Source organism: Enoplosus armatus, chromosome 4 (assembly GCF_043641665.1).
Source record: "Enoplosus armatus isolate fEnoArm2 chromosome 4, fEnoArm2.hap1, whole genome shotgun sequence".
In the NCBI taxonomy this organism is placed as follows: Eukaryota; Metazoa; Chordata; class Actinopteri; order Centrarchiformes; family Enoplosidae; genus Enoplosus; species Enoplosus armatus.
In genome coordinates, this window is record NC_092183.1 from 7,017,898 (window position 1) to 7,089,986 (window position 72,089).

The 72,089-nt window shown below is 39.7% G+C and overlaps 2 protein-coding genes across 3 annotated transcripts in view; one reads left to right on the plus strand and one right to left on the minus strand.

Annotated features, from left to right (window-relative positions):
* Positions 1-9,666: 9,666 nt before the first annotated feature.
* aacs (acetoacetyl-CoA synthetase) lies at positions 9,667-42,197 on the minus strand. 2 transcript variants are annotated; one of them, XM_070904617.1, is made up of 18 exons: positions 42,059-42,197; positions 40,493-40,596; positions 39,447-39,567; positions 38,483-38,596; positions 33,223-33,320; positions 31,659-31,773; positions 31,060-31,141; positions 30,765-30,918; positions 28,541-28,621; positions 27,578-27,702; positions 19,264-19,328; positions 16,448-16,570; positions 12,530-12,643; positions 11,509-11,634; positions 11,164-11,233; positions 10,518-10,576; positions 9,905-10,107; positions 9,667-9,804 (listed from the first exon to the last, which is right to left on the minus strand). In XM_070904617.1, the coding sequence occupies exons 1-18, from the start codon at positions 42,195-42,197 to the stop codon at positions 9,667-9,669; spliced, it is 2,031 nt and encodes a 676-aa protein (XP_070760718.1). The 2 variants fall into 2 exon arrangements, with proteins under 2 accessions (XP_070760718.1, XP_070760719.1); XM_070904618.1 differs by lacking the exon at positions 16,448-16,570.
* Positions 42,198-48,014: 5,817 nt separating this feature from the next.
* The window catches only part of gak (cyclin G associated kinase), a 24,147-nt gene continuing 72 nt past the window's right edge, over positions 48,015-72,089 (plus strand). The window contains exons 1-30 of the mRNA XM_070903979.1: positions 48,015-48,344; positions 52,257-52,318; positions 53,307-53,366; positions 54,428-54,542; positions 55,059-55,201; positions 55,445-55,570; positions 56,604-56,693; positions 57,297-57,432; positions 57,959-58,071; positions 60,127-60,205; positions 61,908-62,025; positions 63,034-63,042; positions 64,653-64,702; positions 64,845-64,993; positions 65,284-65,406; positions 65,590-65,723; positions 65,815-66,009; positions 66,121-66,238; positions 66,381-66,460; positions 66,649-66,842; positions 67,057-67,218; positions 67,448-67,614; positions 67,767-68,028; positions 68,124-68,318; positions 69,317-69,457; positions 69,599-69,685; positions 69,843-70,100; positions 70,526-70,674; positions 71,219-71,395; positions 71,579-72,089. The exon at positions 71,579-72,089 is cut by the window's right edge and continues 72 nt beyond it. Of these exons, the coding sequence (XP_070760080.1) occupies positions 48,203-48,344; positions 52,257-52,318; positions 53,307-53,366; positions 54,428-54,542; positions 55,059-55,201; positions 55,445-55,570; positions 56,604-56,693; positions 57,297-57,432; positions 57,959-58,071; positions 60,127-60,205; positions 61,908-62,025; positions 63,034-63,042; positions 64,653-64,702; positions 64,845-64,993; positions 65,284-65,406; positions 65,590-65,723; positions 65,815-66,009; positions 66,121-66,238; positions 66,381-66,460; positions 66,649-66,842; positions 67,057-67,218; positions 67,448-67,614; positions 67,767-68,028; positions 68,124-68,318; positions 69,317-69,457; positions 69,599-69,685; positions 69,843-70,100; positions 70,526-70,674; positions 71,219-71,395; positions 71,579-71,680 (3,936 nt within the window). The 5' untranslated portion in view covers positions 48,015-48,202 and the 3' untranslated portion in view covers positions 71,681-72,089. The remainder of the gene's footprint in view (positions 48,345-52,256; positions 52,319-53,306; positions 53,367-54,427; positions 54,543-55,058; positions 55,202-55,444; positions 55,571-56,603; positions 56,694-57,296; positions 57,433-57,958; positions 58,072-60,126; positions 60,206-61,907; positions 62,026-63,033; positions 63,043-64,652; positions 64,703-64,844; positions 64,994-65,283; positions 65,407-65,589; positions 65,724-65,814; positions 66,010-66,120; positions 66,239-66,380; positions 66,461-66,648; positions 66,843-67,056; positions 67,219-67,447; positions 67,615-67,766; positions 68,029-68,123; positions 68,319-69,316; positions 69,458-69,598; positions 69,686-69,842; positions 70,101-70,525; positions 70,675-71,218; positions 71,396-71,578) is intronic.

The window sequence follows — 72,089 nt, forward strand, 5'->3', positions numbered from 1 at the left end:
CACTTATGAGAGCCAGGATTTTTTTTAGGGAGTTAAACTGATGCACTCAGAAAGTCAATGATGTCTTCGGGAGCTGAAGAGGAGACTCGCTTCAAATACACACACACACACACACACACACACACAGTACACTCATAGAACACAAATCAAGCTGTGACAGTGAGCGAGTGAGCGAGTGAGCGAGTGAGCATCGGTTGTCTCGACAAAGCGGGGAGCCACCTACAGCTGAACAATCCCACAAAAAAAGACGACAAGATTGACGGGTGGAATTGGAGAAAAATCAAAATGTTCATGCCGTTCAGCACGTCTGGCTTATATTTGTGACTTCAAATATGATTCATCTCTTTCTCTCTCATTTCTCTCCCTTGCCTTCACCTTCTCCCTCTGTTTGGTTCGCCTTCTTGTTTCTCAACTGCGCCATCTTGCTTCACCTGTCTCCAGCTGATTAGGCTTGCTTTCTTTCTCTCCCGCACTGCCTTTTCTCCCCTTCCTCCCATGTCTCCTGCTCCCATCGTCTTTCTCTGCAGCAGTTTGATAAAAGCAGACCAAGACATGGAGAAGGAGAATTTAGGTACATCAGACGGTGCTGTTTCCATGTGCTCGTTTGTTTTTAGCAGCAAAAGGCGCATCTTCTTCTGTCTAAAAGTACAGAATTGTGACAGCCAATCTCAACCAAAATACTCCTTCAAAAAACGAAAAGGATCCAATCATTTGGGATTTATTTGAGTATCAAGAGGAAATAAAGATCTTCATGAAGACCTGAGCAGATTATAGATTGAACTTTACACTGCGCACTGAACCTTTATTATTTCACTTATTGTTCACTTATTCAAATCAACAGTACATTTGGGTAAATCAATGGAACATTATTCCAACAAATTACTGAAGGTTGTTTCAATTTGGGAAGTAGGTCAGACTGACTGTTGTCTACTGTTTTTTTTTTCAATTCTCAGAGAGGTTTTCATATAGGCAAGTAACTTGAAATGTGACTTATTTTATATCGCAGCATTGAGTATTGGTTATTTGCACAAAACACAGGAGAAAATGTGGGTGTGGGTGGTTCTAAAAGTGAGGACAACTGCAAATACAACCAGAATCATAGCACTGTTCACTTGCACTGCATCATAAAATAACTAAGAGTGATACGGGCTTCCTCCACTCATCGCATCTTAAAAGAGCCGAATAGAAACTCTTAAAAACTGTGGTGAAACATCAGGAAGTCTAATTCCTCAGACAGTGATCGCTTGAGAGCCCTTATGGGGATACATTGATGTGCGGTACTTAAATCGAATACTTTTCTCTACCAGGCACTTGTCAGGTGACAGTGAAGAAAAGTTATTGTTCAGATGGCCTAAAAATAGCTGCTGAAATTTCTATGATTGTCAAAAGGACTCAAGTTGAGATGTATTTTCATCATTTTTCAGTTTCAGGAGGATGAAGAAGACAAATAAATTGTGTAAAAAAAACAACTTGTAACAGCTCAGTAAAATTGAGGACGCAAATGGGTGACTCAGAGGCTCAGAGACAGGTAGGGTAAAAGCAAAATGTACTCGGATGAGGATCAAAAGTGGGGTTCTGGGAGGGGCAAGCAGTCAAAACAAAGGGGCAAAGGGGCAAAGGGGCGAGCCCAGCAGGCAAAAAGTCCAAATAGGCTTTTAAAAGGGTCATAACAAGGCAGGCAGGCAGGCAGGAGGGAACAAGTGTGCGACAATGCTGAGTCAAAAGACGATCTGGCAGGTAACTGACGGAAAGCGGGCAGGCTGTATGCTGAGGGCTTGATGAGGGAACTGATAGCAGCTGCACAGGTGGGTGTGGAGGTCAGGTGGTGATGAGAGGCAGAAAACACTGAGCACAACTGCAGGGCATAAAGGGAATCTGTTTTTTAAACAGAGAGAACAAAATCAACTTAGGAGGTTTTCACATGTTCATATTATAGCTCACAGATTAGTATTCTCTCTCTGCTGTTTCAACTGTGACCTAACATCCATTGCTCAGCATCAGAGAAAAAGCCATTACCTTTAAGGTTATCAGTTCTTAGTATTCTTGTATGCTATTACTTGTTTATCAGTACAATGATAGTACTCTTTTTTTGTGTGGAATTGTAAATGTTTGTGAAACTTATCTTGTTGTGGTGCTGATCTGATCTCTTGGTTCTTCAAACAGGGAGAAACATTTTCACACTACGTTATCCTTCAAACTAATGCATTAGTGATGCAAGATGGTCTACTGATTCAATTGAATCATAGAGACATGAACTTTCAAAATACAGCAGTGGAAGCTTCAAATGACACATACCAACCTAATGTATATCAGCTGAAGCCTTTGCCACCGACCGTTTCCATCCCCTCTGCTGTCATGTACAGCGGTTAAAGTTATCGATTCATTGTACGTCTCAGGGATGTTCCATACCTCGCACTGATCCATCATGACGGCCAGACACAGCAGGTATCACTGCATCAATATTTGGCCTTTTCTGTCTGCCATGCTCTTCATCTGCATCTTCCTCCCCTCTTGTCTTTTTAAGCCTTTTCTGTGCTCTACATACAGATGTTATGAACACATGTGGCGGTGACAATTCTCTTCCAACCGCTTTACACTACACTCTCGGTTATATATATAAATACACCTACGTCTGGGAGCTCTCTAGTACAAAATAAATCTTGTCTAGTTGGCTTTTGAACGGTTTGGGGTCAGAGAATTTATCAAAACTTTACACAGGCTGAGCTTAGAAACAAACAAACTAATGAACCCCAAGTTGCAAATGTACTGTAAATGTGCAATTAATCAACTTTGACAACCAGGGATTTAGTTTTTTATTCATACTGCAAAAAGTCTGTTGATAATCCAGTCTTCAATAGTGCACTGATACATTACAATCTAGCTCTGCATTACAATCAAGAAAAATGAAAGTTTATTTTAGAAAATGCTTAAAATGTTTCAGGTTGGATTGCAAACATGTTAAAATATTCTAACTGCACTGGCAGATTTTGTTTTTCAATTAAGTTAAAATAAGAATTTATTTTTATTAATTAAAAACAAAACTATGTTGATAAAAATGTGGCTGGAAAGGTCAAGAAATCATAAGCTCATAAGGGAAAAAGTACTAAACTAATAAATTGTTTAGCAAAATACAAAGAAACAAATGACAATAATAAAGTTCACCAAATCATAGTAATCATGTAAAAAGACAGACATACATCTAGTAAAGAAAAAGAAAGAATTTGACATAATCAAGAACTAATTGGACATCATAAATTACATATTAATTATATACAATATATGCACTTTCTTGAATTGATTTATCTTATTTGAACAGTCAACATGATCTGTAAACGGGGCACTGATGCACAGACACGTTGTAGGCTGGAGAAACGAGTCTGTAACTGATGGCTCACATGTTTAAAAACCTGCACCAGTTCTGTCCAATGCAGTAGTATGAAGTGGCATCGTTTCTCCAGATAAACACTAAATACTTTTAACAAATGAATCTGCATAAAATAGCCCAGATAACATCTGTCAAATTTATAGCATGAACTCATTTATACAGCACAAGTGAAATGTTTTATAAAGTCATTGCTATTCCAGAGGACACCAACACATTGTTTCCCTCTGCAGCGATAGAGGAAAGTACGGAAGCAATTTGCACATCTGCTCAACTCAATTTGGGCAACCTACACAGGCACGAGTCTCAGTAGAGATTCTTTTACATTTAGCTGCTTGTCGTGTCAAACTCTATTGAATGACCACATAAAACAAATTGAAATTCATTTGCTTAAGGGGGGATATGAAAGAATTACTATTAGAGATAGAGGAGAAGATGGAGTTATCTCAAACAAATTGTTGACAGTGAATATGAAATAAAAGCCACTGTGTGTTCCTGTAAGGATCAAATTGAACAGGAAACACAAAGCAGATTGGTTATTAAAGCCACTTTGTTTTGATCACTGAATATCTACTTAACAGTGATATATGCGTCGCTCTCTCTCTTTGTCTCTGGTTATAATTACACCAACTGGTTTTTGTTTTGTATTAATTACTTATGATACCATACATAATCATCTTTTTAGTCTAACTAAACTAACTAAAATGTATACAGTTTATTGGCTGAGCTAATGCACAAATCAATCCAGAAAAACATTGAAACTTTCTTTCAAAATGATAGCAAAAAACGTGAGGTAAAAATTTAGCAGGTATAATGTTTACCATGTTTAACGTCTTAGTTGATACATTTCCTGAAGACAAAGAACATCATTAGTTTTTAGGGTATTTGGTCATAAACAAAAGTATTTGACAAATTAAAATTTCAGCAACCCATCCAAGAGTTGGGATAAAACAAAAACGTCAACCTCATGGGGGCACAAGAGTAAAGGTCAGGGGATCACCAAAGTAAGTAAACATCATCCTTTGAGGATCATGGATGTCTGTGCAACATTTTATGGCAATCCATCAAATAGTTCTTGAGATATTTCAGTCTGGACCAAAGCGGTGGATCGACCAACAGACCGACATCCCCATCCATAGAGCCATGTCACTAGCGTACGGAAAAATAAAGCAAGAGTTGGAAACAAATACAGCTAGCTACATTTCCTTCTTATTCATGATTCGGCACCAATAATGGATAGAAGAAAACCCCGTCCATCCAGTGCTGTGAGCTACCACAAATCCAACATGTTGAGACATCAAGAAAGATTCCTTCCCTCCCTGTTTGTCAGTAACTGTTGATCCCCACTTGCACAGCCCATTCCTACAAGATTACAGCAAAAGTATGTAAATAAACAGCTCTCCCTTTCTCCTCAACCCCCTGAGGTGATCCTGTTCACTTTGATCGGACTAAAAAGGAGGTTTCTTTCCATTCCCGTGATTTAAATATGACAGCAAGTGGGTGACATGCTTCATTTTTACTTCAAGATAAAACATGTCTCTGCTACATTCCTGTTAGCAAGACGTCCGCACCGAAGAAGAGCAGCACATGGAAGCTCTTTATTGATGTTGGAATCAGCTTTTCAGGAGAAAGTCTCTTTGGGAACCAATTTAGATTTAACAAAGGAGGAGATGGGCTTAAGTGAACGCACTGTCACTTGAGGATAATTGGGGACATGGAAGATAGGATGAAATATGAAGGAACAATAACACATTCCACACATCTGGGAAGTAGGAAGGTTTCCATCTTCTGAGGTAGGAGGATAAATGAGGAAAAGAATCCATCAGAGCTTGAAGTGAGGCATGGTAACCTCCATACGCCCTACACAAGGATTCAACTGATGCAAGATGGATCTTCATCCTATAACCACTGAGGAATCAGAATCAGAATCAGAATGAGAAATAAAGTATTTCAGAATGAGAAATAAAGTATTTATTTTAGTATTAGATCTGTCCAAAGGCCGTCTAACAGGACCCCTAAAGGTCATAAATTAACATGTTATATCTTGTTTGTATCTTGGGGGTTATGAGTGGAACTATTTCTTGGCAGCGACCAGTAACTTCTTGGAGCATCAGCTGGTTTCCTGGTAAGAAATAGTCCGACACGCAACCCCGTATTCACCGTTACCGGCTTTTAAATGTCAAGGATTTCCTGCTTTTCTTTGATTTATATCATTGTATACTTAACATCTTTTGAGTTTGAAGGTTTATTATTGACCTTGGAAACAGCAATTTGACAAAAGATTCATCGCACAAGGTCACTTACTCATTGTCAACGGGTGACCAAAGTCATCAGTCCAGAGTCAGTGGACGGCCATTTACATCCAACGCCAGGCAGTTATGATCTGCCCCCATATCATGTTATCACATGACCAAAATTCCATAATAAGGTCATGTGATAACAACTTAACTATCGCCATGACAACTGGGCTCCCTCCGCTGATGAAAGCCATGAGAGCTGGCTTTGACACAGCAATTTTTTTTTTTGTCAAACTAACATTTTTTGTTTTGCGCTGTTTGTCAGACATAGCAGGCTATTTGAAGATGTCATTTTGGGCTCTGGGGAATTGTGGTGGGCATGTTTCACTGTTTTCTAACATTTCTAACATCAATTGAGAGATGACTTGATAATGAAAACAATAATTTATTGCAGCCCTGAAAATAATATCTCTTTGGCATGTTTGCCTTGTTTGACAGGATAACACATCCCAGCTGCCTTCTGCTTGCCCCACTTCAGTTACACCCACTTACTCAAATAGGGATTTTCTGTCTCAGATAACTGAGAAAAATAACAGCAAGCATTAAAATGAGGCTTCAAACATCCCATCAGAATATAGATGACAAAACAGACTTTCTAGTTTGTGCGTAATCTATCCAAAGCAACATATTTGTACTTGCACTGTGATTTAAATTGCATAATGAAGTCGCTAATAGCACTTTCTAGTCTGACTAGTTACCCAGTACATTGACCTGTGGGGAGACAGCATCAATCATTTTCCAATCTAGCCACTTTATATGTTTAATTTTCCTCAGTACAGAGGAAAAACCTTTACGTAAGCACCACAGGTCAGTGTATAACAAAATAACTACTATAATAAACAGTCTATCATTAGCCTGTGCAGTCTCAATTTACATTTAAATTGATTGCACAGAGAGTGAATTAACCATCAACCCCTGTAAGTACAGAGTGTACAATCAAGCTGTTAACAAAGTCATTTCGTGGTTTGTGATGTGCTCTCTTATGAGACTATGGGGATGAATCAGACAACAACAGACAGCCTCTCTGGGGGACTGCATGGCACTTACCATTCATGTTCATCAGATAGTTATTATTTGTGAATTTCGATTTGGTAAACACGTCAGATTTTCATTTGTCAACACACACACACACACACACACACACACACACACACACACACACACACACACACACACACACACACACACACACACACACACACACACACACACACACACACACACTTCACCCTCCTCTTCCTCCCTCTCTACTACAAACGGACAGGATGCCAAAAAAACATTTTCTCATGTTTGACTGACTGAAGGCAGAAATAAATAAAATGCTAGAACACTAGATTGGTGAGACTTTTTAAACTGAGAAACTGGACTCTAACCAATTCTCACTTTTTCTATTTTTATATTTTCCTCTCTGTTACGTTTTAAAGTTTGGCTGATTGGCAGGTCTGAGTGTTCACACTAATAAAAGGTTACAGGGAGTTTTAAAACTGCCAAGTTTATTTCCAAAGTACATGTCTGTCAAAATGACTGGCTTCTACACACTCACCAAGACACACACACAGACAATTACTCAAACACACACTCTTTTCTGTTATTCCACCAGTCTGACAGTTGTTTATTCTTCACCCTAAAGCGGAAGTCCACATGCTGAGGTGGTCAAGACATCACAAGCTGCTCACTGTAGCACCAATGCTGATTTAGTGATGGTACAGATTAAGTTGAGACAAAAATGAATGGACTTTTGGCAACTTCCTTTGAGTTACTGGTGGTAGTATTTCAGTAAAGCTGTTAAAAAACATATATGTTGACTTAAACTCCTGTGTCCAGCAAGCATGGGATAAAGGGTCCCCCTGTTTATCTTAGGAAAACAATATGGATGCACATGCTGTAAATCTGCAACAGGTATATAAGGCTGAAGTTTTGGAACACAACATTGTTTGCTCTTAGACTGGCTTTACTTTGCTGAGAAGCAAAAATCTCCCTTTGTACACGACTTAAGCGGCTCTGACTGAACAAAGCCAAGGTGTGCAAATGAGAAGAGTTCATGGCTCTGTCAACTGCCAACATGAACTAGACGATGACCACCATCATCATGCTGTTGTGTAAAAGAGCAAAGAGTCTACTGTAGAAATAATTCAAAGACACTTGTCACATCTGATTCAATAAACTTTCTCGCAACACCAAAATAAGTAAAAATTACATTACAATTAGATTCACTAAAGGCAGACATGGAAGAACCAAATACAACCAACTTATTATTTACATGTGACAAACCCAGAATTATGCTCTTGGCCTATTATATGAAACGTTTGGTGCAGAAAAAAAGCTGCTTAACCTGCATGCATACCACAGAATGGAACAGTAGATCTGCCATGTTTCGCCAGATATGAACAATGTTACATATACAGTACTAAAGTGCAAAGTGTACGGTTTTCTAATTAATATCCCTGTCTCTATGAGAAAGAACCTATGCATCTTTGAGAAATTAAGTACCCTGTGGAGTTTTCTTCTAAAAAAGTTCTGTTTACACACATTCAAAAATCCTTGTGTGTATCCTTGACGCCTAAAAAAAAGCTCCTAAAACATTTGAAAAGCTGTTTCATTTTTTCATTCGAAACTTGCACTGTTTACTTCCATGTTTGCTCGCTTGCAGCCTTCTTCTCCCCTGCATTTCACAGGTACATTGCTACTATTGTTGGCACATCACTGCCACCTGTCAATCAGTGGAATAGTGTGACACCATTGGCAGGAATATGTATCCCGTGACCCTCGTGTACGTGCACAAGATACAAATGAAATGGGCACCCACTCTTCGAAACATTGCTCTACAGTGCTACTAGTGGACAAAAACTCCACAGGGTACCTTTAAAGAGGAAATGTATTCAATCTAAGCAGTGAATATGACATTAAAGATGAAGTGACCAAAACCACTGCAGTTCATCTTTAACAGCATTAATTTGCCTTTAGGCTTTGCCACACAGCATGAGGAAAGTGTAGGCTTTAGTGGTGAAATGAACATTTGCTCACTTTCAGATCACACTTGTTCGTACAATAGCTTGATAAATGAGGGCCAATGTGACTAAAAACTTTCCCTTGTAGAGATCTCAATCAATTTGTGCCTTGATGTCTTGGGCAGAATGAAATAGAATCGAGGGTTATAAAGTCAAATGAGGGTTAAGATTTGAACATGTTATACACAAGAAATCCCCAAAAAGTTCAGTACATTTTGTTTTATCTGGAATAGCTACTGTTCATTTATTCAAATTCCTGACATGTTACGAACCTCTGAATCTGAGACTCACTTTGATTAATAGGTTTGAGTCACTATCGTTAAATGCATAATTATAATGTTAACGTAATTTCACAGTCCAAAAATATATATCCATATATATACATTTAATAAACCAACACACCACATAACAAAGGTATGGTGATATGAACCAAAGCCGAGCTTTAATCCCAGGTGTGTTTGTGTGTGTTTATCTGCACACTTCCAGTCTGGGACCCACTCAGAACCAACACCAGGGTAAAGCAGGTGAAACAGAGAGATATGGTTCTTCACTGGCTGATAGCAATCAGACTGTGAAGCCAAAGCAATGCGAAATTTCACTTCTCCATTGTTGGTGCCATCAGAGCATGAGCTTATTCACAAGCGCTGCTGTGCACATTACATCCAAAGCTGAATCTAGTTCAACATTTACTTGCACAACATGGTCGACTAAGAGTTGCTTGATCACTTGACTGAAAGCTAGTCTAAGGAGCAGTTATATATACATATTATTTACCATTTTTGTATCGTATTGATTTTTTTCCTTTTTTAAGCCCTGCACAAAGTTCAGGGGGCCTTTGTAAACTACCCCTGCAATGCACTCCCCATGTCTCTGTCATGTACCTGTAAATTTGAATAAAGTTAATTTAAAAACTAAGCTGAATTCTTGTCAGGTGGTTCTCTTTTGCAGGTCCTCTCTCCAGCTCTGTGAAGCCTCATCTCTAATAGTCTTGCAGTTCAGGAATGTTCTTGTAGAGGTCCAGTGAATCTGGGTTGGAGAAAGCTCCTCTTTGCGCCACCTCCCGGCCAGCAATCACCTGTTTCACAGCCACCTCCACCTTCTTACCGCTGATGGTGTACTGCAGAGGGATGAAGAAAAGGGCTGTCATTCAAGCCAGAACTGAGACAGGATAACCTGACATTTTATTCATATCTGATTGATATTCATATTTCTCTTACAGGAATGTCTCTGGTCTCCAGCAGCAGAGCAGGGATGTGTCGGGCAGAAAGAGCTTTTCTTATGGCTCCTTTAATCTTCGCCACCAACTCAGGACAGAAGGGCTTACCAGGGGCCATCTTTAAGAACAAAATAACTCGCTCTTCTCCGTCAGCGTTGTACTGAGGAACGCAAAGACTGTCTGACACTTCCTCGAACGCCTCCACTGCAGAGAGAAGAGGACAAGGAGACAAAACAAAAATGAGGAGCGCAGATGAGAGACAAGGAGAGAAGAGGAGGTGAGAGGTGAAGAGAGTAAGGGAGCAAAGTTTAGAAGAGAAGAGGAAAAGATGGAGCGTTGGAAGAGTTTGAGGAAATGGACGAGAACAGAGAAAAAATGTCTAACTTTAAAATCAAGCACAGAAACACTGCGTTCCTGTTGTCAATAGTAAGAAGAAATGGTGCTTTTGCTACATTCTGTTGTCTGAACAAATAATGACAAGTGAGCAAAATAATTTTTTTCACCAACATAAACAGGACCGTGCCTTGATTTAAGCTCACAAAAATGCTTTTGCCATTTCCTTTCATCCTTTCTTACACCCACACCCTGTACCACCTGTACTGTTCAAAACTCACCAATGTTGTAGATCTCTGAGCTGCCAAATCGGACTCCGTTGGGGTTCAATGTACCGTCACTGCAGAACAAACACCAGTTCAAGATTCATAACTCTAGTGTCTGTCACTGAGAAGCTGTCTTGCCACACATCATACAACACACTGCAGTGGAGAGAAAAAAATCTGCCGGCATCTGACGGAAACTATTTCAGTTCCAGTTAGCTTATGATTATTTCTTTCTTTCTTTCTACATATACATTATGGAAACTATTCATTCGTCTGTTTATTTGTTTCCATGCTTTCAGTTTATCTCCATTTACCCTGGAAGAACTGAATTCTGATTTAGTGTTTTTTGACATAAAGCAATCTTATACTGTGCCATAAAGCAGCATAAGAGCCGATACAGCCTACCAAGCTTTCTGAACAATATAATGTAGTGCTGTGCCAAATCTCAGGGGGGAAAAGGCAATTTTAAATGACTCACATTCTCTCCAAACAGAAGAAATTCAAAGGATTAGCATCTCATATTCAATATCTGCAATCTGCATAAATTATATTTAAACCTGTCTACTTGCATAGTACCCTAAATAAATTAAAACTAGAGATAAAACATTTTTTATTTTAACATTCAGTGGCTCTCCCCTGTGTAAAACGGTTAATGGCTGACCTTCTGCCCAGCATGACAATGCCTCCTGTCTTTGGGTTGATTTTACAGTAGTCTCCGTGGGCCCACACCCCTAGAGAGAAGGAACACTATTAAATTTAATTATAGAAAAAAACAAATGTAAAACAATAAAATAACAATACATGCAATGAAGATTTAATTTTCATATTTATTACATTCAATTTAACAAATTGAATATAATAATAATAAAACATGCAGTAGTGGAGAAAATAGTTTAAATTAGGCAATATTTTTAAATATATTTTCTCTCTATATTTTTCCTGGGTTCTTTTTTTATATGTATATTGTATGTAAGTGTGTATTTATATACGATGTTTGTGTACTTACCAGGATATGCAGAAAAGTACGCTTTGTGGTATTTGCTCCCGTTCTCGTCATTCCAGAAGTGTGTTGGCTGGCAGGGGATTGGCTTCAAGCAGACAAGCTCCCCACTCTCTCCCCATACAGGCTTACCTGTCCACACACACACACACACACACACACACACACAGGTTTCACAGGAACAAAAAATAAAGTTAGAAGCTTTGGATATACTTTGCCACAACAAACACATCCACTTGGGCACGCACCCATAATCACAAACACACACACTTTGAAACACAGACAGACACACATATAAATCATTCTCAGATAAAACAAAATCACCTGGTTATGTATCCCACACTCAGAGAACCTGATAGACTTCAGTGTGTGGTTTCACACAGGCCTCACCTCCTTCCTCAGGACGGTGTTATAGGCTTAGAGACTGACTAAAATAATCCCCAACTCTTCCTACAAAACTGCCTTTAAATTATCCCTCAATCCACCCTCCTTTGAGGTGGTGGAGACGCGCCAGTACAGCCTGCAGCAGGGATCGGGAGCTGGGGAACAGGGGACTAAAATCAATGAGAAAAACATAGAGGGCTTTGAAGACTCCCAGCAAGATAAAGATCACTCTTTTTTTGTTTGGATTGTTAATGCAAATAGTGTTTCTCTTAAGTTTTGACCTGTGTTCACCCAGGGAAAGTTCAATAATTACTCTTACTACTTTTCAGCAATGGCTTCCTTCAAATTCATACCAATGCCTCCATGTACATCCACATATGGGAGCAACGAAGTATGACCACAGTCTTGTTCCATTAGCTACCAAGCAGCTCCAGAAGCAGATGGGATGTTTGCTCAAGGGCATCTCAGCAGTTTTTGCGATTAAGGATTCAAACTTACAACCTCCATGTGATCCCTAGACCCTGTGGCAATATCTATTGCTCAATAAATCCTTTGATAGAATTTTGGCTAAATATCGAGCAAACACAATAGTATTCCATTTCTAAGCAATTTAGCCACTCTTAACATGCCTACACACTATTACCTTCAATGCTCCAGGCTTCCACAGCTATGCCGAGGTTTCTTGTTTGGATCTCGCCGCGATAGACTGGAACTGTTGGGTTCTGACCCATGAAACATGACACTATGTCAGTGCCGCCTGGGCAGAGAGATGAGAGAAAAACAGACACAGATGGAGAGATTTAGTTGGCCTGAAATGAAACACTTCACTTAAAGTCACCCTGTGGACTTGCTTTGGTAAAAATTCTAAATAAAATAAGTCACTGTTTTGTTTACATTCAACCCTCTTGCCAACACTGTTTTCATCCTTAAAGCCCTACTATACATTTTTTTTTTATATATTTACAATGAATACAACGATGATGCATGGCATGAAAAGCACACAGTGAAGAACTTAAGATAATCTTTACCCAACGCTTTTAAGAGTTTTTCGGTCTCTTGCAGACAAATTACTAGTTTCATGGTGAAAAGAGCTGACATTTTAGCAGCTAATAGCCAGATATTTTTCTCAGGACTGGAGACCAAACTTGGGCTAAAAGACATGTGAATAATGACCACAAACATGACTCAAAATAAATGATAATCTTTCTCTGTGTCTGCTGAATGTGTAATTGTTTGCTAACATAACAATTCTATAAGGTAAATGGACTGAATGACTGAATTGTTTCAGCACTAATGAGGTAAAAACATGTTGGCGTTTCATGTCTGTTATTCTGCTCCTTAGTGGCACAAAAAAAAAAATCAATTAATGCAGCTTTAAGTTGAACAAAGTGGAAGTTATTAATCTAGTTCTAAAGAAATCTGTCTCAAATGTGAAACATACATTTTATAGTTTGTTTACTAACCGGTGGGATAAGGTAAAAAGTAAAGCATCACAGTGACCACCGACCTGAGACATTACTAAACTTAGTATCGGTATCAAGCTGGTATTTTGACAACTCAAACTGGCAGTGTTGGCACCCAGCTCCACCTCCATTGACCTATATAGAAGTTCTACACTGTTGCAGCACATTCATAAAACTGTCATCAACACACACACATACACACATATATAACTGCCGCACCATCCATTTGTCTCTTTCTACCTTCCAATCATCTACTATTTCTGACATGTTCTATTCATCTCCCTTCCCCTTGTTCTATCTCTACCTCCCTGTCTCGTTCCCTCTCCGTATCATAGACTCCATCCATCCATCTTGTTCGCATTCCTCTCAACTGTTCTCTGCCCCTCTACCCCTTCCTTCTCTCTTGCTTTTCTTTCTGTTCTTTACACTCGTTCTCTGTCTCTGTCTCTCTGCCAGGTTCTTTATTGAGCTTTAATTGGCTCCCAGGAGGAAGTGGAAACTTTGTCTTCTGATTAAACACACACACTTATAGTGGGAAGACACGCAATTATTTTATTATTGCACACACTTTAATGGGTGAGTACACACACACACACACACACACACACACACACACACACAGACACACAAGTATATTTTAAGCCAAAAGCCACTTCTTTTTTTCCATCATCAGCCATTTAGTGTGTGTTTGTGTGTATTGTGTGTGTATACACAAGAGGGTAACTTGTCACACGGATCTGATGTTTCTAACAGCACTGACTATTCTGAATAGTGAAGAAAAAGATGTTTTGAACTCCCCAGTTTGTGTGAATATATTTGTGTGCATGTGAGTGTGCAAGTCTGCTTTCATTTGTGTAGGTGTGAGTGCTTTGAACATCCTCTGGCACAGTTTGGGGTCAGACAAAGCCACCAACTGAGACGGTAAGGCAACTAGCTAACCTCTGCATGCCTTCATATATTCAAAAATGAATTATAAAAAGAATACACATAATGAAAGTCACAGGAAGGCTTCAAAAAGACAAATTCAATACACAGAGTAATGGACAATAAAAACAAAAGATGAGGGGTTTTCACCTTTTTCTTTCCTTACTGAGAAGAAAAGAGAAGAGACAAGAAGAGAAGGAACAAAAAGGGGACTGACATATGGGCAGTCAGGCGGAGGTATATTAGGATGGAGGGAATCCAGCAGTGAAAGTGTTAAAATCCCCCAATGAGGAGCAACAGGGGTCTGAAATCCCTGCTGACAAGATAGCACACACACACACACACACGCACACACGCACACGTCCTGAAATACACAAAATAAAATAAATATATAAATAAATACGCTGTACAATATATACACTGTATAATAATATTCACGTTAACTCACGCACAAGTTTGTACACACACACACAGACAGACAGACAGACAGACAGACAGGGTGAAATCGGCAAAGGGGCCAGTCACATATGTCACCGTGACCACCAGTCAGTCACATATGCTGTGATGAAACCCAATAACACACACACACGCACAGAGTGTTGACCTCGGGGGTCAAGGTTAGGTCGGTTGGCAGCCAACAGGGTTGGAGCCTGCTGTTGCCCTTGGCGACAAGGAGGAAACTGACTGAGGCAGGACCTGCTGTTCTAAAGAATACACACACAGACACATACATGAGCACACACACCCTCATATCCATGATCACACACTCAGATCTAGTCCCTTAATTTAAAAAAAAAATCTTGAAGGATAATTCCAATTTAATTACAACTTGGGACTCAATTTTGTAGATCCTTTCTATCAATTTTGACAACATTGTTCTCATCAAAGTAACTGCTGAGATCTGGGAACACTAAGACATTGCTACAACAAAGACTGGCTGGGAGAGACATGAAATGAGTGGTGAAATAAACAGACAGATTGTAAACAGGCCAACAGTTTACAGTTTTTCAACTGGCAACTCTCCAGCTACCAGTCCACACTCCGTTCCATCTGGTCCAAGCTGGACTTGAACCGGCTACGGTCAGGTTCCCAAGTCCCTACGGGCTGAGCTACTACCTCCCAGTATGGTGGTGAGAACAGTCAAATCAAAACCTGGAAGTCAGTCTGTGAACTGTGATCAATGTTTACAACAGACAGTTTGGGTGATCATTTTTACTGTTCACCTGGGGATATGTATGATCATCAAACTGTTCTTGTTTCTTGCCTCATTTGACTTCTTGTTTACGTTGTCATCGTGTCCCCAAATCCCAGAAAACTTGGTGAGTACAATGTGATTATGATGAACAGGAATGATGGCCAAAATATGAATAAATAAGACCCAGGTTATATTAAACCAGATTTTTCCTTTAACAAACCTGAAGTCTGAACAGAGACAAGTGGAGGCATGGATGTTTTCATACAACAAAAATAACTTAAAAGAAAAACATATAGATGTAAATCTATGAGACAATCAGCTCGTACTGTCCCTCTCTCTTTCTCTGTCTCAGGCCAGACTCGTGGGTGACTTTTCAGTCAACGCTTGTGTGTCCAATCCTTCAACCTGCATGTCACTCTGTGCGTGTGCGTGTGTGTGTGTGTATGTACATGTATGCCTCTCTGGCTATGTGCTATACCCATCAGGGTTGTCATTCACAGTGTGTGCGTGGTGCTTAGATGATGTTAGTCTCTGCATGTGTGTGATGCTCCAAGCTGCTACTCAATGTGTGTGTGTGCGTGTGTGTGTGTGTGTGTGTGCGTCCGTAATATGTCAGTCACCCAGGCTGTGCTAAATGTTAAACGTTTCAGGACTCACAGAGAGAGACAGATAGCATTCTATTGCCCTGTCAACATAACAATGGGCTGAAAGGGCCCGTGTTTGTGTGTGTGAGTGTGTGTGGTGGCATTGTGGGTGGTGAGTATGTATGTACAGTTCTATAAAATGTATTTTTCTGAATTTCCTTTGTATGTGTCAGTCCTTTTGTGTTTGTGTCGCAGATGCTTTGTTGTTTTATTTTGCATTTTTGTGTGTAGCTGCTAGTGTTAATGTAGTAGACACCAACAACATTTGGAAAAGCTGCTACTATTTGTACCTTCAGATGGAACTAAAGTATTGTGTCTCAACATCAGTCAGTCACCTGAGATGGAGCCCAGCAGCACGTTGCTCTTGATGCAGCGGTAGACGTAGTCATAGCTCTGAGGTTTGAGAGGAGACCCAGTAGACAGGATGGTGTGGAGAGACTGGAGGTTGTGTGTTTCCGCTGGGAAAGAAAAGAGGACAAAAGATTAATCAAAAATTGCTTACATATATACTGTAGTATATCTACCAAAATATCCCTTATCATCAGGTATTGAACATTTTCAAGTATCAATTGGCAGAGAATGTTTGGTCAGTTTTTTTACTGTTGTTTACTTAATTAGGAGCAGATATTTTGTGATCTAAATTTTAAACTGTATTTTATGTACAGTAGGCACACGTTCTTAAATGGCTGCTTGTGTTAATATAAGAGTAAAAGCTGATTCAGGGAGAAGTTTTATTCTAGTATGATGTTTTCTATAAGAATGAATGTGTTTAGTGTGTTTAGATGTCTTTTGATATGAATCAATATTTTAATCAATATTTAGATATTTGTATCCTGCATCAAGTATAAAGATATCTGTATTTTATGCAGATTACAAAATAGTTCTTGGATAACCACTGAACTTTTAGCACTGATATTGTGTAATGCTGTTATTTTCAAGAAAAACCCTGTCAGAACATGGGCATCCTGTTATGAGCGAAACGTGTCAGAATAAGGAGAGATTCATTGACAAACGTGTGGCAACCAAATACAGAGATGGGTGTAATATGAAACAATGTTTATTCAGAACGAAGATGTATAAAACAACATGATTTTTTGTGATCAGTTTCTCTGCAGACTAACTCAGGTCTTTATTTGGAGCAATGAAGACTTTATAAGCTTCACTTCTATTCCAATTGAGAACTCCGATTTCCACCACACAGTCAGCAATCATTTTGACTAAATTAAGAATCCACACACATAAACTCACACACACACATTTTCAACATGGGCATGCACCTGTGCACAGCTGTGGTTCCATGCATCCCTACATGCTGTTTTAATGCAGTTTGCCACCCTGATGTGACACAGCATACGAGCTTGCATGTACTACAACACACACACACACACACACACACACACACACACACCTTTAGCCTCCGTCCCTAAGGTCCATGCATGCACGCGCTCTGTCACGCACACATGCCCAATCCACAAGCCAATAACACCCTGTAAACTAATAAGCTTCCAGCAACCAACCCTCACCCCATAAACACACACACACACACACACACACACACACACAGTGGGAACTTACTACCCCCCACCATGCCTCCAGGTGTCCAGTCCAAATGTCAGCCCAGGAAAAAGGGCCCCTCCACTGGGGCAGCCAGTGAAGAAGCTCCCCCTACCCTTCCTAGCCCACTGGAGGCATGCTTGTATGCGCGCACACACACACACACACACACACACACACACACACACACACACACACACACACACACACACACACACACACACACACACACACACACACACACACACACACACACACACACACACACACACACACACACACACACACATCTCCCTCTGCCATGCCCTCTTTCTCTAATAAGCATCCAAACATATACACACACACAGTGCCAAATGGATCAAGTGGCTGGCTGACTGAAGGGGGGTGAGGCAGAGACAGACAGACAGACAGACAGGGATGGAGCAATTGGACAATTTGTTTTTCGTGCCTTCCTGTTTCGCCACAAAATTGGGAATGTGTTTAGCTAATTTACAAGTTGCAGACAGACACACACAAAGCGGGTGCCATGAATAAAGATTTGTGGTGATTATAATAGCGCACTGGGAACTGAGACACACAGCAACTGTTTATGCAATAAACATCGGTTATAAGTGCTAATTTAACATTAGGAGAGGAGAGGAGAGGAGAGGAGACAGGACATGGGAAAGAAAGAGAATGGGGAAGGTAAGAAAAGGTAAGGACAAGTAGGAAGCAGCTAAGCATTTGCATTAGTTAAAAGTGGTCATTTACATGAAGATGTGGGAAACAGGAGGACAATTTGAGAGCTTTGATGTAAACCAAATGCCAGCTTATGTAACTAATTTCACTGGTATTTCTTTGTCATTTCCCCAACAAAAGAACTGCACTTCCATTAGTGTGACCCAGGTATAAAAGCTGAAATTTCATCAAAATAAGCACTGCTTGATGGATTGAATTTACTCCAAACAGGATTGGAGCCTTACAATATGAAAAACTGTCTTTTGATTTCTTCTATTGCAATACAGAGAGCAAAAGCAAAGTAGCAATAATTTTAGCAAGCACTTCTATAGGGACTTTTTTTGTCACACAAATGACAAGAGGCAGAGGAAACTGCATATATGAAGGTTAGCAGGAAGGCTAATAAGCACTGGCACAACTCTGATCGGTGTGGAGAACTGGTTCTCTCTCTAGAGAGCTGTGACACTGAAAGCAATTAGTCGGTCCTATCCATGACTCACATGAATTATCATAACAGCACTTTTATCCATTCGATTCAGTGTCAAACACCCAAACACAGGGCAAACTGTTGATTCACGCAGTAAATGGCATAAAGGACATTTAGAGTCAAACAGCATCACTATTATAATCATTATCGTGTCCATCTGCTCTTATTGTTCCAGGTTCCATTCTCAGAGACTAGACGTGTGTCTGTGTCTGTGTCTGTGTGTGTGTGTGTGTGTGTGTGTGTGTGTGTGTGTGTGTGTGTGTGTGTGTGGGGTTAAATACATTTCTCTCGGAGTTCCTGCTTGTTATTTGTGTGCGTCCATGTGAGTCTCTGGATGTCTGTGTTCATGCTCTTGTAGGTGTGTACATATTTGTGCCTGTGACCACAACTCACCGGGTTTCAGGTTCCTCTCCTGCAGCACAGACAGCCATTTGGCCCCAGTACCAAAGATAGTGATGCTGGAAAAGAGAAAAAGATAGACAGAGACAAGAAAAAGACGGAAATTAAAATTTTAAGCATACCGATATGAAAGGATCAACAAGGCATTTTCTTCCAACATAAAACAAATATATATATATTTCAACCCCAATCCTTCCCATAAGTGGAAGATGTTGTTGATTATTTTCGGGAAAAAACAGAACTTGCGTCATGTTGCCAACAATGACAGCCATTGCAAAAGCCCTCCTACATGCATGTATTGTATTCTGCATTGTGACAGCAGAAACTTTAAACAACAGAACCAAATTAGCAAACACTATGAATCATCCTCTGGGGTGTTGTGAATATTGTTGCCAAATTTCATGGCAATCTGGCTGGTCATTTTCAAGAAATCTTGCTCAAGACCAAGTGTTGGACAGATAATTGGATGGACAGACAGGCTGACGAACTGTGTGACATCATGATCCTTTACCATCATTTACACTGTACATCAAAATTAAACAAGTAACAACCCTTTTCCAACATACCATGCTTTATTCCCCAAATGTTTTGACTGTCTTCATCAGGATGGTGATGAATATTATAGTATATTGGAGAAAGGTTTGAATAATAATCTAAATGGTCAGTGAGTACAAAAGTTAAATTCAGTAGGAGACACTTAATTCAAGAAATTTACAATTAATAGTTGACGGTTATACAGTTAGATTTGGCAGAAAAATCTTATTTTCAATAGCAACTAACGTGATAATTTAACATCTAATATCCAGTATAGTGTGTAAATATACAGTATAAATAGGGATGAAATAATATGAAATTGGCTGAAATGGAATGCATCCCTGACAAATACAAAAAAAAGTCGTGTGACATCTTATCAAACAAAAAGTTAAAACTTCACAATTCGGAATTATACATGTTGCTTTACATAACATATTATTCATTATGACCATTGATATTTTGTACAATCACTCCAAAAATAACTTTTATTCTTAAATTTGCAAGTGGGAGTAAAAGTGAAGAATTACGCCCCAGAGAACAAATCCCCTCTTAATGAACATACATGAACATCAGATCTTAGTTAAGTTGGGGAGGGAGCTGCAATAGCAACCGGCCTGTATTGGCAGAGTAATACTGAGAAGTGAGACGTGACAGTGTTATAAAAGCCACTACTATACACTTGTATAAATATGATTGGATGTTACTATGCAGCTGGTGAATGAGGCACTGATGGTGAAGAATGATTGAAGGAGCTGATGCAAGCGCGACTTTAGCGCTCACCCAACAAATAGTGCTCCATTTGTTGCCCTGAATCTCTGCATGACAAGGCATAATTTCAATGTCTGTGTGCTGAATGTAATAATATAAAAAAGGGCAACAGTTACTGAACAGCCTTTGCCCTTAATCCCATCTGCTCCAGTGGAGCTGCTCAGTAGCTTGGTTGTACTAGGAAGCTCCCAGGAGAGGAGTGTGTGTGACTGTGTAAATGTAAAGCAAGGTGATGCTGAAACAGAGCTTGTGTGTTCAGTCAACCCTTCGTGGATAGATAACAAAAATGAAGAAAAATTGGAAATTGAGTTTTAACTGAACAAATAACAAAAGAGTCAAAAACAATAATGGTCAGTCTAGCATAAGAGGACAAAATGTCTCCAAAATGTTCCACAAGGGAATAGTTCAGAGGAGAATGTATTGACAGGATGCACAACAACCCTGAAAGGAAATTATTTTGGACAGTGGCTTTCTTCTGTGTGAATGGAAGTCACCCTGACAGCTGACAACAGTTGGACAACATGTGGAAGGCAAGAAGTGACAAAACGTCACTTCTATTCCCCTGCAGTTTTAATTTTAAAACAAAGGGCCTTTTAAAGTCTGCCTCTGTGAATGGGTGCGTTTGTGTCTCAGTCTGTATCTTCCTGTCTTTTCCAGTTATTTTTGTGGACATCAAATCGATGAAATTGCCTCCTATCACTATGGTAACCATGTCTGTCAATCAAAAAGGATCTGTCTCTGGGACACAAAACAACTGTCTGATGCTTGATTGGTCAATAACCAGGGATTGGTTTGCTGTGAAAGATGTGATTTGCACTCGGAGGTTCGAATCGATTAGTGGTAATAGAGGTTGTTGATAGGGGGAGGGGAGGGGTGGGGGGTTAGATGGGGTGAAAGGGCAAAGGTCTCAAGAAGTAATATCTCAGAGGGAATAAAGTGAATGACACGTGCAGACATACACACACCTCTTGTCCATGCTGCCTCTGCATGCCTTTTTTCCCCCCATTCTGCCCGCAATGTCTTATTTTGAAACCAATGTGTCATTTTAAGTCACGATCTTATCTGATTCACTGTGAATCTAAATCTTGGTTTATTGAGAAGCTGTTTATGGACACTCTGGATTAACCAGACTCCTGCTTTTGGCTAATCTAGCAAGTAAGATATGTGCAAAACAAGGTAATTTATTACATTGACGCAAAAACCTTAAAAATACAATTGTGTCTTGAAACTGTCCCCCTCATTGATTTGCAACATTGCCCACAATTGCCTAATACACCAAGAGATATTAAAGGGACAGACACCACAGTATAAACCATATGGCAAAATAATCATATCATCATACAATCATCTATTATCTTTTATTGTGTCTGTACCTGTATTACCTGTAATACTGTATACCTGTACTTAAAATATTACAATATTTGACATATTATATTTTTGTTTTAGTAGAAAAGCAAAAATGCTGAAAAAATTATCACATACAAAAAAAAAGGACTAAGCATGCTTTAACAAAAATAACCAGTCCATCAGTTAAACATTCAGTCTATTACATCTTTTTCTCAATGCTGTATCTCGTACTTCACGTAATTCCGACAGTCTTATTAAATACCCTTCTATGCACATATCCACAACAACTCCGATATTAAGAGTCTTGATTTCTAATTCTGAATCTATTTTGAAATGAAGATCAAATTTCTTTCATCTTTACAGATAAAACATTAAAAATGTGTATTATGAAAATGAGGCGATCCATATACATACCTTGATTTAAGCAATAAGGGTGCGTATATATATATATACAGTATGTGTATATTTTGTATGGCTGGGTAGATTTGGTCTATAACTGTTCTCCACATTCACTTACAGCCACGCATGAACTCAAACACAAAGACCCCATTTGTCATCAGCACACACCCACACAGTCACTCTCCATTCTATCCATCATCTCTGACCCCCCATCCGCGTCTGGATTTGTTTATTGCTGGCTACCACGGAAAGGGTCACTCAATTCTGATTGGAGGCAGGTGGCCAGGTGTGGCTGCTAATTAGGTGTTTAGGATGGAGGGTGGAGGAGAAGCTGTGAGCCTCTGTTTGTGAGAGTGTGTGCCTGTGTACCTGTGTGTCAAGGGAGACATGTTACTGGAAGCTACTAAGTCAATAAGAGACACTCGAAGCCAATCAGATACAAGAGCACCTCCGAGCAGTTATTACGTTAATGTGTCTCTATGGGTGTGATGATTTAGCAATTGAAGTACCACTTGTCAGAGCATGTTTTCTAAACTACTCTCGCACTTGTCCTCCACCCCAGGAAGAATTCTCATATAAAAATGGACCATTGCTCTCTCCTCAGGTTTCAGGGGCTTCAAGGAACAGTTTGAAACCACTGCTTGATGGTGTAATTGTTAACCGATTTGCAAATATCAAAAATGTGAAGCACTATATCATTTTTGAAAATCAATAAATAACAAAATCATTTGGGTACCTTGGTGCTACTGCCATGTATACAATAGGAATTGTTCAGTATGATAGAAAGCCTCCATATCATGCCAACAGTATTTTTAGTGCTATTGTTTCTAAAATGTAATTCATTTGCTATGAACCCCCTCCCCCCCCCATGCAACAATGTAATTGGTATCTCTCATGTGTTATTGAAAAGACAGACATGTTAAAAACGATTTTTCCATCAGCATTTCTCTCTTTCTGTCATCTAGTATTGTGAAGCTCTTTCTATTTTGTGACACAAAGCGTTCTCCTTTTGTGCTACAATCTAACCCGGTGGAAGAGTAGAGGCCAATATTGCTCACAATTAATGTAGTAATGTTTTTTTTGTTTGTTTGTTTCTTACACTAAAATCAATACACTGCATTTAGCACTTTCACAAGTATGGGTGTTGTTTAGTTTGTGAATAAATAATCTTTGTAAAGCATTTGATGAAGACTTGAGTCTCCAGTTTACAACAATCAGACGCAGTTTGAAGACAAGAGGATATTTTAAATTGTTATGCCCACGTTTCTAAAACTGTAACTAAGCTGGCAAGATGCTATCTGCTAAACTGTATCTGTAGTCATCTTCTCCAAAGAGGATAACTGAGAAATGTGCTTGGCATTGGCAAAAGATTTCCATAGTTGGTACAAAGGAATAGGAGGGATCTTTTCCGACATATCAGCTCAACACATAATGGACCAAAAGATGGAAGAGGCAAGAAGATCCTCAGAGAAAACAGAGGAGCCTCCAAAGTCGTGTGGAATACATGGGACCTGTCACAAGTATAAATGTTGTAACCTTTTACTTGCTTTATCCAGGATTGCTGCTGCTTTTGTTTTCACTTCGGCCCCAGTGGGGAGTCTCAATAAATCTCTCTTTCCTATATGACACAGGCTGGGAAAGTTTACAGAGCATTTAGAGGTTAGGGTGCATGCAATAAAAGGGGCAAAAGTGAGACATCTTATGAAGCTCATAGCCTTTGTCTATCTCTGTATATCTAGACATTGTCATCCATGTTACTGATAAAACCATTAAGTATGACACCTTATTGTAACACATTTTGTGGCTGATCTTCCTAAAAAGGTTCATGCTCTGGTTTATTCACTTAAAGTAAAAAGGCAGTTCTTATTCAGATGTTTTTGATTCTTCTTGTTTGTGGAAATAAAACAAAGAACTGAAAAGCGATTCAGTTCAGCACTGACGTCCCTATGGACAGTTTCAGCACTGGGTCCCTTCAGGTGTTCAGGTCCAAAGCCCCATTCTGACCCAGTACGGTCACGGTGATCCGCCATTCTGTAACCATCTATAGTGGTTATTTCACCCACAAACTGCTACAATTTAGGTGTCCATGAAGAACTTCTACAGTGGCTCACAATATGTTGTGAAGTACAGAAAACTACTGGACATCTAAAAATAACCACAAGCCTTCCGAGACGCTCCCAAAGCTTAAGTCTCCCCTCACCTTTTCCTTTTTCCATTTCTCAAAGCAGCAAACCTGCAATAATCCATTTCAGCAAATAGAAAGTTTTTTCTGTCTTTTCCCATAATTGAAAATGCCATCTTTCAAAAAGATATCTATGAAGTCATTGAAAATGGTAAATGTCAATTGTTAAGCGTGATGTGGCTGTGGACTTAAATAACAAAGTGGTTATTACAAATCCATAACTAACCAAAAATTCAAGGCAACGGGGGAAACTCCAGTGTAAGTTTAAGACTCTCCAAGGCTCTGACAGATTTTAGCCCCAATTAAAATGTCCAGAAGATGAGGGTGTAAAATATTTCATGTCAGCCTCTCCCAGAGGGTTTTTCCACATAGTGCTGGGATCTTAAAAATGTGTCTGAGGTGGCAACATCAGCGCTTAATTGGTTCAAAAATCTTCTCAGTTTAAAAGGTTCTATCCATCTTTCTGTCATACTAGCAGCCCTCCATTGGATTCCTTTATCTGGGTAATTTTGCTAACAGTGTTCTAACCTTGTTCTCTCTACCTTTCCATTTATTATTAAAATTATTTTTGGGCAAACCAGCAGTGAAGTTGAAAGACAAGAACATTTATCTCATCAAAAAGCTATTATGAACCAAACAATACTGTAGATGTTAACCAAACATACAGCTTAAGAAATTGGTACAATCGCTACTCTACCACCTATTTTACCAGGGAGCCAATCATCTTTGGAAGATCCCAATATATTTGATAATTCACGTGACGACTAATATTGTGAAAGGAGCTCATGAGCTTTGGGATCTGCTAACAGATCCTGCTCTGAGAGTCTGCTGTAGAAGTACTTTTTCTTTGCACTTTCGCTCTATAGCTTCCACTTCTCCCCGTCTGTGTCAAATCTTTCTTCCCATTACTCCCTTCCTTGCTGAAACCAATATACCATCTCTGCTGATCTGAAGGTGTGTCTGTGGTATCACTGCCTTAAAGAGTCTTACTTTTGCTGACCACAGTGCATTCTTTTCATAATTTAACCACAGGCTGACCGAGTGTACTCCGTGACACAGACACACTCATATGCCTCATATGACACAATCACCAACTGTTGGCTCTAGTAGTAAGGTTGCTCAAGGGCACATCACGTGCCGTTTTTTGTATAATTATATTTGTGAAATTTCTATGAACCCTGTTAAAGTTAAGAGCAGAGCTAAATTTATGTTTTTTGGTAATCAAAAAAGCACGATTAAGTCACACAATTGAGTATCTGAAACTAAATTTGTGGTTGCAATACTGATACTTTAAACAAAGGAAAGAACACATTATATTTCACTTGCCTGTATTCTTAGCCTCCACCTCGTCTGTTTTTTAAAATATCTTGACACCTTGCTGTATATTATCACTTAGATAACTGTTATTAACATTAGTGTGTGTGTGTGCGTGTTGTTGTTTGTTTGTTTATTAGGTAGATTCATAAAGCCAAGGGACAAGTGACATTTTTTGCTCAAGCTGAAACACTTTCAACTCACACGGACGCTTTCCGTGTCTGTTTGTGCTGTTCCAGACGAACTGTGTCTAATAGAGCACGCTTGTGTGTTTCCACTGACTTTACATGAAATCGTACACAGTATCTAATTCTGGTATCAAGGGAGTGTTACTTCAAAATACATTTCTAATGCAAACAATTGGGAAATGGGAAAATGTTTTTCAAAGATGGAATCAGAGGACTTCATATGTGATGTCCACATATTGCCATCTTATATTGTGAACAGCCTGGTAAACTTTAGGTTTCAGCTGTCCTGCATGGCAGCTCATGGGGTTGTCTTTTGTATGTTTGAACTTTGAGAGCGATTTCGTTTTAAGTTTTGTGAAACTTCATCTAGAATTAAGTTTTCTCCAAATGTCAACACATAGCTTCTGCCTGGTGGCTTCACATGACAAGTTTTGGCAAGTCCAAAAAGGCCTGTTCCTTTTTTCTATTGTGTTTTTTCAACGCATAAAATCTATGCATAAAAAAATCAAGCAAAATTATTATTTCCATTATCCACCCTATACTCCACCCCCCCCCTTTCCGTTATGTTTATCACCTCTTCCCTTCTCTCCTCCCATTTAAATAAGGAGTAATAAATTAGTACGTAAACAAGAAATGTTTATTGTATCATCAGTTGCTGAGGGTCTCCATTCTCAATGCACATTATATCCAGCAGAAATCTTTATTCATGGGTCTGCTGTTGTGTGCTTGTGTGTGCAAGTTGTCAATTAGGTAAACACATTATCAATTCTGTAGTTAAAGACTAACTCTCCAAGGAAAACCCTTACCCTTTGCTTGGCCCTCTTTCCCACTCTCTGTCTGTACATCCAACTCCGATTGTCTGGTTTTTGTCTGTACTCTCTATGTCCGTCTCTCTGCTCTTCATTCACCAAAATATTATATTAAAAGGAAAATAGCATAGTCTTATGTTAGTGGCGCCATTTGTGTTGAAAATGCAAAATGGGTTGGGCTGCACTTTACTCAATTGAGGCTACAAAAGGTATTGGTATAAATCAGTAAAATTGAAGCATTTCTGAACATCAGGGCAAAAAGGTGCGTCTCTAAAGAAGCCCTTACATAAAAACATGATAATAACTGGTAATGATTCTTACAGCTGAAGCTATTTCTGTTAGTATAACCAATTGTTACTATGCAGGAGATATGCTAATGTGAAGTCTCGATTATATATAACTCCTTTACGTCGTTGTTGAGAAAAGTATTTTGCGATTGAATCATCTTGCAACCTTGTGGAGGTTCAAGTTCCGAACCCTTAAGATTGAGAGCCAGTGTATTAGCAACTCTGGTACTAAGGATTGTGTGTTTTCATGTTTTTTAGATGTTGCATAGACAGTCATTATCACCTAAATATTACTGGAAATGGTGACAAAAACTCTTGATAACAAGAGTGTGTTTTCAATTTTTATTTTGGGTTTAAAATAAAAATCATCTCCCAACAGAAGGCAATAAACAGCACAACAATTCAGCCATTGCCACTCCCTTTTGTCAGCCTCTCTTGTTTGTGTGTGTGTGTTTGTGTATGTGTGTGCGGCTAACTCACCCCAGCTGGTCTGTCAGGTTCCACAGTACATTGGGTGTGGGCATTAGTGGTGAACCGTCATATAAAACCACAGAGGCTCCCACTGCCAGAGAAGACACCAGCCAGTTCCACATCATCCAGCCGGTCTAAGGACAGCGCACACACACAGATACACAACACAGTGGTCAGTTTATCTGGTATAAACACTCCTTTCTCATCAACATGGATATATGGGTGGCAAAATTGAGAGCTCCTGCAGACTGTGAGTTATGTATCTGTGGTTCACATGATTGTGTTTCTCTTTTTACTGCATGCTGAGCTACTGCTTTGGCATCATCCCCAATATGTACGCATATTGATGGTAATACTAGCTCTACAGACAATGTGTCTAACACAGGATACACTGTCTACACAGAATGAGGCACTTACACAATTCCAAATAGTGGTGACACGATTAGTCAGGTAATCAATTAGTCGATTGACAGAAAATGAATCAATTCATTGAGATTAATTATGGAGCAAAAATGCCAAATATTCAAGGAATATTGTGTAAGATGTAAGTGCGTACAATTATATTTTTCAGATGGAGGTACTTAATCTTAAAACTTCCTTGTATGACACAAATGCTTGACAGAATTTGTGTAAACACACAAATACACACCACATCAAAAATGCAGACTCAACAATCAACAGAAAATAATGTTCCTCAATGTTTATCATCAAAAGGAGCTAGAATCTTTAAGGAATTATGCACAGCTCTGACCTTCAGCACTCAATGCTGCTCATTAGACAAGATCTGTTTGTGTTTGTGTGTGCGTGTGTCTCTGCTGTGACCAGGCTCATGATTAAAAATACCCCACAACACTTAACATTCTACCCCTGCTGGTAACTGAGATAAGACACGGAGAGAGCAGTGGAAGGTTTCCCAAGTCTTAAAAATGTTGGTACCGTGATCATGTTATTGTGAAAAGGTTGCAGACCTACCGTGGTATAATAAATGATGACATCACTGCTGGTCATATTGCCATGGAGGATATGTTCTTTCAAGTGTTGGATGAGCGTGCCCTACAGAGACAGAGAGAAAAAGCAAGAGAGAGAGATATAATGGTTAGGGTTTGTTGATTGTCACCTCGGTCTAAATTGTTACCTTTGTTGATAAACAAACAGGCTGTGATTTAAATACTCTATATTTAAATTCTAACAATATTTATAAACTCTATTATCAGTTGCACAAAAAAATGCCTCTGACCAAGACTACTACACACAGCACACACAAGCACTTCTTTGCTTGCAATTTGTGTTAAGTGTGAATTCTCGCACAGTCACCAACCCATCATAGTTGGACTGCTTATTATCGCTGGTGGTGAGTATGAACCATATGAGTGTGTGTGACTGTGTGTGTTTCAGTTTTGAGCCTATGTGTACGTTCCTATTCGCATTAACAGGTTCTTTGGGTGTGTGTGTTTGTGTGCATATAATCTTTGGCAGGACTCCGCTGCCATACCCGTCCTTTGGTGCGTGACATCTTGCTACTGACAGCATGTTAACAGAGCCGTAACAAAGCAGAAAGCACAACAGTGCTAGGGCTAATTGGTAGAGCCAGAGAGGATTGCCAGCGTCGCAATACGAAATGTTTTCACCAACGCATTACTGTCCAATTATCGGCAGCATGGGGAGAAGGAGGGGGCACAGATGAAAGATATAGAGACAGAGAGGAAGACAATAAGAGAAAGAAAGAAAAGGGAGCTAGAGACGGTGAAGAAATAAAGCTGGGAAAAAAAAGTGAAGATAGTCTAAAAAGGAGGACTAAGTAAAAAAAAGAAAATGCATGCTAGTTAAGGCTAGAAAAGCTAATGTGAAAGAAGGGCGGGAGGGAAAAAGCAAAGCAAGGAATAAAGACAAATAAAAAAGAGAAAAGAAGAGAAAAGAAACAATAGGTGTGGGTCAGAGAAGGAGAGAGGGGGAGAGAGGGAGAACAACGCTTTTGTGAAACTGCGTGAATACATTTGTTTGAGTGTGTTAACCCATTTTGAATGTTGAGTGTTTCAGCCTTCAAAGTGCAGTGGTCCTTTTGAAATCACACATTCATCTGACACTCTCCCTCACTCAGATGTGGTGTGTAGCAGGGGAAAAAATGTCATTCATACACTCTCTTGAGAGCGAATAACCTTTCAAATTTCTGCTGATGGAGGTTTGCTGCCATCTTGTGGTGAAAAATGTAATATAAACATAAATGACAGACATATAGTTACTACTGTGAAGCTGCTTCATGTTTTGAAGAATGACATCATAACGGTGGTTTTGCTCTTAATCTGTGTACCATAACTGGAGCTTCCATTGGCCTTTAGAATTTAGGATCACATATTTATGATTAAAAGCTCCAGAAAAGCTACTAAATGGACCTTGTGGTAAATGTTTTTTCAACTGCCATTTCCAAGGTCAGGAATGAACATTAAACCTTAAAAACAGAAATCCTTAAAGTGTTAACTTAAAAACATTTCACAATCTATAATTCACTAACAACTGGGCAAACCCTTATCTGCTGATCAAGATCCCACAATATGATCGAAAGCTCCAGAACAGCTAATAAATAGACCTTGTGGTGAGACTGTTTTCTCAATATTAGAATTTAGGTTTTACTAAACAATTTATACTACTTTCTTCTGCTTTCTTCTGCTTCTCCTTTTCTCGTCTTTCTTCTTTTTCTTGAGAACATCATTCTGGCCTTTGTGGGAACGTCACCCTCTTCAAATTGTTCACATGTGTATTAATATAAATGGTGTGCACTGAATATAAAACTGTACTTGTGGGCCGACCCAGGAGAGCTCTGCAAACAGATGTGACCAGCGCGTGCTAATATGTGTGTGAGTGTGTGTGAGACAGCTGTGGCCTATCTAACCCTTGTGGAGCAGTAACAGAAAATAGCAACAAAAACAGCAACAAAAATGTCACTTTGTTTTGAACTGTAAATGTGTTCCTTATTCCAAATTGTTTACATAATGTAATTAATTACATATTATAAAAGTACAAACAAGAATACAGTACAACCCATGGGTCAGTCAGCGAGATGCAACATTACTCCAACATTATTTATAAAATCATCAGCAGTGTGTCAGAACTTGTGTTTGTGCCAGCTCAGCAAACAATGAGAAGAAGAGTGATCAATAATTATGATTTTTGGGCCAATGGAAGCCAATGTGTTTCTTACCCCAGCAGAGTGGACCATACATTTAGGAGCTCCTGTGGTACCAGAAGAGTACATGATGAACAGAGGATGATTGAAGGGAAGCTGCTCAAACTCCAGCTGAGGAAACTGGTCGACCTCACCACGGCCAGAAGCCAAGAAATCGTCTAGAAATACACTGCGGAGATAAAAAATAAAAAATAAAAAGAAATTAACGAAAATATAAAGTATATCTCTGACCTGCTCTCTGTCATACAAAAAACATCTTTCATTTTCTCAGTTTTAGCACTTTGGTGTGGTTGCATCCACAGACACACACCTGTTGGGGATCTTGGAGAGGTCAGTCTCATGTTTGGAGCGAGCATAGGGAATCACCACTACTTTCCTCAGGTCAGGCAGACCTACAGAGAGAGAGAGACTGATGCTTTGTTTGTTTTTTTTCCTTCACACAATAACTTTATGAAATGCCAAGAGGGTTCCCTAAGGACAGCGCAACAAACAAACAAACAATAACAAGGTTTGGTTTTTAGCGGGAACCCACTGAAGATGATTTTTTAGTGAGGGGCTCAATGACGCTAAGTAACTCTCTGTGGACATTCCTGTGGTAGCAGATGAAGAAATCCTACTTCATACTTTACATCTATCCAGCATCTGTTGTGTATTAATTGTTCCAACAGTTTAATTTTGAAAACTCAGTAGAGCTACTTTATTCTACTCTCCTGTTTTTACCCTTAATCTATTTGGTATCAGAAATTCCTCCTAAGTTTTAATTGCTATAAAGGGACCAAAACATCTAAAACATTGTCGACACAGGTGGACTCTTCAGCAGGCAGATGCATTTGTTATTCCCTATAATGAATTGATGGTAATCAATAATAAGCAAGAGCAGGATCCTACACTACAAATGTGTGTGCCAACCTTTGACAACACTGGTCAGCTTTTCCATGTGGTCATGTGTTTTGCCGTTGTAAACCACAGCAGCAACAGAGAAGATCAGCTTGGGCTGGATTTGAGAAAACCTGTCAAGGACACCCTGAAACAAAAGAGACAGAGAGAGAGAGAGAGAGAGAGAGAGAGAGAGAGAGAGAGAGAGAGAGAGTTAAAACCTATGAAAATGAAAAGTAAGAACAAATAATTAGAGCCACAGAAAACCTTCAAGTCTGTAAAAACTCCACAGGAAATGAGAGATTAAATAACAACTTAGGTGAGAGGAAAAGGGGGTTTAACCAAAAAGGAGAGCACTGGAGTAAGTACTGTAGACAAGAAAGGCACAGCAAAATATGAACATAATGACAGACAAGAACAACAGAGAACAATGTGATTCAGACAAAATGTATGAGGAATTTAATGAAGAGTACAATAAAAATATACCTATATAATAAAAGAGACAATATGCCTTTATCTCTTATCGGTACATTACTACCCATTTTACGCGTAAACCAGCTTTTATTGTAAGTGTAGTTCTCTGATCTGCCACACGGGGCAGTAGCACACCAGGAAAAAGAAGCAGAGACAAAAAGAAGTTACAGGAGCTCCCATTCAAGAATATAAAAAGTAGCATAGAGAAATTAGGAATGACAAGTATAAAATAGAAATGAGAAGTATGTAAAAATAGAAAAGAAAAGAATAATATAGAAAATATATACATTTACAATTTATTAGTGATAGAAGGTAATATAATAATAACAAATATATACAGCAAAAAGTATGTAAATAGAGAATAAATAATGGGGTTATAGTTGCTGACAGAGGAGAAATAAGTCCAGAATCAGTCTGTTTAAACTGAGTGTCTGACACTCAGAGGGAGGAGTTGAACAGTTTGATGGCCACAGGCAGGAATGATTTCCTGTGGCGCTCTGTTGTTCATTTAGGTGGAATGAGTCTCTCACTGAAGGTACTCTTGTGCCTGACCAGCACATCATGGAGAGGATGTGAGACATTGTCAAAGATGACCCATAGCTTGGACAGCAAACAGAAAGAGACGCTATAGGATGAAGTTAATTACACTCATGCTCACTCACTTAGGCAAAATTCCTGACAGACCTGATTCCCCTTTTACTTTGTATGAATATGTTTGTTTGCATATGTGAGTCTGTTTTGTTACAATCATGAATCCCCTATTGGCCCAGTATAGCTCAGTACTGTAGATGGAGAAAGACATAAACTCTTCCAGGATTAACAGATAAACATTTCCACTCTGCCGCTAGTACTCAAAATTTACACTTTTCAAGCACTGATCGGTGCTTTACAGTCCACTAAAAACATATGCTGTGTCTAAACCAGCAGATTAAATAGGTTTGGTTTAGTTTATTTGTCCTTTTTAGGCTTAAAGTTTAAGGCTCTCCAAGGCCCCCCTGCGTGGGAAACTCTTGATGTGTTGAAGTGTTGATGTTACATCAGCCGATATGGAATCATGTGGAAATATTAAAATTCAACTCAAACATATGCAAATAAAGAAAAACAAGCCACAAACAGTCCTTACATTGACTCCAAAGTCGACAGATGTGGAGCTCCAAATGGCTCCGATGCTGGCTGCTGCTAACATGGCCTCCACTGCATGGATACCATTAGGTAGGTAGCCTGAAGGGAGAGAGAGGAGGAAAATATTACATTTATGAAGCAATCTTTTTATCAAAAATGACTATAGATGTATGCATACTTTAAAAATCAAGTATTATGATGGCTTTTGATAAAGGTAGACCTTCACAAGTATAAAATATACAAATTGACAACATGACAGCGCATAAAAAATGTGCATATGTGCATCATCAGCTTACTCACACTAGTACATTTATAGACAAATGACAGATTTACATTACATAGATGTTGTTGTCCAGGCCACACATCACATGTAACAAGAACCTAGGCTACAGTTTATTCAGTATCTACAGAAATAAAGTATATTTTTGTTAGATTTTCTGTCATCTAGGTTATGTGACTGTAGAATACCACATAGTAGGTCACCTCATTGAGAGAATAGCCGAAGAAGACAAAGAGGGAGGAGGGAGAGACAGAAAGATATTGAGCAAAAACAATCTGGATAAAAGGAGGAGAGAGAAAAAGGAAATGTGAAAAGAGAGAGAGAGAGAGAGAGAGAGAGAGAGAGAGAGAGAGAGAGAGAGAGAGAGAGAAAGAGAGGTAGAGAAGTGACAACAGGCCTGTTTCATTCATTTCACAGAGCTGAGATCGTAACTGCCGTCTTGCTGTGATATATTCCTTGATCAATAAAGGAAATGGTGCCCAAGGACACTACAAGTCTTTTCACTGGACAGACACAGACAATCAGCGATACAGAGCGACACACAGAGAGAGATATTGACACCTGCACCATGGAAAATAAAGAATACTGAATAGGGATGCACAATATGGCAATTTCATTTATATAGCACATTTCATTATAAGTAAACTCAATGTGCTTTATACAGAATATAAAAATACAGACATAAACATGAGAACATAGGTAACATAAACATAATAGTAAAAAACCCTTCAGTCATGGCAAAAGTTAAACAAAACCAAATCTATTACCTTCAAAAAAATAGATTGGCCAGGCGCAGCACAGGAGCTCTCATGCTATCTTTAAACACAGGGTTGTTCTGTTGATAACATGCATCTAATCTAACATGATATAATCTAGCAATAATACAGCCGGTAGTTCCAGCCACACAATCTGACTGGTCAAAGGCAAACGGCAACCATACTGTCACTTCCTATGAATCATGACTAATCAGGCTTTATTGGTTGCTATGCTGACTCCTGCCATAACCAGGAAGCTGATCCTGGGTGGGTGACATCTCGGACTGACAGATCACCATCCTGCTACACTGGCTCTACAGGCACTCTCATAAATGATTATCCTCTTCCACTAGACCAGGACAAATAGCGTCATGGATCATAATCTTACTACAACATCCTGCTTGGCTGCCTCTGTGGCTACTATCATGAATCACTATCTTGTTGTGCTGTAACAAAACTGCTTACACATCAAAGCAACACACTGCTGTTCCTATTATTCAGGCATACTTCCATAAAACTTTTTAGGTCTACGTGCATGTTGATAACCACTGCATGAAAGCCAACCTTCAGCAGGTTAATGTGTACTTACACCACTTCATATTAAAATGTGCCATGACGGTGCTGTTGCTCTAATATTTGATTTGTTTTCTTATCCTACCACTAAAGGACTCAAGTCCTTGAAATCACTCAAGTACCACAAGATGCAGAAAAAAATTATTGTTGGATTCTTCTCGATAAATTCAGGGTTTAGCACTGTGGGTTAGCAGCAATTGGATAATGGTTACAGAAACAAGAATGTGACCTGTGGACCACTGGTTTGAAATCAGCTGAGACAATTTGTGTGACGTGAATCCTTCCCGGACAACTTCGATTAACGTGCCCTGGAGGACTCCATGGTAAGCCTAAGAAAACTGACTATACTAAGCAGTTCAAATTTTAGGAAATGATTTGGAAATGAGTAAACTTGTTGTACAAAGGCTTTATAAAAAGGTGCCCTGTGGGCTTTTCTTGTAAAATGAAAACCCCACAGGGTATGTGTTACTCACCAAAACAAAAATTGTGTTTATCCTTATATGCCTTTTCTTCTTCATAAAACATTTGCTAAACTAAATTGTGCATTGTTTTCATACATGTTTACTTGCAAACAGTTTTCTTGCATCCGTACGCGTCTTTGTGCGTGTGCATAATAAAAAAAAAAAGAAAACAGGGACAAGGCAAGTCATTTGTTTGGCAATACTGCAAGAATAAAGCAAGGAATGTTGAGGAGAAGAGAGGCGAGGAGAGGAGATTCAATAAGTGTTTTAACCAGAGTTAAACCACGTTGACCCCACAGGTGCAATGTTGTGGAGCTAACATGGCTACCACGCAAAATAACAAAAGACTAACTAGCATTTCAGTCTTGATCCCGGTGCGAGTTCAGCACTCAGATGTGACAGTATAATGTGACAGGATGGCCACATTTGAAATAACACATAGTCATACTGAACAGGCCACATGTATCACATATTCCATGTACTGTGTGTGAGAAGTATCCCATTCCACACCCACTCAGAGCAAGGAAGTGTGTACTACAGCAAAATGTGTCCTGCTGGTTAGCACTTTGCTTTAGTTTCAGCTCCTTTTGTTGTACAATGCACAAGCTGCACCTTGTGTTGAAATTCAAGTCGTTTAATTTATATAATTTAATCTTATAATTTTAGTTAAAATGCTGCTACATTTTGTTTCAGATCATTGACTTCACATTCGTATCTGTCAATAGTGAAAGACTGTTCTTGTACAGTGTGTGTTTTTAATGACACAAAATTTAAAGAATATGCATTCCCTGTGGATGAACAGTGGGTGTGAAGGCCAGACACAAGCCAACAGGGTGGAGCATGATGCTAGGGGATGATAGGACCAAGGAGAAGAGCAATGGAAATAAAGGTGCATGAAAAGGAGAATTCATGTGTGTGTGTGTGTGTGTGTGTGTGTGTGTGTGTGTTTGTGTGTGTGTGTGTGTGTGTGTTGGGTTGGCCTGCTATAAAGCTTGGCAGGTTTCATCAGCTAAGTGCCTATATATCTCCTGGATTACAGACACTGACAAGACATTTAGTTACAACCTAGGGACAAGGACATCTCTGTCTCTAACACACACAAGTGAGCACACATATTCAAACACACACACAGATTCCCGTTTAGATATGTGATGAAAGTAATAGGAAGAAGGGAGCAAGGAAGCATGACGTAAGTTCTCTCTCTCTCTCTCTCTCTCTCTTTCTCTCTCTGTCCCTCCCATCTTTCTAATGAGATCCCCACAGAGCTTAAGTCATTTAGCTAATGGATTTCCCCACCCTAATATCCATCTTTCCTCTAAGCACACAGACACACAAACCTTCATACACACCCTGGTCATTCCTGGACAGAGAAGCTCCATATGAGCTCATGAACAGCAGCCATAGACGTTAGTCACATTGCTGGTTCAAAATAAAAGCTGGAGCTCTTTGATCATATGAGGGCCAGGGAAAATCAGAACACAGTCCTAGGGTTGACTTCAATTACCCACAGCATGACTGTCCTTATTATGAACCTTCAAATTCATACCAGGGCCAGTACCAGGAAGCTGCCCAGTATAACCACTCTTCTCTTCTACTACTGTACCTTATACACTTGTGTTTGTACAGATACGCCCTTTCATACCTATATTTTTTGCCAAATTTGTGGGTCAAAGTTCTTTTGAACCATTTTCTCTAGCTCAGCATTTGGACAATAATTTAAAAAAAATTCACAAGCAACCTCTAAAATATTGTGCCTCTTCTCTGTCATCTTTATCCAGACAAAAAAGTCTTGTATAGGGAAACGTGTTCAATATAACTTCAGCAGAAACAGACGTTGCTTCAAAGAATGACAATTGACAACCCCTGTGTAACTGAAGCCCTTGATACTGACACAGCACAAACAGCTCAATACACATTTCTGTGTCATGGCTGGAAATGTAGCACAGAATAGGGAATGAAACAGAGACAGTGACAGATGAGACATTCACATGCACTTATACTCCAAGCTGCTTTAGCAAACCAGAGGCTTGCTGAACTGTTTCAGTCTTTCCTGGTGACAAACTGCTTTATGGAAAATCAAGTTTAACCATTTTTTAAAGATACAAGTCACTAAAATGATCTGTTAAGTAGCTGTGTGAGAGACATTATACTAATGTGGTTCTTGTACATGACTAATATTGAAGAAATAATTGTCTGCAGTACAACAAGTGAGATAAATACAGTATAAATTCACACTAAATTTCATAACAAATTTACCAAACAGCACATTTTGGAGACTTCTGACTCATTAGGAAGTTTGACACCCATGATTTTAACCGAAACACAAGGGTTTATAATGGCTGAATAAACAAACTACTCTTGTACAGTTAGCAATTGTATGTAAGGGTGTGTATTTTATGATCAGAAAACCTCTTAATGAACAGACTCCTTGAAGAAAGAAAGAAATGTCACCAAACATCATTTTTTTCTTTCTTCAAGGAGTCTGGTCAACAAAGGGTTCAGTTCAGAAGTGTGAGATGCTTTTGTTTGACAACCCTAAAGTAAGTAAATCCCAGATAGCCGAGCAGTACTACCAGTTCAATATGCATTTCCACAGCCAGCAATGTGGCAACAAGCTACAAAGGTGACAGAGATAAGCTCTTAAGGGCATTTGACAAACTGGGGTGGGGAAATGTATATGACATGCATTAAAGCTCCCGCTGATGCAATGGTGCTGCTCAGTGGCAGTTTATACCGTTTAGCTTGCAGGTATAAATGTGTACGGATGAATGTACTGTACCATGGGGCGTTGCAGAAAAACTGCCATTCCTCCCTGTACAAATATGAACTTTGAAAATATAAATGGTGACTTTCAGAAAGTGCTGCGACTTGTGCCAAGACAGCCAGCCCCTCCTTACCAGTGAGAACAAGCACACACATAGAGCTACGGCAAAAGAGCACATGTCCAACTCATGCTGCAGCAGGTTTCAAATGTGAAAGAATGAAGAAGTAAGTAAGAGTGAAGGAGAGGATGAAGAAGGGATAAAAAGAATTAAGTCAGGAGGAGAGCAATGAATCTATCTACTAACTAATTTGGTTGGTAATTAACCATCACTTGGCTTACAGAAAAGTTATGTAAAACGCTAATGCCATTTTTTCCATATTCTCCTGTTTTCCCCCTGTGAGACAGAGGGCAATACATTTGAGACTCACCTACAACCCTGTCTCCGGTCTGGATGCCCATCTTCCTCATGGCTGCAGCGAACACCGCCACATCACACCTCAGCTCCCCAAACGTCACCTTCTCAATCTCCTCGTTTGCCTCCGCTGGTAGACAGAGACACAAAGAGAAAGTGAGACATGTGCACAGGAGCAGAGATAAACATGGACATTTAAAATAATAATTCTAAAGACTGAAGACACCTGGATATACAGTATTTTGATTGGTTTGGACATTTAAGGTTTTGTGTACCACTTTGTAAATGTTGTTGTAATTTATAGGTTGACATAAATTCCAATAAAACCCCTGAAATTCAAATCCACAATAAAGAAAAACAGGGAGACAGAGATGGAGACATAAATAGAGAGGGATAGTGTGGGAGGACAGAGCCACAGACAGGAACAGTCGTCTTGTTTCTCTAAGTAATAGTTCATTCATTCACAGAGGCTCCACAACATTGTGACCAATGGGCCTTCTCATAATTACATTACAGCTCCTGAGGAAAATTGTGTGCATGTGTATATGTACACGAGTGTGCAAAAACCCTCTCTCCCTCATACACACACACAGATAGAGTAATAAAGAAGGGCCTATCCATTAGTATGTGACAGTCCTGAGAGATAGAGCAGGGAGCAGCGGTTAATCTAATAACAAAGGGACGTATGCAGCCTTGCGCTCACCGCTGCAAATGCACCTTAAAATCTGTTCTTTCGTGTCTTCCTAACTTTTTCTCTGCTTAGTTCATATGTAAATACAAAAACCCAATCTGCGCAAGTAGAGAAAAGCCCCAATCCCTAACACATACAGGGAAACCGGGAGGGAGAAACCATGGCTTGTTGAAATTCACAATTGGGGGGGATATGCAAAAAACAGTAAGTAAGGCAAACAAAACAAAAAAAATACTGTTGTTTATTACATAATAGTTTTTATTCAGCATTATACACTTCATATACTTACTTGCAGCATAGAGAGCTACTTTGTCCTGGTCTGCATGTTTGAGCAAGTTCTCAGCGTAGTTGAGCCGAGCTCCTTTAAACCACTCTGGAACATCTGAGATCTGTTTGGATACATCCACCACCTGGTACACACCCACACAAACACACAGAGGAGAGACACGGCATTGTCATTAACCAAGACAAAATGTTTGATCGACTAGTTAATTTTTCCCTGTCTTCCATCTAATGTCTGCTGGACCGCAAATCTTAGAAAGAATAAAGTGGATAAGAAAACGTATGCTTAAAAAAACGAACATGTGGCCAACATGTGACATGGAATGTGTTATCCATGTTTACAAAAGGGGTGTGTCAACAACATGGCACAGTGCCTTAAGCTCAGACACCCTTTATTACCACACACTCCAACTTAAATGGCCATATCCTGGAACCCTGGATCCTGGAAACATTTAGGAAACAATGGGCCTCGTTTATTATTTTTTGTTATTTTTCATCTTAAATCTCTGCATGTGTGGTGATGAGAAAATAGAGGCAGCCTGATTTAAAATTAGAAATTAAAAACATTTGTTGGCTGTACGGCCCCAGGAGCAGGACAACAGGACATAACAGGATACGCAACCCATCAAGACGTTGCGCTCTTTGGTGTGACCAGAAAGACTGCCAGCTCTCAAGACCACCTCGTTCCCTATAGCTCAAGGATGGGTATGGTGCAGCACAACTGATATCTGTGCTGCAAATCATGTAGCCTAAATCAAGTGAACCAAAAATAGTGACATACTTTACACCATGTGCCATCATCAAATATCAATCAAATCAGCATAGTATGACATTAAAGGAGGTTAATGTACTACTTTACAGCAATAAGAATGTAGCAGGCTGGCAGAGCTGAAAATTACCACCATAAAAACAAGAAAACTGAGACTGAGAAGTGAAATGCTGGTAATTTATTGACTCTTTAAGGTCCATTTCTCTACTCTGCCAGCCTCTACATTATATTTTGTTGTTATTTTTATTGTCAGATGACAATGTACCAGCAGAGGTTGGACTCACCTCTTCATATGGTTTGGAGCTGACTACTCCACAGAAGCGCCACACCTCTGCCCAGAACTCTGAGTAGCTGTCCACCGACCACTGGTACAGGTCATTGTAGTTGGCTACAGGACAGAGAATCAATGATTACCACACATTTATAACAAAAATATTAACTTACCGGTGTGACAATCAGCTCAAACATAGAATGTAAAGCTGCTACAGTTGGCTAAATACAAAAAACAATCAGAGATTAGTACAAGTGCCACTAAAGAAAAACAAGGCTAATTGATTACTTGCAACATCATGGGTTGAAATCAGCCTCCATGCTCCTGTCATGTTCCACTAATAACCACCAAATAAACCAGAAGCCAAAGAAAATTCCTAGACAAATCTGGCCTTTTGTTGGGATTCAAGTCACTGATAATCTCAGTTAAATTCAGTCAGTGCTGTTTGCCCTCTACACAGTCTGTATTAACATCTATATTATTCAGGAGAATTCACAAAGATTTGGCTTCTTCATCAAAACCCAGTAACCAGCAGAAAGGAAAGCACAGGTCACGGTGACCCGGTAAACACTGGCAGATCTCCAAGCATAATTTTTGGCTTTTTTTGACTTTTTAGGGGGATAGATGCATTTGTCATTTTAAAAAAAATGCAGGATTTCAAACAAGTTAAACATTAAATATAATTTTGTGAGGTAGTATCTTCTAACATTCATAACCCGAGATTTACCTTGCAACCCCTTGGTCGGGGGGCACTGATTTAAAGGAATAGTTGTCCTCTCTATCAGCTGCTTTGATAGTTTACCTAGCCAATCTAACAATCTAATAATCAATATGCCTGGTAAAACGTGAAACTGGTTCTTGAAGACAGCAGAGAAAAGAAGGATTTTGGTTCAGTGAGGACCCAAACAATTTAAAGTGTTCAACACCATTCATGCGATTTTCATCTCACACACATCTGCCATAGCTGTCTACACTCCACTCTCTCTCCAATTATGTAACCCTCTCTCTCTCTCTTTCTCTCTCTCTCTCTCTCTCTCTCTCTCTCTCTCTCTATTCATACCCGGTGGACCAAGTTTTTCAGCATTCCTCCAGAAGCCTGTTGGTTCAAATTGACACGGTATCAAAGATACAACTGAAATAGGCCACTCTCTTTCATCGCCTGGCAGCTCTGCATGCAGACAGTCTTCAGGTTAGTTAGGAGCTGGAGGTAATCCAAACATGAGAGCAAAGCAGAGCTGCGGTGTTAAAAACAGCTAATTGTCATTAAGACAGGGAGCAGTGAGCAAGTTAGAGGCCATCTTCGTTACTATTCTTGTTAAGAGTCAGTACCTGCAGAGATGCTGATTCACTGTCTCTTCACTACCCCCTTGAAATTGTCAAATGGCTGCACACCAAAGCTAATGTTAGCTTAAAACATTGCATTGTACATACAGTGGTAATTTATAGCTAATGTAAGGTAAGGTAATTACACAACATATAACGTTATGGACAGATAGCAATAAAAACTAAAGACAGACCTAACGTTAACCTCCCTCCCTGTCTGGCTCCTTGTCTGTCTTCCTCCCTCCTCTCTACTCACCCAGATTAAGTCCGTAGTCCCCATTGACCTGTATCCTGAACTTGTCCATCTGTGTGTTCCTCTTGGAGTCCGGGTACCACAACACCTTCCTCTCCATATCCATTATTTTCTCGCTCTTCCCTTCCGTGTCCTTAGACATCTTTGTCGCGTCCCTTTGCCGGATGCCAAACAACGGTTAGCGCGAGTCCCGAGCGACTTGCTGAAGCTAACTGTCCCTAAAGGTGAGGGCTCGTGCTATATCAGATCACCGGCTAGCTGCTTAGTTTGAATGGCTGATGAATTGTAGTGCGTGCACGACAGCTAGCAAGGCTCACTGTCAAAGGCAAGCGTGGGGCTGCCAAGGAAAACTGACAGACCACGCCCCGGCGTCATGACGTAACTGAGCGAGCTGGGTTCAAGAGCGCACAGTGTTAAATGCGTTATACAAATTGTTATACAGTAATGTATGGGTAACTCTCCAGAACTTTATTACTTCATATTTCCACTACTTCATTCAAAATATGAGATAGCTGAAATTTAAAAAGACAATATAGATGTTTTGAGTGTTATCAGAATGCAGTGGTGGTAGCCATTTACTGGGGTACTGTACTTTTGGAGGTACTTGTACTTTACTTAAGGTATTTCTGTCTCACGCTAATTTATTCATCGCTACATGTCAGAGGTAATTGTACTTTTTACTCGAATACTTTTATTTGTATTGTATATGTATTGTTTTTAAGGTTTTATTGGTCCCATTTCCAAGTGCATCACTTATGGTCAGCCTTTCATTGATCAGTTATATTATTATTATTTAATTGCTAGACTAGAATCATCTTGGCACAGGTGCTAGTTTGTTTGTTAGTGTCACTACTGATGTCAGAGTGTACCTCTCATGTGTTGTCTGCTGTGATCTGTCTGACCATGTCTCTTGTCTTTTTGTCACGATAACCAAACTAGCTTCCCCTACTGAAGTTTTAAAAGTTATCTAATCTATTGTTATTTTACAGCTGTAGTTATTTGTTACTTTGGTGGTTATGGTTTTACATTCCAAAACTGTGATCAGTTCATAACAAATGATTCAATGTTATGGATTAAACTAATGTAGTTAAAATGAGCTCCACCTTCACCAGCACCAACATTAAAATGCTGCCTACATGTTTTGTGCATCAGCAATAATAATGTATTAATATAAAACATGATAATATAAAAAAGACAGGGGTCCTTTTCCTGCGAGTACTTTTACTTTTGATACTTTAAGTACATTTTGCTGATAATATTTTGCTTCAGTAAGATTTTTAATACATGGCTTTTACTTGCATTAGATAATTTCTACATTGTGGCATTGCTATTTACAATATATGAAAAGAAATTACAACTATTGAGCCAAAAGTATAAGTAGAATGAATGTAACAGATATTACAGGTAAGTATGCAATTTATTCCAAGACCTCTTCATGTCTGTTTTTGAAATGCGCCTCTTGAACGGATGCAAAGGCAGAGTAACGCTATACTGCCCATGCAGACAAAAGTGATAATTTGTGTTTATGCTGTAAATGCTGACTGTTTAAAATATGAAATTATCCACTTGCAAATAGAAATTCATTTACTTTTTTTAGAAAACTAAATGTATTTCGTGGATTATTTAACCCACGCAAAAAAGCTGCAGTTGCATCCCGTAGAAGACTTGAACATCTCCCACACGTGAACGCGCAATAGAGTTGAATAGTCGAGTGTCTCGTGCACGCGAGAAACTTGCCTGTCAAAATGAAGGATTTTGATTGGTCCTCAGCACGCTGGTTCCACATCAGCCGACAGATCGGTCTATGCGGAGGGCGTAGCATCACCGTTGGAGTGGCATGTGGTTTGATCAATGGCAAGTTGGCTTTTGGCGCTTCAAAGAAGGCTTATTAGCCAATCAGAGAGCGAGAACATAGAAGCGTTTTAGGGGTGTGCCCAATCAGTGAGAGGTAAAAAAAACGACACTCCTCACTGTCTGGTGGTGTCATTCCAAGTTTGATTCCATGATGTAAGTTTAGCTATGTCCTGTCTAGCCTTGTCTGCATTGCAATATATGCCCATAATTCACATGCCCTATTAATGGCAATTTCTCAATAATGACCCATGGCTGCCTTTTATTTATCTTTGGACACTTTTTATCATAACCAGATGCCCATGATTTGTGAAAATTGCGCCCTTCGTTGTTCACGTTCATCAACCAAATGCACATGGAAATGTAATCCATCTGCATTAAACACAAAACTAAAAGCCACCCATGCATGTGTGTGGTTTTAAAACACACAGAGGAACTAAAAGATAAGGAAGCCGAAATGTCTCCTTCCCCTTTGTCAAATAAACTTAACAGAATGAGCATTCCTGCTTTGTGACCGAATTTATTGTCTTTTGAGTTTTTGCACTGCTGTGTGTACTGGCAGAGCAGGTACTTTAAAGAAAGAAATAAAGTGGGCAAACCAACATGTTGTGACCTGTCTGATAATACTTTGTAATGTGGTATCAGCGTCCTTAAAAGCTGGCCGGGACCTAGGGTCCAGATTACAAAAATGCAGGCCTCGTATCTCAAACTTGAGCTCTCCTAAAATCCAAGCAAATAAGTGGGTCCGATGAGGAACACTGAGTAACCACACTGTGTCTTCTGAGCTAGTATATGGTATATCACCCTCTTAACCACACATGTTTTGACCATGCTTTTATCAAAGGAGCTGTGGTAAGACCTTGATAAAAGCATTAGCCAAAACATAGCAAAGGATATGATGATACCATCAATATCTGGGTGTGTGTGTGATTTATTCCCTGTTGCAGCCATCAAACGCACACCTGAGCTGAATCTGGCATGGCTTCAGAACTGTAGGGAATATTTCAAAAGGTTCAAATTAATATTCATAAAATAAAAAATGGGGAAGCAGCTAGTATTGCCCATGGGCTCCCTGCTTACCACAAAAGCTGGCACATAGTGTAAATCAGAATCAGAATCAGAAATACTTTATTGATCCCCTGGGGGAAATTATACAGTACCGGTGTTCCCATTCACGAGTAGAAAGTAGCATAAATTTAGAAATAAGAGTAGGTACAAAAATAAGATATAAAAAATAAGAAATAAAACATAAAAAATATACACATTTACAATATTTAAGTGAAAAAAAAAATATATATATATATATATATACAAAAACGTATATATATGTATTGCACTGTTTAAAAGAATAAATAATGAGGTAGTATATGGCAAGTGAAGTAAGTCCAGATTTTCAGTCAGAAGGAGGAGGAGTTGAACAGTTTGATGGCCACAGGCAGGAATATTGTGGGACTTACCAACAAAGTGGGAAGACAGTGGTGCATTTGAAAGTGGCTGTGTTTGATTCAAACTATATTACTGCAAATACACTGTGTGCCAAAATCAGAATCTGTTTAAAGATGCATCATCTGGTGGCTGTGCCAGCTTTTGTGGAAAGCAGGGAGCATTTTTGAATGAAACACAACAAGACGTCAGCTTTTCAATCATTTTGGTCATAAACCAATTTTACCAACACAAAAATACAGAATATATATAATATTTAATAATATCAAAAAATCAAAAATCACTTTAATCCAGAGACTAAAAACTAAAACAGCCCAACAAAAAAACATCTTTAAACTTTGGACAATTTGATTTGATTTCTTTAGTCTTAAGATTCCAGGTAGCAAATCCCTCTTAAGCAAATTTGTGACAGTAAAATTAACTTGATTTGACTTGACGTCATTGAAAGGCTTGCTTTAAAAGAAACACACCCACCATGAATTCATGTTGGTTTGAAAGTCATCTCTTCTCATAAAAATAAATATTTTCCTCACTGATTGTAAAATAATGTAACATTATATGTGTGCCGTCTTTAAAAAGATTGCAAACATTTGGCCTTTAGATAACATTGAACAGTTTTGTAAATCTTGCTTATTATGACTGTATCCTGTACATGCTCTCACTGAGACAAACCTTTTGTGCCTAATTTGACTGGTTCTCAGGTTGAAGTTGACCTGAAATGGACCCGGTCATCACTCCACAGCAAGTGTCTGTTTTATCTGTTTACCCTGGCTCTGCCTCCACATGAGTTCATATCTCCTGCAGTACAGCCAAAATTCACATTTTGTAACAAGCAGTAGATACATCTGTCATTTTGTTGCAGCATGGAATTATTTCCCAATGACTGCTCTTTGGATCGTGTAATTTGAATTGTGCATTTTGCAATACATTGCATTTAGCTGATAATCTCATCCAGAATAACCTACAATGAACCTTAATGGGCAAAAAGACTGCTTAGTCAACCAAGCATATACTTAAGTGCTATGGAATTCTGCAGCATGACTTAGTATACTGCAGCATAATTATATCAAATGAAGGACAAGTTATACATATGTTTCTTATTGATTTAAACACTAACTTACTTATGACTGCCTCAGTGTCTGGCCAATTAGTCCACCAATTTTGTCATGCTTTGTTTGGCTAAATGATGTCATCAAAAGTGGGTTTTGACATGACAGCAATTGCAGTCTTTTTGATTTGCACTATACATGTTATGTGAGTGGTAAAAATATTGAGCGTGTGACTGAAGTTAATATTTTGTGAATATTATTGATTAGACTTGAAGACTTGATTTGTGTGTGTATGTGTATACATCTTTGCTTACCTGTTCTTACATCATGTGTATGTCTTACATACTCTCTTAGCATCTCCACTCTCTTCTACCTCTGTGTGAATGATATCCTTGAGTCTTTCCTCCTTTATTCTGTTATATTTATATATTTTTATGTGTTTTTTCTATAAATTTGACTTGACTATTTGTGTGTTTAAATACCCCTCAGATTGCTTGCATGCACCAGTTAACTCCATCCTCATCCTATATGGCACTTTAGGAGACAAAATGGCAAAAATGGGTATAAAAATTTTAGATAAGGCAACAGAATTGATTTCCTATTGTATATAAAATAAACAAGTGGACAGAGTTTTTGCAAAGACCTCACATTGATACAAGCCTGAGCTAAGGTAAGGTGAGGTAATCCCAACATGGTGATGTTTAACTGATACACCACTTAAAAGTCATTGTGAGAGGAGCAGGACCCTAAATAAAATACATAAATGTGACAGATATGTCCAGTAGATGGCGTACTAATACTCAATATTGTGTGCTACAATATTATCCTTACATGTGTGACTCTATAGATAAGATTTTACATTACGGCTCTTTTTGTCTTTGATTTGAACAATGTTACATTGTATAAAGTCTGACACCACTGTATTTGCTGAAATCAAAATGTCTGTCATTTTTTAACAATTAATAAATTGCTAAATTATTCCATAAGGTAAATGTGGCCTTAACAAAAGACATAGCAATGTAGATCTGCGTAAGTGCTACCAGGACCCTGTGCAATGCCAAACAAGAGAGAAACATCTCTGGAAAAGACATAATCTGAATTGTTTTATTACCAAAGCCTGTCCTGTACCAAATTTGTTCAGGATCTTGTGAGTCTAAATGTAGGCTACTGTAAGATAGGCCTTTTCCTTGTCAGGGAGGCCATTAGGCACCATCATTTTCCTGTAGCTAAAGAAAATCTCAAACTAAATAGGATTTATTAATTCTATTCCCAAGAAAAAAATGACTGTAAATTAATTTGCGTTATTTTACGCTTTATATCACTTCACACATAGCCTTTATTGAATAACCAGAGATGTCTAATCCAGCTGTACAAAACGTTTTCTGATTGTCTGATGAATTCGGGAGGACTTTTATTATAAAATATATAAAGATATAAAAACAACCTTTTCATATTTTCTCATTCAGTTAAAGCACATATTAACTTTACACCGTTGGTTTGAACATTTGAATAGACATGCATCCTTTTTTTGTTTCGCAATGTATTTTTTTTACGTCACATGACTGAATCGTGCCCTGACGTCATCGCCCTTCACGGAAGTCAGCACTGGAGATGGCGGCCTCGTCAGCCTAGCAGCAGGAAGAGGATGTTTGCTTCCAGAGAAAGAATAATATCACCTGATTATAAGTCTGTATAACAGAGTTAACCGCGGTACCGGTATTCCGCTGAGCCTACTGGGATCTAGTCAGCGCATTCCCTCACCTGGCGCCGGCCTCTGTGAGTCTGAAGCAGTGCGCTGGATAAAATGTCCCTGTTCCAGTCGGCACTGGATTTCCTAGCCGGGCCCGGCTCGTCCGGAGCGGCCAGCCGGGACCAGAATGACTTCGTCGGACAAGTCGTTGAGCTCGGTGACATGAAGCTGAGGATCAAGAGAGTGATCGCGGAAGGTGAGATGGTGTACCACTACGATAAATGTTGATAACGTCTTGCGCGGCTAGGCACGCTAGCTAGCTGAACTAGCTAACAGGCTAGCACTAGTGACATACTTCTGCTGGTAGTCAATGACAATAGCGTTTGCAACTGCAGAGCTATGAGTCACCAAGTAAACACCAGTTGATAATTTGGTTTCGTGTCTGTCCAACAAACAATAAGTCACTGTCCAGGTTGTGATGTGTGAAAGTGATGCATAGACAACTTGAACTTTCAGCTTGCCTAGTACGTTACCGTCTGTTCTGGGTGAGCTCTAAGTCACAGCGAGATATGCAAAGCTTCATTTTACTTACCCATTAACTCCCAACCCATAGTTACATACCTCAAACCATATCATCTTCCTTGGCAGCAGGACATGTTTGACTCAAGAGAAAGCTCATAATAGAGGGGGCAGGAAGGCATGCCGTGGTAGGAGGAAAATATCAGTGATGGCAATGTTGTTACCAAGCCTCTTACTTGGCAGGGTGCGTTAAAGAGATTTGTAATGTTAATTACACAAACAGCCAAATCAAAGCATCTGCAGAGCTTTGCAGGATTCTGTCTTGTGACATCAGGGGAGAGATTGGTGGAGTGCCAGTACCCCTTCCTCCCTGATCCCTCCTTTTGCGGGTTTCTGGCTTGGGCTGCAAAGAAACAAATGGACAACAAAAGATGTAATGTGTTGACGAAACCTATTTTTAAAATTTCTAATTTGGTCCGTGGAAGGTCAACATCAGGAAAGTTGTGTTTTTTTCTACATGAAACTTTTGAAGTTGTTGGCCAGTTAGTTGGCCAGTTAATTGCCATCTCAAATAAAATAGTTTTGATAATTATTCTTGATATTTTGTTGTGTTTAGCAAGTGGAAGATATGTATTAAACTCATATTAACCACAAAAAAAATACCATTTGGCTGTGTCCCCTCATCGTTTGCTACAAAATTCTAAGAAAACGTTATTTCAGCAACATTGGTTCATAATAATGTGTCTGAGGTTAAATCTGAATTAGCTGCCTGTATTTGTATGCAGCGAGTCTGGTTACAGGACATGTGTAAACCCACAGATCAGGTTTCTTCTCTGTGGCAGTGAACAGGGATTCATGCCCTGGTTGCAAAGTGGCAAGACAATCTCGCTGCACTGCCTTACTTGCCATAGTGGCTGGTAGAGCAAACGGTAAATGTTTAATGTAGATCTTTATTCTGTGTGTATTCTATTTGAAAATACCGGTTAGATCAGATTTGACCACACATTGTGATTAATTTAACCACACATATATTTAACAACAAATAGTGGTTAAATCTGTGTTTTTTTATTACCAGTTACATCTGTTCAGCCCAAGGTAAGTCCTTCATCGCTCAGTGTCAGTTTTCAGCAGTTTGGCTTCGGTGGCTCAGCAAGCAAACTTGCTTCAATTGTTATGTAATTTATTATCATGAAATTCCTACAACACAAACCAGCAAATTAACAGGAAAAAATAACTAATAGTAGCTAAATCTTATTTATTTGTGATTTTTAACCACTCTAAAACAAAGTTGGCTATTGTTGCACTCCTTTTAGATTCATCCTCACAACTGATTGCACATCCTCAGCCATGATGGTTGAAGAGAGGTTAAAGGAGACACAAGACTTAAAATCAAAGCAGATGGTAGAACTCTAGATCATTTTACACTAAATCTTTGCCCTCTTCAAACTCCCACCCTGCTGTATGAAAGGTGTCTTTGTTGTTGTTGTTTCCTCACCAACATCTCTGGTGAAAGAATACAATGGATGGTTGTAAACAGATGGTTCCATTTTTTTAGGGCCATGACTAGTTTGTCTGTCTACTGTACCAGCCACTTGGGCAGATAGGCAATGATCATTCAAGGTTCGTTCCACCCCAAAGAATCTATTTGGGTAGCCACATAAAGTCCTTGGGTACATTTAGGAAACCTCTCTGCTGTGTTGCTGATGAAAGAAAGTCAATGCACAAGTGGTGGTTGTCATCGTGGCAGTATTGAGCTCAGTTTCACAACCACATACTCTGTCCTCTTCAGGTTAGTTAGGCAAAGATTCATATCTTCACATAACTAACCAGGTTTTTAGAGACAGTGACGCTTGGCTGGCGGGCTTATGCCCTCTTCTGAGCAGGTGAAACCGTAGACAAAAGAGGGGTCTCTTAATTCAGAGCTAGAGTGCGTAAGCTTTGCTTCATTCCCTATTTATTCCCATAATCATTTAACACAAGCACAAAGACTGTACCCTAGCAAGATCTGATACATTTGGGTTTGATGGAGTAGGATTCTTACCCCCATTTTCAGTGTTTTTCTTGGAATGGATTGGTAACTGGAGCAAAGGAAATGGAGTCTTTCGGTTTTCAGTCTCTCCCTTTGCCAGCACAAAACAGAGGAAGACGTGATCCCCACAGGGACGGGTGTGCATTCTCAAAACAAAGTCACAGGCTTTGCATGTAAGTGTTGCTGCAATGGACAATAAATGATGTGCTGGTTCGAAAGCTGGCTGTTGTGCTTTGTGCAAAGTGTTTGTAGTTAGTTAAAGTATGTGTGAATCCCAGACAAATTTACATTTTTTTTGCCAGACTGGCAAAGTAAAAGCCACTGCACACGCCTGGGCAATCATCCCTTTGTAAATAAAACTTTAAAGATTAGAATCTTGAGTGTGGTCATTCAGGTTTTCACAGAAAAAAGCAAGGCTGGTAGTTGATTTACTCATCACTATGGTAACCTCCCCCTGGTCTTGTCTGGACTGTGGCTTGTTAAATACACTTTCTTGTGAGCATAGACACACACACACTTGATGAAAAAGTTAGGTAATCAATTGTCCAGAAATAAGTTGTGATGTACTGATATAAAAAAATTTGTTATGATGATTATGATGATGATATTTATAGCCATTGTTATCATTTTAATTTAGCAACAATGTAAAATGAAACTATGACCAATGGCCCATTTTAAGTGATTGGGCTCTCAGTAGCACTGATTTGTGAAAATGAAAGTAGAGCGGTGTGTTGCTGTTCTATAACAATGTATGTCCAATTGAGAATAGTCTGTCCAGCTTTGTGTTTGTCTGCAAAAGATTGGAGAATGTCCCACCAGGCAAAGCTCATTCTCCTCCCTCCCTAAAAGCTGTTTCTGCAGCATTGCCCACATTATCTCCAGTTCAGGTTTCAGCCACACCTTCAGTGAAAAGGTGTATATTCAGCGGGGACTTAGCGGTTAGAGAAGTGAGCTTGTGACTGAAAGGTTGCTTGTGTTGTGGTGTTCTTGAGCAAGGCATTTAAGCTCCAATTTCTCCAATGTGGCTGCTTGGCGGCCAACAGATAAGACTGTGGTTATGCTTGGCAGCCTCCAGGTTGTGTGTGAAGCAGGGCTTTACTGGAGGTTTTAGTGCTCTCTGTAGTTATATGCTAAAACGAAATTGATCCAGTATCATGTAGAATGGAATGAGATGTATGGTGTGCTCATGATATTTCCCCCTTAAAATAGAAAACCCACTGCAAAATACTTTAGTACAATTAAAAATCAGATATCAGATATGTTCCCTTTATTTTTAGCCCCTTTGTTTGTTTGTTTGTTTGTTTGTTTTTAATAGCTGCCCTAAGTGTTTTTGTTTCTGTACTCATTAGTACTTTAACCACACAGCCCATGCTTCTTTATCAGTCATCACTTTAATGTGCAACAATCATACCAGAACAAACCAGACATAGAAAAGTGACATTAATTCAAGACAGTGGCTACATGAGACCATATTACACAATTTCTGCAATAAAGTGAACATATGAGATCGGTGATTCTGTGTCATATTAAGAGCTTAAGACTGTGTGTACCATTCATGTAGATAGAAAGACCAGTAAACAATGTAAATGACCTCCTGGTCACTCTCTCTTTTTTTCTCAGGTGGATTTGCTTTTGTGTATGAAGCCCAGGACATGAGCAGTGGCAAAGACTATGCCCTCAAGGTAAGATAGAGGTGTACCTACTGAAAAAATTCTACATGTTACTGCTTGTTGTTGTTATGTTGAGCCACTCAATACCGTGCATTCATTAATTTGTTAGGAGGCATAGCAATGTCTATAGGCCTGTATGATGCACTGAATCAGGAACATTAGCTATGTCTGCATTCATTTTGCATACTTGTAATATGCAGTAAATACTACATATTATTAGTAAATACCAATCAGAATGCAGTATGCACTGTGTTACTACATATGACTGGACTTTACACTTAACAAGTGGACGTGACCCTTCACTGTATAACACAGAGAACTTTTGCCCTTTTCCTATTTAGACACTATGCTATGCTAACCATATCCTATGAAACTATTTTTTAATACACTAATGTGGGCAGCTGCTTCTCCTGCTATGTTGTCAATCATATTGCAGGAAACATTCCTTGAGCAGTTTTCTTCTTAGAAAATGACACGTCTCAAAGAATTATGGCACGGTTTGATTATGTAGGGACCATCTGCTCCATACTTAATAATTCTGTCCATGTTGTATGTGTACTGCTGAACTATGTAGGGTTGAGATGCTGTGTGTTGTTTTGTCTCAGCAAATTAACTGTCTGTACTTTTAATGCAGGACAAATAAATAATAAATGCACAAGGCAGAATAGGGTAAAGCATGCTGCTACAAAGTAGCTGTATTGATGAAATGGAAATGAGAAAAAACATTCATGTGCTTAATATTGGCCGTGTTTGGATTGTGGTTGCTTGCGAACATCCATTTTAGGGTTTTCTCTGGGTCTAGATCCAGCCTTGAATTGTGAAATTGTGAAAGTGGCCACCATAATCAGCAGGAGCAGTTAATGTAATCTCTTATCCTGTTTTACTTGGCATTAAAATCAGTTAGTTCAGTTCAGTCTTATGTATGTCTCATAAAGATGATGTGTCACCTGATCACAGAACAGCAACAAACCAATGGTATGTGTGTTTGCTTTTGTTTCAGAGGCTGCTGTCGAACGAGGAAGAGAAGAACAAGGAAATCATACAGGAAGTCTGCTTCATGGTATCCTTTATCTTTTCCAGACTGTCATGAAAAGACGCTTGTTGTTTTTTTCTTGAGATGAATGTAGAGCATTTCTGTTTTAGCACATAGCAGAGGGCGACATGTGACAATGGCAAGTTAAAGCCTAATCCATGACTTTGCAAGATTGTGGAGCCTCCAGCGTAGTGTACTGTCATTACCAGATCACATGCAGTTTATTGGCAACACCGTACAATGCCAGAATGCGCAATACAGGAACTAATATATATTTACAGTCTTTAACTTTATAATGGCATTGTGGTTTCACAAACATAGACTGCTACGTATTATTTGGCTCTGTACTTAAAAACTTGTCATTTGTGAATCTTTTCTAAAGCACTCTGGTGTGTTTCTTGCTTGAGAAGAAGTGATGAGCAGGACAGAAAATTAATAATTCTGAAGGGGTTTCATTTACATATTTGTTAGTCAGTGGTTGGAGTAGGAACAAGATAAAGTCACCAAAGAATTGTATTTCAGTGTCTCTGGGGAGGCTTTATTTGATAGAGCTACAGCTTTTATCAGTGAGATAAGTGGAGGGAAATAACGAACCTTTTGGCCAGCATTTAAAAATGCTGGGATATCTCTTATATTGTTGGGTAATAGTTGTTTCATGCTGTGTTGCACACAGTGGAGGCACAGGCTATTTGTAAATGAAACACTGTGTTCCTGGTTCCATTGCAACATTGTGTTTTAGAAGTAATGCCCTAAATGCTGATGAGGCAGAAAAGTAAAGTCTTAAGTCTTCTGTCACCCAACCATAATCTCACGCTGCTTTCACTGTTGAACCAGCAAAATACAGTACAGTTTTGGTATAGAAATGCTTGTTTGAGGCTTGCTTGGCTATGCATCAATGGCAGTAGTAGCTCAATTTAAATTGTTTGAGATTTCTGCACAAATCAGTGGCTCAATCACTTTGACCAGAGTGGTTGGTAGATTCGACAAGCCACAGGGAAATCCTACCAACCTACCAAGTTGACCCGAGGCCATGCTTGAAACCACAGTAGTGTTTATACCATATGTTCCTTGACCTGCTTGCTCTATAGAAAAAGCTGTCAGGTCACCCCAACATGGTTCAGTTCTGCTCTGCTGCCTCCATCAGCAAGGAGGAGTCAGACACCGGACAGGCCGAGTTCCTGATCCTCACTGAGTTGTGTAAAGGTAAATACACACAGACTTTTTCTCACTATTTTTACTTCTACCTCTTTGTTTACTTCTTCATTTCTGAATCAGTACTTACTCATTCATCAAACTAAATTTCAGTAAATCTGAGTAGACAGAACCATTTCCCAGTAACTTTAACTGAAAGGCACTTGTGATGAAAGGTCTTCCCGTCTGCAGCCTTTCTACTTCCTGCTCTACTTCCTTTCTGTTCAGTCTGACTGTTCATTTACAACAGACTTTGTTTTCATTCAGTAGTTTTTTTTCAGCTTGGTAAGCAGAAAACTCTTTACTTACCTTAAACATCATTCAAACATTTATTTAGTGTGTGTGAAGCACCTTTTCATTGTTTGATTAACTGTTATTAATCAAACTAACTAACTTTTATCTGCAGTGTCTCACATTTTCTCAAATTCACCAGACAACTTAGAATCAACAGACAAGGGTTGTGGCAGGTGCTACTTTCACTTTGACTGATGGGTTTTCATTCATGTGTTTGTGTCTGTTCTGCTTCAGGTCAGCTGGTGGACTTTATAAAGCGGGTAGAGCAGAGGGCTCCCATGTCATGTGACACTGTGCTGAAAATCTTCTACCAGACGTGTCGTGGCGTGCAGCACATGCACAAACAGAAGCCTCCAATCATACACAGAGACCTCAAGGTTTGTCACTCCTTGCTAGTTGGATGAGTGAATGATGTATCACAGATGGTGAATGATATAGTGTCATGAAGTATTAATTAAATGGAACACCTCAATATGAATACATATTGTATCATATGAATAAGATACTGCAGTTTAAAACTATTGATAGTATTTTAAAGTATGGGCTATTGTGACTACTAATTGGTACTTGAATCTGTATTGATTGATATGCTTACTCGCTGCTTACTTGATGTGTTGCAGATTGAGAACCTCTTGATTAGTAACCAGGGCACCATCAAGCTGTGTGACTTTGGCAGCGCCACCACGGTGTCACATTACCCCGACTACAGCTGGTCAGCACAGAAGAGGTCCATGGTGGAGGATGAGGTACACACACACACACACACACACACACACACACACACACACACATACGCTCCTAAACATCAGTTGAGGTTAATCTCAACAGGGCCTTCCTTGTACAATACGTTGAGTCTTTTTTTTCTTCTTTCCAATAATCTTGAAATAATAATATAGTTAATATACTAATATAGTTTAATACATACACACACTCAAACACAAATATTAATTCTGAAGTTATTATGGAATACATTGTCACAAAAATGGATGAAGTCTGCTTCATAGATAAAAAGTGTAGTAATTGTCTAAACAATTCACACCGCAGAAACATTTTACTTGAGGCACTAATGGTTTTAATTTGAAAGAAAATAATACAAGATGCAGCCAGTTTTCTTTGAATGCATATTATATGCTCTAATTTCACTATGAAAGTCAATTGTTCAATTGAGAGGAGGGACACACACATTCAGAAGTCTCAGTGGATCAGTGGCAATACTGGCACCATGGTGTTGGACAGGAACCAGAAACCTTTGATTAAATTAACAGCTAGAGGTCCAGGAAGCTCTGATCAAGTTAATTATATTTATACAATAACCACACTCACACACAGGAGCTTTGCCACAGATGACCTCAGTATACAAGACCCCAGAGATCCTGGTTTCTGAATGTAATAAACTGCGTGTCCATCAGGCACCTGTTTTCAGTCTCGTCGAACAAAAGAGATGCTTGAGTGAAGAGCTTTTTATGATGGAAAATCTGAGGTGGACAGCTTTTTAGTTTAGATTTGAATAATTTGTTTCTCAGCATGCTTGCCTCTCTGTGTGGACACACGACACTGTCGTTTTTATGAAAGATGATCAGAAGAAATATGTTTTTCCCAAGTTTCTCAAAGCATTTTCTTATAAAAAAAAAAAATGGCCTTGATGAACATGAGGTTAGAGATTTACCAACATCTGACTATAGCTGGATACTTGGCTCTGGTTTCATCTGCTGCAAAACCCCACAGTGGTTCAACAGCTGTGTTTGTGTGTTTAGTTTGTTTTTTCTTTTTTGTGTGTAGATCACAAGGAACACCACTCCAGCGTACCGAACGCCAGAGATGATCGATCTCTACTCCAACTTTCCCATCAATGACAAACAGGACATCTGGGTAAGAACTTTTACCTTTTTTATTTTCTATCCCCCCAATCTCACAGCTAAACCAGGACCAATCATGGTTTTACTGTTGTTACAGCCAAGCTCGCCATCACGATATCTATAGAAGAGAGATTCTGTGTGAAACCAAGATGATCAAAGATTAAAACATCAGGTTTTCTGATGTTAGGAATCCTGCAAATAGCAAAAACGTGATGATTTAGCTGTGTTGTTAAAATGGAAAATACAATTGTTCACATATAATTATTAAAAAGTATAGTTGTCTGTGTAATGGTCCTTCTCTCGGGAGAGAAAATAATGTTTTATCCTGGTCTGGGAGAATACCGTATGTTTTCAGGTTCTATGTAATGCCTATTTCCTTTAACAGAAGCAAAATAATAACATACAACAGAAACGCAAAACGTTCTACAGAGCCTGTTGAAACAACTTATTCAGGGTCATTAGCAGACATTAGTAAGTCCTGTCTCCGTTAATGTTTGGACTCAACAGGTTGTCTTCTGACAGTGTTTTGTGTCGATGTCTTTTGATGTGACTATTTCATGAGAAAGGTGGCTTGAGAATTTATTGTTGTCTTTATTATTTCCACTCCCCCATGCAGGCCCTAGGATGCATCCTCTACCTGTTGTGTTTTAAGCAGCACCCATTTGAGGAGGGGGCCAAGCTGCAAATCGTCAACGGAAAATATTCCATCCCTCAGAACGATGCCAAGTACACTGTGTATCACGACCTCATACGTACGTACCTTTGTTCTGTGTCTGCTAGTTTCTGCCTGTCTGTCCTTTTTTTCATCCATCCCTCTATTTCCTTTCCTCTTCTCGTCCACAAGTCAAAGTCACAGTCGCCATAGGTCGAATTCACCAACAAGAAATATGTTTAGGATTGCACCTCTAACCATACCGTTCATATAGACACAGTAGAGATGGATGCCATACTGCCAGTACCTTGTTGCAGCTAATCTAATTAGGTTAAACAGCGCCACCTGGTGGACAATTTACATCTGTCCATTTCCTGCAAACAGAGGCACAAAAATATACCTGTTAAGTGTATTTAAATTTATATAGTGCATTTTTATAATTTACTAATTGCTACTAATTATTCATATACATCCTTGATTGTCATAATTTGGTAAATAGTAGTACTGTTGTCTTGTTCATGATTTGCTTCCTTTATGAGTCTCCATAGTTTTGCCATCCTCCTCAGATTTTTAATGTTTCCTTCTTTTTCCACTGCACCCCTCTTCCTCCTCCTCCTCCTGTCCAGGTTCCATGTTGAAGGTGAACCCAGAGGAGCGTCTGTCTATTACAGAGCTGGTCAACCAGCTCCAGGAGATAGCAGCAGCACGCAACGTCAACCCCAAGTCTCCCATTACAGAGGTAGGTGTATGGCAAATACTATGGCACTAGGTTTAAGAAGTGATACTACAGTTAAACTTCTTCAAATCTTCTTCACCGTCAAGTAGTTATACTGTCTTTAGCAGATAGACACTTACCGTGTTGTGCTGCTCTGGCCCTTATCTTGAAGAGAAAGTCATTGGTTTCTTGATTGAGGTTGAAATAAACATAGTGGATTTTCAGAGATCATCACCACTGAAATGGAGCTAAATTATGGGTGTGGCTTAGTTGGGTTAGATTAGTCTCTTCTCCCAGCCAAGAGACCAGGGAAAATGCTCCGGCCATGAAGACCTTATTTCTCCTTCCTTCTAAAAATGGATTTGAGAGTAATCAATCAATCAAAGACTTTCCATTGTATTAAAGGGTGTGTGGCTCATGAGTTTGTCTCACAAACTGTCTAAAGTGGCTTCTGCTTTGGGTATCAGTTTTGAGTAGGTGACAACTTGCATTTTGTGCATTTTGGAGTAAACAAGTTGATTGGCTGAGACACAGGGGCGCATCCTCAGTGTCTGCCAGCCTGGGAAGAGGCTATTGACAGGCTGACCACAAGGCTTCTTCCGCTGTGTGTGTAAACGTGCATGCACACTCGTGCGCTCTCACATTGCTGATGTGGTTAACAACTAACACACACACACACACACACACACACACACACACACACACACACACCACGGCCTGCTCAAAGGAGTCTGTATTCTCTTTCCCAGTTTCCTCTCTTCCCAGCTGGCATGGTCCTAAGGGGTCTAAAGACACAGAGAGACATAGAGGTGGAAAATGGGTGACACTGAAATCAAAAACAAGCATGAAGTGATACCAACACTTCAGTGGGAAAGCATTTTGGGTGGCATGGTCACTGTAAATGCAGAAAAAAGTTTTCTTCATCTGCCACCCACAGTTGCTAATTCAGCACAATCAGATTTAAGATTTTAGCCAGGGTTTTGGAATTGAAAAGCATTTAACCCTGCATGGTGGCTGGCCTTTACCAACTAAGCAGCCACAGCCTCTTATGATTCTTACCACAAATCCACAAATCCTGGTACTTATCACCAAATCCTCGGTCACATTGTGATTTGTAAAGCTGATTTCAATGTCAAAAATCTCCAGGTTTACAGTGATTCTTCTTTTTTCCAACAACTTTCTGGTGTGCAATGTTCACATGACTGACTGTGCTGTGGTACTGCAGACACTTTATCCTTCTGTCTTATTCTAAGATCATGCCATTGCTCTGAACAAATTAGTAAACTGAAGAGTTATTCTGTATTCCAACCAATTTCTTACCAAACTGAATCCTGATAAGGCTGGTAAATGTGTGCAGAGTGAAGGCACATTTGGCGATTGCTGATCTGATTAGGGTTAAGAAGGGGTTTCTCTGCTGGACATAAGGAGAGTATAATCCTCCTTCTTCTCCTCTTCCTCCTCCTCTCTCTGCTGCTTCGCTGCACAGACATATGGAGTGGCAGACTGTGAGACGGACCAGAGAGGAGAAAACTTGTGAAGGAAAGGAGGCGAGATGGAAGTGAAATACTGAGAGGGAAATACAGTAGACATCCCGTAGGGGAAGCGAGACTCGGAGGCTGTCTGGCTGCCTTAACGCAGACCCAGTTCTCATCTGAAAATTATTGTATCTGGCACGACTGACACAAACCATTTTTTATCTACTTTTTTCTTTTGAACTGGTTGCCTACCTTATCAGTGCTCTTTTTTTTGTTCCTCTAATTGTGCTCCTCGGACCATTATTTTCTATCTTTCTATTTTCTATCAAGCCCTATTTTATTCTTCTTTGGGTTATTTGGCATTTTTGCTGTTTTTTTAAGATGACATTTTTTGCATTTCAAACGAAGATCTTTGTTTTTTCTTCTCTCTCTCTGTTAACCTCTTCTCTGTCGTTGCTCCTCGTTCATATCTGTGTTGAACATCTTAGACAAAAGTTTTTTTTTGTCAACTAAAAAAAGTTTTCATTCTGTTGACATACCTTTTACAATGTTGAGTGCGTACTACTGTTGGCGTCCAGTGTATGACGGCTATGAATGTCTGCAGCTGCTGGAGCAGAATGGAGGTTTTGGCAACAACGGAGCCCAGCCGCCCATGCAGATCCACAACGTCCACAACAATGCAGGTAAAAGTTTGTTTGGATGATAATATGGCTTTGGGACAGTGTTAGGGAGTTTGCGGGTTTGTGTATGTTTTCTTTTATAGTGTTTCTTTGTTTGATGTGTTCACACTTTTACAGGTGGTACAGTGGTGTCGTGTCATTTCAGTGTCCTGTTGTGAAATGTAACAATTCACTGATTTTCTTAAAGACAATCTATAACCCCATAAGGGACCCCTAGCATATCCATGAATTTGTTATGCTGACGCTGCAACAAACTAGCAAAATAACTATGTGCTATTACTTAAAAACAGCCATGGAGCGTGTCTTATAAATTATGCCTTTGGGGTGCAACTGAGCAAGACACTTAATTTCACTAAATGGCTCTTTTTCCTTCCAGGAAGGAATGCATTCACCTCCACACACACATATCCACACCACCTATATCCCACCCATATTACTGAGAGTCACACATGGCAATAAGTAATCTGGTTAGTTCACCACCCTGCTGACACATAAAAAATACACACACGCACAGCAGCTCCTGTATATCTGTCTGAGGTAACTAAAAAGTCTCCTCCTCCTCTGAGTAAGGGGTTCAGTAGGTCAGTTGTTTTTAACCCCATCATATGTGTTATAAATCATTGTGAAATGGTTATAGAGCGGGATTTATTGTTCAACATGGTTTCCACTCACTGCTTCAGTAAGCACAATATTCTAGTCAATCTGTAACCCACTAACTTTGATTTAAATGCGTCACTGGCTATGATGGCTGATATGCTCAGTTTTTAAGTTCATAAATTGCTTTTGGTATTAATCTGTATCAGAATAGAAAAGAGCTATCACAGAATTGATTACCTGCCAAAATTGGTGTTGGAGAAAACAAACTTTACAGCCACAGACCACATACTGGCACAATGACTGTGACTGTGATTTTACACTACAGTATGTCTGAAGCAGACAGAAGCTCCAGCAATAGCTCATTCTTCTGTTTTAAGGAGGTTTGAATTTAGATTCAGTAAAAGCACTTGGTGAGAAAATAATTTTTTGGTTGTTTATCTGTACCTTTTTTCTAAATGAGCATGATAGGATTATCATTTTCCCGTCTATACACACAAGCAACCACACACACACACACAGGCTGTTTACTATCCATTAAGAGGATTTCTGCACAGGCAGTCAACCATCTGTCGAAAGGCAGAATATGTTTGCTCTTTGCCTTGAGGAGTATCTCCAGTCCTCCTGTCAATTCATACCATCAGACCTGGGCAGTAAATGATGTTGAGTCGTCTGCCTGTGGTTGCTGCTGCAACAGATTTTATCCAATGCATTGACCTCGAGCAATCTCCTTTGACCGCATTTGATGAACCATTTCTTAATGTCATTAAGTGTTAAGTAAGTTTATGTGTGTGATGCACATTGCAGCTAAGAGAGAGTGTGCCATTTATGATACACCATACCCACATCAGTGTACAGTTATAGAACATGTATTTCACTCTTCAACAACTTTAATTTCATTTATTGTATCATTAGATAATAATTTGAAAATACAAACATTACAAATCTTGCTGATTTTTTCATACAAAGATTGCATCAATGTTATTGTTGTCATTGTGGGTTAAACTGTAGCCCTTTCTCTATGTAAATCCAATATTGGTGCTTAAGCTACGACAAATTCTGCAAAGGTATCCAACTTAGTATTCTCTCTTTTTCCCCACGATGCCTGTAGGCGTGTACGATCCTGATCAGTCGGGCAGTGGCCTCTTGGATATATTAAGGGGAGGAACAGAGCGCTTTCTGACCAACATAAAGGATACTTCCTCTAAGGTCATCCAGTCAGTAGCCAGGTAAGATGCTCCAACCTTGTTACCAGGATTAGCATTGTTGTATTCATTCACATTTCATTTTCAGTCTTACACTTTTCAGTTAATCTTTATTGTCAATGCAGATCAGTTAGTACTGATTGTGCTTTATTCATATAACCTGATATCTCATGATTCCCATTTTGTTTATGTTTGATAACCTATGGAGTTGACTGAACATTCAGATATGCTTTTCACATTTTGCACTGGTTATTGTAACTTCACATATGCCAACTTATTACTTACTTAACCTAGTCAATTCCACCTCCATGTTTACCTAGGTAATACTTTATTTCAATTTTGATGATCTGCTAACTGTAGAATTTGAATGTACTGTACTGAATGTATGCACTGGTCCTGTAAATACCTTTTAATTCAGGTATCCACCGAAAGGCATAACAGTTTTCTAAACAATACTGTTTGTCAGTCATCGTGTTTCATCACAGTTGCAAGTAAATGTAGGCGATTGTACACCTGCAAATTGTCTATGTAACCATTCATACTCATACCTACCCTGGCCTCAGATTCACCCTTTTAAAAGGAACATTTTGCTGCTTGGCTGTCTTAAATGTGGTTTTCCACACTGATGGCAGACGCAGCAGTTGTAAATCTCCCAGGGAAAGACGAACCTTATTTCAGGTTATCTCTCTTTGTAGTTCCTTCCCCAACCACTGGCATAATACTAAGTCTGGATGATGGGAGTAATCTAGTCGGCTACACTTGGCTGCAGCATGCAGTGACGCTGCAGAAATCACTGACGTTTGATTGTTGATGTTATAGACCGGCGGCCTCTGCTTATTTTCAACCCTTTCCTACATATCAGTCACAAAGTGTTCCTTTAATAGCCACTCTCTCCATATCCGTTAACGTTTGATGTTTCATTTGGTTATTCTATCATCGGTTTGTTCCATTTGTTTGGTCGTTTTGTTTATTTTTGTTGTTTCTTTTCTCTGTCCCAATCCCTCATGGTCCCACTATGTGTCCATCACCTAGCAACCCAAGGTAAATATGGGTCGGTGAAGTGCGTCAACTCATGCGTTGCTCTGTGTGCTCCTGTAGTTTGTCTGTGATTTAGAGGAAGGAAAAATCCTACTAAGCCTTTTGTTGCGCTGTGTCCGTCATCACAGCTTGCTGATCCTAACATCACACATTCAATAATTCAATTGAATGAATGCAGAGCGTCATGTGAATGGACATATGAGTATAAATTTACGAGTGAATGGAAGGGGTCAAATGATTGGAAAATGACACCAGCGTATGACAAAACAAGTGAAACATATTCTCTGCATGGTCCAGGGAATTATTGGGCCAGTCAGTAACAAGTTAAAAATGAAAATCAAACATGAAAATTAGAGCTGGTGGTGTAGCAATGATGGTGTTTATTTGAAAGGTGCATTATTGCCCCTGCATCAGACAAGACATCAAACTTTTTCAAATTGAAGTGGTCTGTTAAAAATGTTGACCTTAATTTAGCTGCCTTTGTTATACTAAGCATAATTTGGATTCATATATAGTTTTTAAGGACAAAAACCTTTCGCTGTCTAAAGCAGGCAGCCTCATCCTGACCAGTCCTGTCAGATAAACTCAAGTACCCCTTCCTCAATACCACCATTTATTTCCACTTTTCCATTGCTTTTACCTAATTATTACAGCCGTTTCTCCATTACTGTAAGCCATCTCAACATTTATCTGTTACTTTACATCTCTGCTCCTCTGCAGCTTTTCATGCACTCGCAAAACATTTTTTTAATTGTAATTTCAATTTTTCTTTTCAAATTAGTTGAGCTACAATCTTTCCACATACCCCCAGGCAACTTCAGAAGTATCCCCTGGGTTGGGAATCACTGGCCTACATGTATGACTGATTGAATGAATGAAGGAATGAATGAATGGTAGTTAAAAGGTTAATATAGCTCCACTGCTTACTAAATCACTACTTCAGCTATATCTGTGTCTTAACCAGCATCACACGTCTGTCCTGTCATCATACAGATAAAATTGAGTGTCATCAGCATAGATAGATTATTTTCTTTGCTTGGCCTACAGTTTGTATGTGTGTACTAAATTCGAATACTCAGTGGAAAACATGTTGTTGCATTGTTTCAATATGATTTCTTTTGCTGTAAAACCCAATGTAGCCTACTTTCTACATCAATTAATTGCTAAAAATACTTAACACCAAGGAGCTGTAGGCAGTTATGAGCCTTCTGAGCGTATCCCCATGCATCAACAAGCAACATTAAGGACTCAGAGCAAAGATAAACTGGGGATTCGTACATTTATGGGACAACCTTCATCAAATCTGGTTGAAATTCTGTATTGTGTGGTAGCCCTAGCCAAGATGCCCATTCAGGCATTGATTAGGGACCTCTCCATTATGCATTAATTAACATTACAGTTTCAAAACCAGAGTGATATAGTATATCGTAAAACAAAGCTTTCTTGTTTCTGAACCAGTTTGCCTTACCAGGCTGTTTTGTGCACTCTCCCAGACCTTAGTCAAACTGTTTTATTTCTCCTTTTATTTATTCTAGTGATTTGTGTCTTTTATTTCTCCCTACTATGTTGAATACCAACACATTTTATAATTGCAATTGTAATTTCTCTTACAGCTATGCCAAAGGGGACCTGGACATTTCATACATCACCTCCAGAATAGCAGGTAAGCATAGTACCCTCCATAAAATGTACTTTATACACTGAACCTTCTGTTACTGCATAATCTTGTCATTAAGTTAGTGCTGTTTAACATTTTGGGAAAGAGATAAAAATAGTGACGCGTTTCTCTGTATTTGTGTGTGTAGTCATGTCTTTCCCAGCAGAGGGGGTGGAGTCAGCGATAAAGAACAACATTGAGGACGTCCGTCTGTTCCTGGATTCACGTCATGCTGGCCACTATGCTGTCTACAACCTCTCCAAACGATCATACAGGCCTTCTCGATTCCACAACAGGGTACGAAGTGTGTGTTTGTGTGTGTGTGTGTGCGTGCGTGCGTGCACCTTTTTTTGGCTTGATATCTGTCAAGAGTGGGACATTACCATACTCCCTTGTCTCAATGTGGGTAAGTCATTGCTGTGAGATAGTTTGTTTACTCTGTTTACAGTGTCCGTAGTGTTTTTCCTCTATAAGTGTATTATTGTCGCAGTATTTTCTATTGTTAAAGTAGCGTTGTTCTTTCACTTGTGTGCAGCTATACAAGTTTCTGGTTGTATTGAGGTGTGTGTCTTTGTTTGTGTGTGAAGGTTTCAGAGTGTAACTGGCAAGTGCGCCGTGCCCCCAACCTCCGCAGTCTCTACAGTGTGTGTAAGAACATGCATCTATGGCTCAAACAAGACCAGAGGAACATCTGTATAGTACACTGTCTGGTAAGTAACCTCTCGCCACCTCCTAAATGACTAAGATGACTGATGATTTAGTCCGCCATGCACGCTCAGGTGGGGTAAGATGAAGTCAAGGCCATGACATAAGTAGATGATAGGAAGAAAAATAAGGAGGAAGAAGACACCTGCGATATCTTTAATTGTTACCTTCACCTTTTCCCTCTGTAGGACGGCAGGGCAGCATCAGCTGTGGCAGTTTGCTCCTTCCTGTGTTTCTGTCGCCTTTTCACCACAGCTGAGGCTGCTGTCTACATGTTCTCAATGAAACGCTGCCCACCCGGCATATCACCCTCACACAAGAGGTATGAGAACACACACATACAAATTACGAGGTGTAGAAAGGGGGATTGTTAAAGGCTAACAATACATGATCCTTACTTTTGATTGTTGCAGGTATATAGAGTACATGTGTGACATGATGGCAGAGGAGCCCATCATCCCCCACAGCAAGCCCATAATAATTCGCTCCATCACCATGACACCTGTGCCACTGTTCAACAAGCAGCGTAATGGGTGCAGGCCGTTCTGCGAAGTTTATGTTGGAGACGAGAGAGTCCTCACCACATCACAGGAGTACGACAAGATGAAGTAAGTTCATACACACATAAGAATGCCTTTCAGCTTTCCCTGGATAAAAGGAGTAAAAAATGTTGCTGTTTCAATTGTTCATTCTCTCTCTCACTCTTTTGCTCTTTCCAGGGATTTTAAGATGGAGGATGGGAGAGCGGAGATTCCCCTCAATGTGACAGTCCAAGGAGATGTACTGGTGGTGATCTATCATGCAAGATCTACACTGGGGGGACGTCTACAGGCCAAGGTACACACACACACACACACACGCTTAAGTGCATCACTCATCAACTGTTTGCTCATTCTGTATCTCTGTCTTAGAATAGATGCAAAATGTTGATAAATATGGACAAAAGCTAATTTTACATTTTTCTATTATTGTGTTTCAGATGGCGTCCATGAAGATGTTTCAGATCCAGTTCCACACAGGCTTTGTCCCCAGGAATGCGACCACTGTCAAGTTTGCTAAGTATGTACACAATTTTGAGAAATGCAATCTTATATAATAACTAAACAATATCATTGTCATGCAAAGCTTCAAATGTATTATTTCCTGCACAATTATATCAACTACAACAGATTTCTTATTTTAATTTAACCCTTTAAATGCGCTTTCTTCATAACTTCCTCTTTCCCGTCTACCTGTTCTCCCGTCAGGTATGACTTAGATGCCTGTGACATTCAGGAGAAGTACCCAGACTTGTTCCAGGTCAACTTGGACATCGAGGTGGAACCCAGGGACAGACCCAGCACCAAGACCCCCCCTTGGGAGGGCTTCCAAACCAAAGGCCTCAATCCCAAAATCCTTTTCTCCTCTCGTGACGAACAGCAGGAGATCCTCAGCAAATTTGGTAGGTGGCATTACTTTACAAAAGCCAGGCTCCGGGTTTAGCAGTGTTAGTTGGATTGCTGAATGTCTCCATCCATCCATCTGTTCCTCAGGTCACTTATATATCAGACATCTTTATTCTTTTCTGCCCTCAAGCCTTTTGGAAGCTTGTTTCTTTAGAATTTTTCAAATTCACTTGTACATATGAACTAAACATTAAACCATAATTACTACAGGTAAGCCCGAGCTGCCTCGTCAGCCAGGTTCCTCAGCATTTTATGACTCAGAGTCGCCCCAGCCGGCTCAGACCCCAGAAGGCTCCAATGCTACAGAACCAGAATCTCCTGGGAGCACTGATAGCAACGCCAACAACTTCTTCCAGACACTGGATTGGGAAGGTACTGTGTTTATAAATCATCTAGATTTTTCTCCATACAGTCTTAGTATTCTGATTGTTGTCCTCCTTTCTAAAGATGAGACTGCTTCTCATTTTCCTTCCTGTCTTAAGTTTCCCAGACAAAATTCAAACCATACAACATTCTCTGACCTCTTGATCTATCCACCCACCTCACTAACTGATTTTAAAGTGCCTTAAAATTTCCACTGACCAGCTTCTTGTGTTTGTAGATGTGCGTGGCCCTCACGATGCCTCAGACAGTCAAGGAGGGGGATCCATGAATGACCAGGAGGACCTGAGTGATCAATCGGAAGGAGAGTCCTACTCTTATTCTGCCCCCAGTGGGGAGCCACTGTCACGTGACCCCAGTGAACCGCTGTTTGATGCTGACTTCCAGGTGGGGAACATCTCGGATGGCTGATTATATCATATTATGCCATCAATACAGTATGCCTTCCTTTATCATGCAGTAGAGCCAAAATGCTTTATTTTCTTCCTCCATCATTCCATTAATTTCTATCTTTTCTTGGTGTCCTGATCTCCCACCAGAACCCCCCTCCTACGGCCCAGGAATCTCCTATCGGTGACACAGCTGACCTCTTGGGGTTGAACTCTGACCCTGAACGTCCTTCCATGTCCTCTACTTCCTCTTCTGCTCCTCATCAAGCAGACCAGGGAGGACTGAAAGCGGCATCCAGCAACAGCGACCTCCTCAACGACCTATTTGCACCCCCTGCTGGTCAGACAGGAGCAATGCAGGAAGACTTGTTCTTCAGTGGGCCAACAAGTGGAGCCACACCAGACTCAAAACGTAAGATGCGATGCTTTCTACATACTGCCTGTATTATTATAAAAAAAACCTTTCCATTTATCCTTAATGCATTTTTTTTTGTGTCTGTGTTGCAGCCATGGGCGACCTGTTTGACCCGTTTGGGATGGGGTCAGGCTCTGGTGTTGGCTCTAGTGTGGGTTCGTCTCGGCAGGCCTCTGGACCGGACCTGTTTGGAGACTTGTTGGGTTCTGATAGTTCAGCCACCAGTGGGTTCAGTTCAGCACACAGTAACCCCACTCCTGCCTCCAACACAAGCCTCTTCAACCTCAGTAAGTACATCAGCTGCTATGCTCTAAGATGCCCCTCCCACTGTCTTGGAGGCGGTCTTGGCCAACCTCAGTACACAATTGGTTGACAGTGGAGGTTCATCAACTGATTAAGCTTAGCCTGGGGCTCGTCCTACAGTTGGCGTCCACCCTGCATCAGTCTTCTCCTCCACAGCACACATGACACACATCCATGCACTGCTGACGTTCCTGGTCCACCCACTCCATTGTTTGTTTAATAAAATATGTTTGTTTTAAGTATAGCCTTTGCATGGACTCCCTTCTTGCCACATTCCTGAGCCAGTTTGTGACACATCACTCAGCGTTATGTCCCAACTGTCCAATGTTCTTCTGCTGCCCCATCATATCTCACTGTCTGCTTTGAGAAGATATGATGATTGATTACACACACCTTACTCTGACTCGGCAGCAACAAACCTCCCTACAGTATCTTCTAACATACACTAATGTGGTGTTTTAAAAAAGATGATTTATTCTTTCACAAGAGATAAACCCAAGCTGGCTCCAGAACCAAACTGAAAACAGAATGACTGCGCTTGCTCTCATAAAACCCAAAAGTGCTGACACAAATGTTTCTGAGTGCTGGCTCCAACAGGTCTGGTTTTTTTTTGGTTGCTTTCCTAGCTGACAGAGATACAGGCATCTATACGACCTGCACAGCTGCTCATGGATATCGGCAACCTCCACTGCTGTCATTCTTATCTCTGGAAGTTTAATTAAAATGTCAAGTTACATGTCTCAACACACATAGTTTTCTTCACTCATGCAAACCTCAACATTAGATATGATTACATTTGATGTGAATGAATACATTTGGTTATTACTTGTTATATTTTAGAATACAGAGCATTTTTAATAAAAGTTTACTACAACAGTAGGTGTCACGTTCCACCCTCTATTGACTTTTGCTTCAAGCAATGTCTCATGGTAACATGCAAAGGAAACATAATTGGTAATACTGGATGTTTGTGTCTTAACAGATAAGCTAGTGAATGATGCCCCTAAAATGACATCCTCAGCCAGCCAACCAGACCTGCTGGGTGGGTGGGATAGCTGGGCAGCTGGCAACACCACTAACATGAGCGCCACCGCCAGCAGCAAACCCATCTATACCAACACAGGTAGGTGGAGGAACATTATGTAGCTGTTAATGGCTGACTGAAAACTTATTGAGCACTATGAATTGTCAGTTTTGTAGATAATCTTGTAACATTGAACATTGTAAAAAAATTCTAACTCGCATGTCATTACTGTGTCTGCAGCTTCTGGTGTGTCATCTATGTCGAAGGCCAAGTCTCAGACCTTTGATCCTTTTGCTGACCTTGGAAACCTTGGCTCCAATTTACCAGGTAAGAGGCCTTGTCAGATATCCATTTGCATGTAATGGTGCTACTGTGCTGACAGTGAGCAGTGATATAAAAGGGGAAAATGCTCTTAAAAGAGAAAAACTTCACTACATTTAAGTAAAGTATTCAAGTAACTATCATTCCTCCATGTTTCTTACAGGTCCCTCTGGGCCTTCTTTTAGCACAAAGGCTCCCTCCTCCTCTGCTAAGCCTCAAGCCCAGCCCTGGCAGTCTGGAAGACCCACCTCAGCCCAGAGCAAACCTTGGATGCCCGGATCAGGATCTGGCTCCACACCCAAAGCTTCCTCAGTGTCGTCTCAGCCTGCAGGCACACAGCCCAGCAAACCCAACTACAACCTCAACTTCTCTAGTGTCATTGGTGGGAGAGAGGAGAGAGGAGTTCGTGGGCCTGGATTTGGTAAGAAGCATTGAGTAGATGGGTTTGTTGTTAGCAGAGTTAGGGATCATTTTTATGTTTGATTTTCCATAATTATAACTCAAATATGGTTTTCCTCAGCTTTTAGAAATAAATGTGATTAATAATACACACTGCAATTCACCAGCTACTGAAAATGAAGAGGTTACGATAGATTTGTAATGTTTATGTACAGTATTATGTTGATTCTCTGTTCTGTATTGTGGGAATCAAGCCAAAGTGCAGAAATGGTTGAGCAAGCATTCAGTAAAAAAAATTAGCTGTTATGCTGAGTATCGGGGAATCAAAGGATTTTGTATTTCTCCAATCTTCTCTTTAAAGGCTTCAAGGAAGTCTGCTTGCATTTTTTAATTCCCACACAATTTCTATGTCAGATCTTCATTTCTCTGTACTGTGTTGTTATGCAGGCCCCAAACCAAAGGTAAAGGAGGATGATTTTGAGGACCTGCTGTCAACTCAGGGGTTTGCCTCTAGGCCTGACAAGAAGGGACCAAGGACCATCGCTGAAATGAGGAGACAGGAGATCACAAAAGACATCGATCCACTTAAATTACAGGTAACAAACTAAATACACATGTAAAGTACATACTATCCACTGAAAAACACACAGACTATTCAAAACAAATTCTTGAGTGGGTGAAATGCAAATATAATGCATTTGCTTGTGTTGCCGTTTCGATCTTTAGATTAGCAGCATAAATCTACCACCGCTAAGGTGCCCTTGAGCCAGGTCCTTAACCCACAGTGGTTGTACTGGGCAGCTTGCAGGTGTTGATGTGTATACTTGCAAGTGTGTACAGAGTGTTCCTGGGAAAAAAAAAATTCCTTATAAATAAAGTGCTGATTAAAGTTTTGGTTACTGAGTAAATCCCCTTTGTCTACTGGCTTATACACCAGTGATTTTACTAGAACAAAATTGGATTCTGAGTCACCTCATCAATTTTTAGTTTTTTTTTTTTTTCCAAAAGCGCAGATTAGATAGACCAACATACACCATTTTTGCAGGTAATACCAAGAGCTTTGCCTCCAAGTGCTGAATAGTGTTTGTGCCTTTTTCCATGCTAAAAGTAGTAAAGGTTTGTTTTATTGTCACGCTGCAGATCTTGGACTGGATTGAAGGGAAGGAGCGAAACATCCGAGCGCTGCTGTCAACTCTGAACACGGTGCTGTGGGAGGGTGAAACTCGCTGGAAGCCTGTAGGCATGGCTGACCTGGTGACACCTGACCAGGTGAAGAAGTACTACAGGAAGGCTGTGCTGATTGTCCATCCAGATAAGGTACGGTATAACATGCTGCTTATGCATATAGCCTGGGCAGCAATAAAAACAAGCATCCTCTTGCGAGACAATGACGAGTTAAAATTTAATAGTTTATTTCAGCATGATTTACAAATATTTCAACTCTCATTTTTACTATTCTTCATTAATTCGCAACTGTATGCTCTCTCTCTCTTTCTGCAGGCAACAGGCCAGCCTTATGAACAATACGCTAAGATGATCTTCATGGAATTAAACGACGCCTGGTCAGAGTTTGAGAACCAGGGATTCAAATCACTCTTCTAAAACCTTGGTCTGGATCCCAGCTAGACCAGACCAGACCAGACTGGACTGGATTTGGCCTAACCAAACAAGGGTTAGACTGGGCCAGATTGGACAGGACTGAGCCCACATTGGGCCTTAGGGGGCGCAGAGCCTCTGAGAGGTGTCCTCTCTACCATTCCCTTCACTCCCTTCGTCCTTCTTTACTTTCTTCTGTTTCTACAGTCAAGGAAAAAGACCTTTTGCCTCGTGTCCGGCTGTAGTGAACATTTCCTCACTGGTTCATAAACAGCCAGTTAAATAAACATTGTGATAGTTCTTAAACTCACTGCCTACCTGTACGACTGCCTGAGTGGTGCTGCAAACATCGGGAGGGAGGAATGGGTGACAATCACATGAAGACAAAATGGAAAAGAAATCCGATAATAAGAGG

Coding starts and splice junctions, on each gene's coding strand:
- aacs (XM_070904617.1), bottom strand. CDS start 42,197: ATGTCTAAGGACACGGAAGGGAAGAGCGAGAAAATAATGGATATGGAG. Junction 39,568..40,492: donor GCTCCAAACCATATGAAGAG/GTGAGTCCAACC, acceptor GGTGTGTACCAG/GTGGTGGATGTATCCAAACA. Junction 9,805..9,904: donor TGGAGACCAGAGACATTCCT/GTAAGAGAAATA, acceptor ATCCCTCTGCAG/TACACCATCAGCGGTAAGAA.